Raw genomic sequence first — 72089 nt, 5'->3', positions numbered from 1 at the left:
TAACTCCCCGAAATTTCCCCACCCTCGCTTCTACCATGGTTTTTTCCGTCATGGACGGCCCAAAGAATGTCATACAGCTGCGTCTCCGGCCCTCCCAGGACGAAAAGCCCATTTTCTAGCATGATTTTTTGTCATAGAAGTAGGAGCCCACCACATCTATGATGATACCGGGTTTTGTCACAATTATCGTCATAGAAGTGTCATCTGTATGACAGAATTTTTTCTCGTTCGGCCCAAAATGTCACGGATGTGTCTTTTTTGTAGTGGTAAAATTGTTTGTACTAGGTTATAGAGCTAGTTCAACTCTAGTGTAAAATTATTTGAACTAGCCTATAGAGCTAGTTCAACTCTATTGTAAAATTACTTGCACTAGGTTATAGAGCTAGTTCAACTCTAGTGTAAAATTATTTGAACTAGCCTATAGAGCTAGTGCAACTCTAGTGTATAATTATTTGAACTAGCTTGTAGAGCTACTTCAACTCTGGTGTAAAATTATTTGTACAGGTTATAGAGCTAGTTCAACTCTAGTGTAAATTTATTTGAACTAGCTTGTTGAGCTAGTTTAACTCTAGTGTATTATTTGAACTAGCCTTTAGAGCTAGTTCAACTCTAGTGTATAAGTATTTGAACTAGCTTGTAGAGCTAGTTCAAATCTAGTGTAAAATTATTTGTACTAGGTTATAGAGCTAGTTCAACTCTAGTGTAAAATTATTTGAACTAGCCTGTAGAGCTAGTTCAACTCTAGTGTAAAATTATTTGTACTAGGTTATAGAGCTAGTTCAACTCTAGTGTAAAATTATTTTAACTAGCTTGTTGAGCTAGTTCAACTCTAGTGTAAAATTATTTGTACTAGGTTATAGAGCTAGTTCAACTCTAGTGTAAAATTATTTTAACTAGCTTGTTGAGCTAGTTCAACTCTAGTGTAAAGTTATTTGAACTAGCCTGTAGAGCTAGTTCAACTCTAGTGTATAATTATTTGAACTAGCTTGTAAAGCTAGGTCAACTTTAGTGTAAAATTATTTGTACTAGGTTATCGAGCTAGTTCAACTCTAGTGTAAAATTGTAGCTACCCAACCTCAAACGGTCAAGTCTCTGTGCTTCAATGTCATCCCTGGATCGGTAATGCTGACACACACAGTACTCGAGGATTTATAGCAGAGTAGCAATCACACACTTATTACATCGAATGTCTCCATAGAGAACTTATTACAATAAATATGGCTTAAGACCATCTAATACGATAACAGCGGAAGGCTTGGAAGATAAAGTGAGTCCATCAACTCCAACGGCATAGCTGAGATGCACGGCAACGACCTAACAAACCTTACTCCTCATCTGAAAAGTCTGCAACATAATATGTTGCAGCCCGAAAACGGGTCAGCACATGGAATATGCTGGCAAAGTAACACAGTAGAGCAAAAACAGAATAATGCTATCACTACATGCATATTTGGCTGGTGGACAGTTCTATGGTTATAGTTTTGCATAAATCCAATTTTTCCCTACAACAAAGGAATAGATTTTAATTTAACTATCATGGTAGTTAAAACATCATTGAGAAGGTTCCTTCAACTCAATCCCAATTAAGGTAATTATCAACCCAACAATATTAGTTTAGAGTGATGAAATACTTAAGATACTACAAGTACTAGATACTCAAGATGTCCATAACCGGGGACACGGCTAACCATGATTAGTTTGTACACTCTGCAGAGGTTTGCGCACTTTTCCCCACAACACTCGATCGCCTTCGTTGAATTTCTCGCGCTACATGGTGTTTGAGAAACGGAAGACCAAGACATAGTCTTTCAGAAACATTAACTCTCTACTCTGGGCAGACCATACCAAACCTACAACCCACTACCTGCTGATCCACCTCTTCAAGAGCTTCACATAACTTACTTAACTATGCTAGAGCCCATAATAGCTTGTGGCTGCACATGGAAGTTTCTAGCATAAATCATCTCAGTTCCCTTTGAGCCTAGGTGGCGGTCCATAGGTAGATCACACGGGTACTCCGGGATTTCCAAAAATACAAGCAACACTAGGTACTCCAGGTGCCTCAATCCACCCAGATGTGTATTTAAGTTGCCACCTTAAGTTGAACCATTAATTAACAATCTCACATCTGTCATGGATTTCACACACCCAAACCACGTCTACCAGCATAGCATAGCAATATAAGCAACACGTAGAAGTAACCCCCAAGGGTTTGAATGTAACAGGGCAATAGGTTCTAACTCATCAACTACTTCCCAACCCACATTTTAATAACATCCTAACCATGCAATGTTTGGGGATTGGAACTAATGCATAAAAAAAACTTGGTGATAAAGGGGTATGATCAAAGTGTTACTTGCCTTACTGACGATCCGCGTAACCTAGAGACTCCAAATAACACGCTTCACACTCCGGGAATTCTATCGCAAACAAACAATAGCATACATAAGCAATCAAACAAAGAAGCACAGGTAAAACTCAAATAAGAAGATCTAACCAGAAAGTTCAAGTTAAGAACTCCGGTTTGCAAAAAGAATCAAATCGAACGGAGCAGCGAAACTCAAACGGCGAAAGAAACAAGATCCGTTTACTAATCTGGACCTAGGTCAAATTTACAGTAGCAAAAGCTTGTTCAAGTTGGTTAAACGAAAAGAGGGTCTCGAGAAGAAGATCTAGGCGCTTGAATCGCCTGATTCCGACAAACAAGCGAAAAGATAAACTAGAACGAAAATCAGATCAGAAATCGCGATCATAAATAATCACGAATAAAATCTGATTAAAGAAAGCTGACGAACAGGCTAACGAACGAGCGTTCGCTGTCTGCGGCTAAACGGTGAAAACCATTCGTAAAGACGAACGTACGGACGGACGTCCGCTAAATAACTAAACCCAAAAAAAACAATCTACTAAAAAATCCGCGGGTCCTATAAAAACCGGTCGGTTTTTCGAAGAAAACCGATGGCGACGGCTACGGTTACCAGCAGCGGTGGAACGGCGGCGGCGGCATGCGGCTCTGGCGGCAGGGCGGCGAGGCGGCGTGCGGCTCCGGTGGGCGGGGCGGCGAGGTGGCGGCGGGGCTCCGGCGGGCGGGGCAGCGGCGCGCGCGGGGCGGCGGCGCGCACGAGCGGCGGCGGCAACTCGGACGGCTAGGGTTCGGGCGGGGGTGCGGGGTGGGCTGAGGGGCGGCTCCCCCGGCTTATAAGGCCGGCCGGGCCGAGAGTCCTAGACGGACACGGCCCGGTTAGGTCGGTTCGCGTTTTTTTAAATCAATTTGGACGTGCAGAAAAAGAAAGAAAAGAAATACTAAACGGACTCCAAAAATCCCGAAATAAATTCTCCCCGTCGTCTAAAAATAAGCCGGACAAGGTGAACATTTATTTGTGCCTAAAATGCAATTTTGAAAAACGCATATTTTTCCTAATTCAAATAAAATAACAATGAAACTCCAAATAAAGAACTTATTTGATTTTAATATTAAATCTCTGGTATTTCTTTATTTTGAGGAATTCATTTTATCCTCTCTCTTTTATTTTTTATAAAAGGAATATTTCAGAGAATAAAATTAAAATCAAGCGATCCTCTTTTCATAATTCGAGAAAAGCTCAAATATGAAAATAACGAAATCCCCAACTCTCTCCGTGGGTCCTTGAGTTGCTTAGAATTTCTAGGATCAACCAAAACGCAATAAAATATGATACGCAATGATGATCTAATGCATAACATTCCAAATTGAAAATTTGGGATGTTACAAACCTTCCCCCCTTAAGATGAATCTCGACCTCGAGATTCGGGTTGGCTAGAAAATAGGTGTGGGTGGTCTTTGCGAAGGTCATCCTCTCATTCCCATGTGGCTTCATCCTCGGTATGGTGGCTCCATTGAACCTTGCAAAACTTAATAACCTTACTGCGGGTGACTCGACTGGAAAACTCCAAAATCTTGACTGGCTTCTCCTCATAAGTCAAGTCATTGTCCAACTGAATCGCCTCCAAGGGTACGGTGTCTCTTAGCGGTATATCGGCCATCTCAGCATGGCACTTCTTCAACTGGGAAATGTGAAACACATTGTGAACTCCTGACAGTCCTTCAGGTAACTCCAACTTGTAGGCAACTTCTCCCATCCGTTCCAAGACACGATACGGTCCTACAAATCTCGGGGCTAACTTTCCCTAACTCCAAAACATTTCACTCCTCGCAAAGGTGATACTCACAGATATGCTCTATCTCCAATTTCATAGGTTACCTCCTTGCGTTTCGAATCTGCATAACTCTTCTGTCTGGACTGAGCTATCTTCAGTCTATCTCGAATTAGTTTGACTTTCTCCTCATACTCTTTGATCACATATGGTCCAAACAACTGTCGGTCTCCAACTTCATCCCACATTAACGGTGTTCTTCACCTTCGTCCATAAAGGGCTTCGAACAGTGCCATCTTCAAACTGGCTTGGTAACTATTGTTGTATGAGAACTCTGTGTAAGGCAGTTTGTCATCCCAACTAGATCCATAATCTAGCGCACAGGATCTCAACATGTCCTCCAGAATCTGGTTGACTCTCTCGGTCTGTCCATCCGTCTGCAGGTGAAATGCTGTACTAAACTCCAATCTCGTTCCCAAGGTCTGGTGTAACTGATGCCAAAACTTTCAGGTAAACTGTGTCCCTCTATCAGATACGATGGTCCTTGGAACTCCATGCAGACATACGATCCTGGTCATATCTATCTTGGCCAACTTTGCACTAGTATAAGTTGTTTTCACTTGGATAAAGTGTGCCACTTTGGTCAAGCGGTCAACTACTACCCATATAGAATCATAACCTGATTTGGTCCTGGGAAATCCGGTGATAAAATCCAAGCCAAGTTTATCCCACTTCCATTCAGGTATGGGCATAGGCTGTAGCAATCATGTTGGCTTTTGATGCTCTGCCTTCACTCTCTAACACACATCACATACGGCTTCATACTCGGCAATATCCTTCTGCATATCTGTCCACCAGAAACATTCCTTCAAATCCAAATACATCTTGGTGTTTCTGGGGTGTATCGAGTATGGTGAGTCATGAGCCTCCTGAAGTATTAACTTCTTGATCTCTGTGTTATTGGGCACATAAACACGGTCCTCAAACCATAAGGTGTCGTGTTCATCCTCACGAAAACCTTTGGCCTTTCCTTCGCTCATTTTTTCTTTTATCTCGGCAATCTCTTTGTCATCCTTCTGAGCTTCTCGAATCTTTCCTGACAATGTAGAGTGAAACTACATTGTTGCAACAAAACCTCTAGGAACAATCTCCAAACAAAGTTCCCGGAGATCCTCTGCTAAATCCTTCGGTAATCCCGTGCTTTCTAGGGTATTAGCATAACTCTTCCGGCTTAAAGCGTCTGCTATGACATTGGCCTTTCCGGGATGATAGTGCAGCTTCATGTAAGAATCCTTTATAAGCTCCAACCATCTTCTCTGCCTAAGGTTCAGTTCCTTCTGGGTGAAGATGTACTTCAAACTCTTATGATCCGTGTACACATCACAATGGTTTCCAATAAGGTAATGCCTCCAAGTCTTCAACGCATGCACTAGGGCTGCCAACTCCAAATCATGCATGGCATAATTCAACTCGTGCAATTTCAGTTGTCGCAAGGCATACGAAACAACTCTTCCGTCCTGCATAAGCACACTTCCAAGTCCTAAACGACAGACGTCACAATACACATGGAAATCCTTACGTATATCTGGTAGTGTCAGCACTAGGGTTGTAGTCAAATGTTTCTTCAGCTCCTGGAAACTTGCCTGGCAATCTTCCGTCCATTTAAACTTGGTATCCTTCTTCAACAATTCTTTCATTGGCTTCACGATCTTGGAAAAATTCTCAATGAATCTCCGATAGTATCCTGCGAGTCCAAGAAAACTTCGGATCTCGTTAACTGAAGTGGGTGCCAACCATTCAGTGATTGACTGAACCTTGGTGGGGTCTACTGCTATACCTTCTCCTGATATAACATGTCCAAGGAATCCGACTTCCTTCAACCAAAACTCGCATTTGCTGAACTTGGTATACAACTGATGTTCCCTAAGTTTCTTGAGAACTAAACGCAAATGCTCCTTGTGCTCCTCTTCATTCTTCGAATATACCATTATATCATCAATGAACACCACAACAAACTTATCCAAATATTCCATTAACACCTTGTTCATCATGCTCATGAAATAGGCAGGGGCATTAGTCAGTCCAAACGACATGACCGTATATTCATATAATCCGTATCGTGTGGTGAATGCTGTCTTTGGTATATCTTTCTCTCGTATCTTCAACTGATGATATACCGATCACAGATCGATCTTCGAAAACACCTTAGCTCCTTGCAGCTGGTCAAACAGATCGTTGATCATCGGCAATGGGTACTTGTTCTTAATCATCACTTCATTCAATGCCCAATAATCAAAAACCATCCTTAGGGGTTTATCCTTCTTCTCAACCAAAAGCACTGGGCTCCCCATGGTGATGAACTCCGTCGAATGTAACCTTTTTCCAATAACTCCTTGATCTGTTTCTTAATCTTCTCCAGATCATTCGCAGGCATCCGATAGGGTCTCTTGGATATTGGCCCTATGTCTGGCAATAGCTCAATCAAAAACTCGATATCTCGATCTGGTGGCATGCCTGGTAACTCCTCTTGGAAAACATCTGGGTAATCCTTTACTACAGGCACTTCCTCCTGAAGTACTCCCGTGAGGGTATTTACTTTGCTACTTCCTGGCGCATGCCTAGATATATACTTGATCCTTTTTCCCTCCGGGATGATGAGACAAATTGACTTACTAACATAGTCAATGCTTCCTCCGTACTTTGACATCCAGTCCATTCCTAATATCACATCCAATCCTTGTGACTCCAAGATAATTAGGTTGGACGGAAAAACATGGCTACCAATGGTTAAGGGTATCTGGTCGCATCATCGACTAGCCATATACTCTGCTCCAGGTGAGCTTACTAACAAAGGGGTCCTAAGGGTTTGGGTCGGTAGTTTAAACTTATCCACGAATTCCCTTGATATGTATGAATGCGATGCACCAGTATAAAAAAGAAAAAGAGCGGTAAATGACTTAACCAAAAACTTACCTATAACCGCGTCTAGCTGCTCCTCAACCTCCTCCACGTTAACGTGGTTCACTTGTCCTTTGTTGAATGGATTGGGCTTCTTCCCAGCGCTCTCATTTACGTTTCCATTCTTCCCTTCAGGTCACTCCCTGGCATAGTGTCTAGTCTTCCCGCACTTGAAACAAGTAACATGGCTTAGGTCTCTCTTGGTGGGTGTGGCTGGCTTGGGGCAGTTCTGATTGTTGCTTGTTCCATTCCCATTCCTTGGGTCAGTATGATTATGGTTACTTCCTCCATTATGGGTGTGGACTCCATGGTTATGAACAAGTCCTCACGAGTTCGGGGTTAGGCGAGGCTTCTGCTGAGCTCCTGATTTATACCTCCCTTGTCCATACTTTCTCTTACGGCTCTCAATCTACTGCTGCTTCCCTTCAATCATAAGAGCCTTATCTACCAACTCCTGGTAGTTGGTGAATGTTTCCACCATCAACTGCATGCTCATCTCATCATTCATCCCTTCCATAAACTTCTCCTGCTTTGCGGCATCTGTGGCCACATCATCAGGGGCATAGCGAGATAACTTGCTAAACTCATCCGCGTACTGAGCCACAGTACGGTTCCCCTGGCGTAAGTTGCGAAACTCACACTTCTTCAAATTCATGGCTCCAGTTGAGGCATGGGATGTACGGAAGGCTTGCTGAAATTGGTCCCATGTCACCGTGGCTATAGGGAAGGTGATAGTGTAATTCTCCAACCATGAGGCTGCTGGTCCATCCAACTGATGTGCGGCAAAACACACCTTCTCAGCATCGGTACATCCTCCAGTGGTTAACTCCCATCCAATCCTGCGGAGCCAATCATCTGCTACTATAGGCTCGGTGCTACTGGAAAACACCGGCGGCTGCAACCTCAGAAAACAAGCTAAGATGTCAACTGGCGGTGGTGGTGGATTGTTGTTGTTGTTGTTGTTGTTGCCTTGGTTCTGAACTAATAACTGCATCACGGTATTCTGTTGCTGGATCAATTGAGTGAGCTCCGGTGGGAAAGCAAATCCGGGGTCACATCTCGGAGGCTTCTGATGGGTTTAGAGGGGAGAGATTAGAATAGAATGAGGTCTAATGAGAAAGCACTACCCATATGCACATGAGACAAACACAATCATTTCACTCAATCAAGCAATCAAGGCATACAATCGGTCTAGAACTATCATAAAAGTGCTCGGACTACTCTATTTACATGGTGGAGTACTACTACTGATGTGGTGGTCTACTAAAAATATTCCTCAGTTAAAGACTCCATGATATCTGCTCTAGCTTCGTCTTCAAAGTCATCATTGATAAGGTTAGAGTCGGTGTCGTCGATGATGATGAAGTCCTCCGGGCGAATCTCCTAGGGTTCTTTGTCTTCTCCTCCTGGTGCGGGGTCTCCCAGGAATACTCATACCTTCCTTTCCAGATCGTCATTCTTTTCCACTAGTATGACGATTTCCTCCTCATAATCTTCACGTGTAGCCTTGAGTTCTTCCTCCAGTTCCGTGATCCTAGTCATTGCGTTCTTCAGATCTATCATGCCTGCGCACATCTGATTCTCCTGGCGTCGAATGTACTGGTTTAGTTCCTGGATGAAAGCTGCAATTGATCTATCCTTCCTGGTGTTGATCATCTCCCATTGCTCGTCTCGGCGCCCACAAATTTGATAAATATTATCCTTAAGCTCCTTGTGGTAAACTTCTCCAATGCGTCCCATGGTGATGTGAGCGGCCATATTCTTTCCTAGACTCTGGGTTGGTGCATCAAAGGAAAACTCTATGGGTTTAGTGACTGGCGTGAAGGTTCTTCCTGGAACATGAACTTGAATCATCCATCGCTCCTCTTCTGGTAAAGTGGCATTGTAAGTCCCGGTGAAGCTTGGTATGCCTATGTTCAGGTACCTAGTGACTTCCTTTAGTTGTCGTCCAAAAGGTGCTTCTTCATACGGTTGTGCAAACTTGTTTCTTGCACCTGCCATCCTAAAGAGTGGAAAATGGAGAGGAGTCAGAAATGACAAGAGAAAAGAGATATGTGGCTTTTAGCTTAGTGGTCGTGTCCTACACTCAACGTGTGCTCTGATACCATCATGTAGCGGCCCGACCTCAAACGGTCAAGTCTCTGTGCTTCAGTGTCATCCCTGGATTGGTAATGCTGACACACACAGTACTCAAGGATTTATAGCAGAGTAGCAATCACACACTTATTACATCGAATGTCTCCATAGAGAACTTATTACAATAAATATGGCTTAAGGCCATCTAATACGACAACAGCGGAAGGCTTGGAAGATAAAGTGAGTCCATCAACTCCAACGGCATAGCTGAGCTGCACGTCAACGACCTAACGAACCTTACTCCTCGTCTGAAAAGTCTGCAACGTAATGCGTTGCAGCCCGAAAACGGGTCAGCACATGGAATATGCTGGCAAAGTAACACAGTAGAGCAAGAACAGAATAATGCTATCACTAAATTTATATTTGGCTGGTGGAAAGCTCTATGGTTATAGTTTTGCGTAAAGCCAATTTTTCCCTACAACAAAGGAATAGATTTTAATTTAACTATCATGGTAGTTGAAACATCATTGAGAAGGTTCCTCCAACTCAATCCCAATTAAGGTATTATCAACCCAACAATATTATTTTAGAGTGATGAGATACTAAAGATACTCGAAGTACTAGATACTCAAGATGTCCAGAACCGGGGACACGGCTAACCATGATTAGTTTGTACACTCTGCAGAGCTTTGTGCACTTTTGCCCACAAGTCTCGATCGCCTCCATTGAATTTCTTTCACTACATGGTGTTTGAGAAATAGATGACCGAGGCACGGTCTTATAGAAACATTAACTCTCTACTCGGGCAGACCATACCAAACCTACAACCCACTACCTGCTGATACACCTCTTCAAGAGATTCACGTAACTTAATTAACTATGCTAGAGCCCATAATAGCTTTTGGCTACACATGGAAGTTTCTAGCATAAATCATGTCAGTTCCCTTTGAGCATGGGTGGCGGTCCATAGGAAGATCACACGGGTACTCTGGGATTTCCAAAAATACAGGCAACACTGGGTACTCCAGGTGCCTCAATCCACCCAGATGTGTATTTAAGTTGCCACCTTAAGTTGAACCATTAATTAACAATCTCACATATGTCATGGATTTCACTCACCCAAAGCACGTTTACGAGCATAGCATAGCAATATAAGCAACACGTAGAAGTAACTCCCAAGGGTTTGAATGTAACAGGGAAATAGGTTCTACCTCATCAACTACTTCCCAACCCACATGTTAATGACATCCTAAGCATGCAATGTTTGGGGATTGGAACTAATGCATAAAAAAACTTGGTGATAAAGGGGTATGATCAAAGTGTTACTTGCCTTGCTGACGATCCGCGTAACCTAGAGACTCCAAATAACACGCTTCACACTCCGGGAATTCTATCGCAAACAAACAATAGCATACATAAGCGATCAAACAAAGAAGCATGGGTAAAACTCAAATAAGATGATCTAACCAGAAAGTTCAACTTAAGAATTCCGGTTTGCAAAAAGAATCATATCGAACGGAGCAACGAAACTCAAATGGCGAAAGAAACAAGATCCGTTTACTAATCTGGACCTAGGTCAAATTTTACAGTAGCAAAAGCTTGTTCAAGTTGGTTAAACGAAAAGAGGGTCTCGAGACGAAGATCTAGGCGCTTGAATCGCCTGATTCCTACAAACGAGCAAAAAGATAAACTAGAACGAAAATCGGATCAGAAATCACGATCAGAAATAATCGCGAATAAAATCCGATTAAAGAAAGTTGACGAACAGGCTAACGAACGAGCTTTCGCTGTCTGCGGCTAAACGGTGAAAACCGTTCGTAAAAACGAACGTACGAATGAACTCTGCTAAATAACTAAACCCGAAAAAACCAATCTACAAAAAAACCGCGGGTCCTAAAAAAACCGATCAGTTTTTCCGTAGAAAACCGACGGTGGCGGCGGCGGTTACCGGCAGCTGCAGAACGGCAGCGGCGGCGTGCGGCTCCGGCGGCGGGGTGGCGAGGCGGCGGGCGGCTCCGGCGGGCGGGGCGGCGAGGTGGCGGCGGGGCTCCGACGGGCGGGGCGGCGGCGCACGCGGGCTGCGGCGGCGTCTCGGGTGGCTAGGGTTCGGGCGGGGGTGCAGGGTGGGCTGAGGGGTAGCTCCCCCGACCACCCACCGTAACCGGGAACTCCCCGAAATTTTCCCCGCCCTCGCTTCTGCCATGGATTTTTCCGTCATGGACGGCCCAAAGAATGTCATGCAGCTGCGTCTCCAGCCCGCCCAGGACGAAAAGCCCATTTTCTAGCATGATTTTTTGTCATAGAAGTAGGAGCCCACCACATCTATGATGATACCGGGTTTTGTCACAATTATCGTCATAGAAGTGTCATATGTATGACAGAAATTTTTTTCGTTCAGCCCAAAATGTCACGGATGTGTCTTTTTTTGTAGTGGTAAAATTATTTGTACTAGGTTATAGAGCTAGTTCAACTCTAGTGTAAAATTATTTGAACTAGCCTATAGAGCTAGTTCAACTCTATTGTAAAATTATTTGCACTAGGTTATAGAGCTAGTTCAACTCTAGTGTAAAATTATTTGAACTAGCCTGTAGAGCTCGTACAAATCTAGTGTATAATTATTTGAACTAGCTTGTAGAGCTACTTCAACTCTGGTGTAAAATTATTTGTACTAGGTTATAGAGTTAGTTCAACTCTAGTGTAAATTTATTTGAACTAGCTTGTTGAGCTAGTTTTACTCTAGTGTAAAATTATTTGAACTAGCCTTTAGAGCTAGTTCAACTATAGTGTATAATTATTTGAACTAGCTTGTTGAGCTAGTTCAACTCTAGTGTAAAGTTATTTGAACTAGCCTGTAGAGCTAGTTCAACTATAGTGTATAATTATTTGAACTAGCTTGTAAAGCTAGGTCAACTTTAGTGTAAAATTATTTGTACTAGGTTATAGAGCTAGTTCAACTCTAGTGTAAAATTGTAGCTACCCGATCTCAAACGGTCAAGTCTCTGTGCTTCAGTGTCATCCCTGGATCGGTAATGCTGACACACATAGTACTTGAGGATTTATAGCAGAGTAGCAATCACACACTTATTACATCGAATGTCTCCATAGAGAACTTATTACAATTAATATGGCTTAAGACCAACTAATACGATAACAGCGGAAGGCTTGGAAGATAAAGTGAGTCCATCAACTCCAACGGCATAGCTGAGATGCATGACAACGACCTAACAAACCTTACTCCTCGCCTGAAAAGTCTGCAACATAATACGTTGCAGCCCGAAAACGGGTTAGCACATGGAATATGACGGCAAACTAACACAGTAGAGCAAAAACAGAATAATGCTATCACTACATGCATATTTGGCTGGTGGAAAGTTCTATGGTTATAGTTTTGTGTAAAGCCAATTTTTCCCTACAACAAAGGAATTGATTTTAATTTAACTATCATGGTAGTTGAAACATCATAGAGAAGATTCCTCCAACTCAATCCCAATTAAGGTAATTATCAACCCAACAATATTATTTTAGAGTGATGAGATACTTAAGATACTCCAAGTACTAGATACTCAAGATGTCCATAACCGGGGACATGGCTAACCATGATTAGTTTGTACACTCCGCAGAGGTTTGCGCACTTTTCCCCACAAGACTCGATCGCCTTCGTTGAATTGCTCGCACTACATGGTGTTTGAGAAACGGAAGACCAAGACACAGTCTTTCAGAAACATTAACTCTCTACTCCGGGCAGACCATACCAAACCTACAACCCACTACCTGCTGATCCACCTCTTCAAGAGCTTCACGTAACTTACTTAACTATGCTAGAGCCCATAATAGCTTGTGGCTGCACACGGAAGTTTCTAGCATAAATCATCTCAGTTCCTTTTGAGCCTGGGTGGCGGTCCATAGGAAGATCGCATGGGTACTCCGGGATTTCCAAAAATACAAGCAACACTGGGTACTCCAGGTGCCTCAATCCACCCAGATGTGTATTTAAGTTGCCACCTTAAGTTGAACCATTAATTAACAATCTCACATCTGTCATGGATTTCACTCACCCAAACCATGTCTACGAGCATAGCATAGCAATATAAGCAACACGTAGAAGTAACTCCCAAGGGTTTGAATGTAACAGGGCAATAGGTTCTACCTCATCAACTACTTCCCAACCCACATCTTAATAACATCCTAACCATGCAATGTTTGGGGATTGGAACTAATGCATAAAAAAACTTGGTGATAAAGGGGTATGATCAAAGTGTTACTTGCCTTACTCACGATCCGCGTAACCTAGAGACTCCAAATAACACGCTTTGCACTCCGGGAATTCTATCGCAAACAAACAATAGCATACATAAGTAATCAAACAAAGAAGCACGGGTAAAACTCAAATAAGAAGATCTAACCAGAAAGTTCAACTTAAGAACTTCGGTTTGCAAAAAGAATCAAATCGAACGGAGCAACGAAACTCAAACGGCGAAAGAAACAAGATCCGTTTACTAATCTAGACCTAGGTCAAATTTATAGTAGCAAAAGTTTGTTCAAGTTGGTTAAACAAAAAGAGGGTCTCGAGATGAAGATCTAGGCGCTTGAATCGCCTGATTCCGACAAACGAGCGAAAAGATAAAGAAGAACGAAAATCAGATCAGAAATCGCGATCAGAAATAATCACGAATAAAATCCGATTAAAGAAAGCTGACGAACAGGCTAACGAATGAGCGTTCGCTGTCTGCGGCTAAACGGTAAAAACCGTTCGTAAAGATGAACGTACGGACGGACGTCCGCTAAATAACTAAACCCGAAAAAAAACAATCTACTAAAAAAAATCCGCGGGTCCTATAAAAACCGGTCGGTTTTTTGAAGAAAACCGATGGCGATGGCTACGGTTACCTGCAGCGGCGGAACGGCGGCGGCGGCGTGCGGCTCTGGAGGTGGGGCGGCGTGCGGCTCCGGCGGGCGGGGCGGCGAGGTGGCGGCGGGGATCCGGCGGGCGGGGGCAGCGGCGGCGCGCTCGAGCGGCGGCGGCGACTCGGACGGCTAGGGTTCGGGCGGGGTGTGGGGTGGGCCGAGGGGCGGCTCCCCCGGCTTATAAGGCCGGCCGGGCCGAGAGTCCTAGACGGACACGGCCCGGTTAGGTCGGTTCGAGTTTTTTTTAAAACAATTTGGACGTGCAGAAAAAGAAAGAAAAGAAATAGTAAACTGACTCCAAAAATTCCGAAATAAATTTTCCCCGTCCTCTAGAAATAAGCCGGACAAGGTGAACATTTATTTGTGCCTAAAATGCAATTTTTAATAACGCATATTTTTCCTAATTCAAATAAAATAACAATGAAACTCCAAATAAAGAACCTATTTGATTTTAATATTAAATCTCTGGTATTTCTTTATTTTGAGGAAGTCATTTTATCCTCTCTCTTTTATTTTTTTATAAAAGAAATATTTCGGAGAATAAAATTAAAATCAAGCGACCCTCTTTTCATAATTCGAGAAAAGCTCAAATATGAAAATAACGAAATCCCCAACTCTCTCCGTGGGTCCTTGAGTTGCTTAGAATTTCTAGGATCAACCAAAATGCAATAAAATATGATACGCAATGATGATCTAATGCATAACATTCCAAATTGAAAATTTGGGATGTTACAAACCTACCCCCCTTAAGGTGAATCTCGACCTCCAGATTCGGGTTGGCTAGAAAATAGGTCTGGGTGGTCTTTGCGAAGGTCGTCCTCTCGTTCCCATGTGGCTTCATCCTCGGTATGGTGGCTCCATTGAACCTTGCAAAACTTAATAACCTTGTTGCGGGTGACTCGACTGGAAAACTACAAAATCTTGACTGGCTTCTCCTCATAAGTCAAGTCATTATCCAACTGAATCGCCTCCAAGGGTACGGTGTCTCTTAGCGGTATATCGGCCATCTCAGCATGGCACTTCATCAACTGGGAAATGTGAAACACATTGTGAACTCCTGACAGTCCTTCAGGTAACTCCAACTTGTAGGCAACTTCTCCCATCCGTTCCAAAACACGATACGGTCCTACAAATCTCGGGGCTAACTTTCCCTTAACTCCAAAACATTTCACTCCTCGCAAAGGTGATACTCGCAGATATGCTCTATCTCCAATTTCATAGGTTACCTCCTTGCATTTCGAATTTGCATAACTCTTCTGTCTGGACTGAGCTATCTTCAGTCTATCTCGAATCAGTTTGACTTTCTCCTCAGACTCTTTGATCAAGTCTGGTCCAAACAACTGTCGGTCTCCAACTTCATCCCACATTAACGGTGTTCTGCACCTTCGTCCATACAGGGCTTCAAATGGTGCCATCTTCAAACTGGCTTGGTAACTATTGTTGTATGAGAACTTTGCGTAAGGCAGTTTGTCATCCCAACTAGATCCATAATCTAGCGCACAGTATCTCAACATGTCCTCTAGAATCTCGTTGACTCTCTCAGTCTGTCCATCCGTCTGCGGGTTAAATGTTGTACTAAACTCCAATCTCGTTCCCAAGGTCTGGTGTAACTGATGCCAAAACTTTCAGGTAAACTGTGTCCCTCTATCAGATACGATGGTCCTTGGAACTCCATGCAGACATACGATCCTGGTCATATCTATCTTAGCCAACTTTGCACTAGTATAAGTTGTTTTCACTTGGATAAAGTGTGCCACTTTGGTCAAGCGGTCAACTAATACCCATATAGAATCATAACCTGATTTGGTCCTGGGCAATCCGATGATAAAATCCAAGCCAAGTTTATCCCACTTCCATTCGGGTATCGCTATAGGCTATAGCAATCATGCTGGCATTTGATGCTCTGCCTTCACTCTCTAACACACATCACATACGGCTACATACTCGGCGATATCCTTCTTCATCTCTGTCCACCAGAAACATTCCTTCAAATCCAAATACATCTTGGTGTTTCCGGGGTGTATCGAGTATGGTGAGTCATGAGCCTCCTGAAGTATTAACTTCCTGATCTCTGTGTTATTGGGCACATAAACACGGTCCTTAAACCATAAGGTGTCGTGCTCATCCTCACGAAAACCTTTGGCCTTTCCTTCGCTCATTTTCTCTTTTATCTCGGCAATCTCTTTGTCATCCTTCTGAGCTTCTCGAATCTTTCCTGACAATGTAGAGTGAACCTCCATTGTTGCAACAAAACCTCTAGGAACAATCTCCAAACGAATTTCCCGGAGATCCTCTGCTAAATCCTTCGGCAATCTCGTGCTTTCTAGGGTATTAGCATAACTCTTCCGGCTTAAAGCGTCTGCTATGACATTGGCCTTTCCGGGATGATAGTACAGCTTCATGTAAAAATCCTTTATAAGCTCCAACCATCTTCTCTGCCTAAGGTTCAGTTCCTTCTGGCTGAAGATGTACTTCAAACTCTTATGATCCGTGTACACATCACAATGGTTTCCAATAAGGTACTGCCTCCAAGTCTTCAACGCATGCACTATGGCTGCTCACTCCAAATCATGCGTGGCATAATTCAACTTGTGCGATTTTAGTTGTCGCGAGGCATACGAAACAACTCTTCTGTCCTGCATAAGCACACTTCCAAGTCCAAAGCGACAGGCGTCACATTACACTTGGAAATCCTTACATATATCTGGTAGTGTCAGCACTGGGGCTGTAGTCAAACATTTCTTCAGCTCCTGGAAACTTGCCTGGCAATCTTCCGTCCATTTAAACTTGGTATCCTTCTTCAACAATTCTGTCATTGGCTTTGCGATCTTGGAAAAATTCTCAATGAATCTCCGAAAGTATCCTCCGAGTCCAAGGAAACTTCGGATCTGGTTAACTGAAGTGGGTGCCAACCATTCAGTGATTGACTGAACCTTGGTGGGGTCTACTGCTATACCTTCTCCTGATATAACAAGTCCAAGGAATCCGACTTCCTTCAACCAAAACTCTCATTTGCTGAACTTGGTATACAACTGATGTCCCCTGAGTTTCTTGTGCTCCTCTTCATTCTTCGAATATACCATTATATCATCAATGAACACCACAACAAACTTATCCAAATATTCCATGAACACCTTGTTCATCATGCTCATGAAATAGGCAGGGGCGTTAGTCAGTCCAAACGACATGACCGTATATTCATATAATCCATATCGTGTGGTGAATGCTGTCTTTGGTATATCTTTCTCTCGTATCTTCAACTGATGATATCCTGATCGCAGATCGATCTTCGAAAACACCTTAGCTCCTTGCAGTTGGTCAAACATATCGTTGATCATCGGCAATGGGTACTTGTTCTTAATCATCACTTCATTCAATGCCTGATAATCAAAAACCATCCTTAGGGGTTTATCCTTCTTCTCAACAAAAAGCACTGGGCTCCCCATGGTGATGAACTCCGTTGAATGTAACCTTTTTCCTATAACTCCTTGATCTGTTTCTTAATCTCCTCCAGATCATTCGCAGGCATCCGATAGGGTCTCTTGGATATTGGCCCTGTGTCTGGCAATAGCTCAATCAAAAACTCGATATCTCGATCCGGTGGCATGCCTGGTAACTCCTCTTGGAAAACATCTGGGTAATCCTTTACTACATGCACTTCCTCCTGAACAACTCCCGTGAGGGTATTTACTTGGCTACTTCTTGGCGCATGCTTAGATATATACTTGATCCTTTTTCCCTCCGGGATGATGAGACAAATTGACTTACTAACATATTCAATGCTTCCTCCGTACTTTGACATCCAGTCCATTCCTAATATCACATCCAATCCTTGTGACTCCAAGATAATTAGGTTAGACGGAAAAACATGGCTACCAATGGTTAAGGGTATCTGGTCACATCATCGACTAGCCATATACTCTGCTCCAGGTGTTCTTACTAACAAAGGGGTCCTAAGGATTTGGGTTGGTAGTTTAAACTTATACACGAATTCCCTTGATATGTATGAATGCGATGCACCAGTATAAAAAAGAACAAGAGCGGTAAATGACTTAACCAAAAACTTACCTATAACCGCGTCTGGCTGCTCCTCAACCTCCTCCACGTTAACGTGGTTCACTTGTCCTTTGTTGAATGGATTGGGCTTCTTCCCAGCGCTCCCATTTACGTTTCCATTCTTCCCTTCAGGGCACTCCATGGCATAGTGTCCAGTCTTCCCGCACTTGAAACAAGTAACGTGGCTTAGGTCTCTCTTGGTGGGTGTGGCTGGATTGGGGCGGTTCTGATTGTTGCTTGTTCCATTCCCATTCCCATTCCTTGGGACAGTATGATTATGGTTACTTCCTCCATTATGGGTGTGGCCTCCATGGTTATGAACAAGTCCTCACGAGTTCAGGGTTAGGCGAGGCTTCTGCTGAGCTCCTGAGTTATACCTCCCTTGTCCATACTTCCTCTTACGGCTCTCAATCTACTGCTGCTTCCCTTCAATCATAAGAGCCTTATCTACCAACTCCTGGTAGTTGGTGAATGTTTCCACCATCAACTGCATGCTCATCTCATCATTCAGCCCTTCCATAAACTTCTCCTGCTTTGCGGCATCTGTGGCCACATCATCAGGGGCATAGCGAGATAACTTGCTGTACTCATCCGCGTACTAAGCCACAGTACGGTTCCCCTGGCGTAAGTCGCGAAACTCACACTTCTTCAAATTCATGGCTCCAGTTGAGGCATGGGATGTACGGAAGGCTTGCTGAAATTGGTCCCATGTCACCATGGCTATAGGGAAGGTGATAGTGTAATTCTCCAACCATGAGGCTGCTGGTCCATCCAACTAATGTGCGGCAAAACGCACCTTCTCAGCATCGGTACATCCTCCAGTGGTTAACTCCCATCCAATCATGTGGAGCCAATCATCTGCTACTATAGGCTCGGTGCTACTGGAAAACACCGGTGGCTGCAACCTCAGAAAACAGGCTAAGATGTCAACTGGTGGTGGTGGTGGTGGATTGTTGTTGTTGTTGCCTTGGTTCTGAACTAACAACTGCATCACGGTATTCTGTTGTTGGATCAACTGAGTGAGCTCCGGTGGGAAAGCAAATCTGGGGTCACGTCTCGGAGGCATCTCATGGGTTTAGAGCGGAGAGATTAGAATAGAATGAGGTCTAATGAGAAAGCACTACCCATATGCACAGGAGACAAAAACAATCATTTCACTCAATCAATCAGGTAAGGCATACAATCGGTCTAGAACTATCGTAAAAGTGCTCGGACTACTCTATTTACATGGTGGAGTACTACTACTGATGTGGTGGTCTACTAAAAATATTCCTCAGTTGAAGACTCCATGATATCTGCTCCAGCTTCGTCTTCAAAGTCATCATTGCTAAGGTCAGAGTCGGTGTCGTCAATGATGATGTAGTCCTCCGGGCGAATCTCCTTGGGTTCTTTGTCTTCTCCTCCAGGTGCGGGGTCTCCCAGGAATACTCCTACCTTCCTTTCCATATCGTCATTCTTTTCCACTAGTATGATGATTTCCTCCTCATAATCTTCACGTGTAGCCTTGAGTTCTTCCTCTAGTTCTGTGATCCTAGTCATTGCGTTCTTCAGATCTATCATGCTTGTGCACATCTGATTCTCCTGGCGTCGAATGTGCTGGTTTAGTTCCTGGATGAAAGCTGCAATTGATCTATCCTTCCTGGTGTTGATCATCTCCCATTGCTCATCTCGGTGCCCACAAATTTGATAGATATTATCCTTAAGCTCCTTGTGGTAAACTAGTCCAATGCGTCCCATGGTGATGTGAGCGGCCATATTCTTTCCTAGACTCCAGGTTGGCGCATCAAAGGAAAACTCGATGGGTTTAGTGACTGGCGTGAAGGTTCTTCCTGGAACTTGAACTTGAATCATCCATCGCTCCTCTTCTGGTAAAGTGGCGTTGTAAGTCCTGGTGAAGCTTGGTATTCCTATGTTCAGGTACCTAGTGACTTCCTTCAGGTGTCGTCGAAAAGGTGCTTCTTCATACGGTTGTGCAAACTTGTTTCTAACATCTGCCATCCTAAAGAGTGGGAAATGGAGAGGAGTCAGAAATGAGATGAGAAAAGTGATCTATGGCTTTTAGCTTAGTGGTCGTGTCCTACACTCAATGTGTGCTCTGATACCATCTTGTAGCGACCCGGCCTCAAACGGTCAAGTCTCTGTGCTTCAGTGTCATCCCTGGATCGGTAATGCTGACACACACAGTACTTGAGGATTTATAGAAGAGTAGCAATCACACACTTATTACATCGAATGTCTCCATAGAGAACTTATTACAATAAATATGGCTTAAGACCATCTAATATGATAACAGCGGAAGGCTTGGAAGATAAAGTGAGTCCATCAACTCCAACGGCATAGCTGAGATGCACGACAATGACCTAACAAACCTTACTCCTCGCCTGAAAAGTCTGCAACATAATACGTTGTAGCCCGAAAACGGGTCAGCACATGGAATATGCTGGCAAAGTAACACAGTAGAGCAAAAACAGAATAATGCTATCACTACATGCATATTTGGCTGGTGGAAAGTTCTATGGTTATAGTTTTGCGTAAAGCCAATTTTTCCCTACAACAAAGGAATAGATTTTAATTTAACTATCATGGTAGTTGAAACATCATAGAGAAGATTCCTCCAACTCAATCCCAATTAAGGTAATTATCAACCCAACAATATTATTTTAGAGTGATGAGATACTTAAGATACTCCAAGTACTAGATACTCAAGATGTCCATAACCGGGGACACGGCTAAGCATGATTAGTTTGTACACTCTGCAGAGGTTTGCGCACTTTTCCCACAAGACTCGATCGCCTTCGTTGAATTTCTCGCACTACATGGTGTTTGAGAAATGGAAGACCAAGACACAGTCTTTCAGAAACATTAACTCTCTACTCCGGGCAGACCATACCAAACCTACAACCCACTACCTGCTGATCCACCTCTTCAAGAGCTTCACGTAACTTACTTAACTATGCTAGAGCCCATAATAGCTTGTGGCTGCACATGTAAGTTTCTAGCATGAAGCATCTCAGTTCCCTTTGAGCCTGGGTGGCGGTCCATAGGAAGATCACATGGGTACTCCGAGATTTCCAAAAATACAGGCACACTGGGTACTCCAGGTGCCTCAATCCACCCAAATGTGTATTTAAGTTGCCACCTTAATTGAACCATTAATTAACAATCTCACATTAGTCATGGATTTCACTCACCCAAACCACGTCTACGAGCATAGCATAGCAATATAAGCAACACGTAGAAGTAACTCCCAAGGGTTTGAATGTAACAGCGCAATAGGTTCTACCTCATCAACTACTTCCCAACCCACATGTTAATGACATCCTAACGATGCAATGTTTGGGGATTGGAACTAATGCATAGAAAACTTGGTGATAAAGGGGTATGATGAAATTGTTACTTGCCTTGCTGACGATCCGCGTAACCTAGAGACTCCAAATAACACGCTTCGCACTCCGGGAATTCTATCGCAAACAAACAATAGCATACATAAGCAATCAAACAAAGAAGCACGGGTAAAACTCAAATAAGAAGATCTAACGAGAAAGTTCAACTTAAGAACTCCGGTTTGCAAAAAGAATCAAATCGAACAGAGCAACGAAACTCAAATGGCGAAAGAAACAAGATCCGTTTACTAATCTGGACCTAGGTCAAATTTTATAGTAGCAAAAGCTTGTTCAAGTTGGTTAAACGAAAAGAGGGTCTCGAGACAAAGATCTAGGCGCTTGAATCGCCGGATTCCGACAAACGAGCGAAAAGTTAAACTAGAACGAAAATCGGATCAGAAATCGCGATCAGAAATAATCGCGAATAAAATCCGATTAAAGAAAGTTGACGAACAGGCTAACGAACGAGCTTTCGCTGTCTACGGCTAAACGGTGAAAACCGTTTGTACAAACGAACGTACAGACGAACGTCCGCTAAATAACTAAACGCGAAAAAATCAATCTACAAAAAAACCGCGGGTCCTAAAAAACCGATCGGTTTTTCCATAGAAAACCAACGGCGGTGGCGGCTATTACCGGCAGCAACGGAACGGAGGCGGCGGCGGGGCGGCGTGCGGCTCCGGCGGGCGGGGCGGCGAGGTGGCGGCGGGGCTCCGGCGGGCGGGGGCGGCGGCTCGGGCGGCTAGGGTTCGGGCGGGGTGCGGTGTGGGCTAAGGGGTGGCTCCCCCAGCTTATAAGGTCGGCCGGGCCGAGAGTCCTAGACGGACAAGGCCCGGTTAGGTTGGTTCACGTTTTTTAAACAATTTGGACATGCAGAAAAAGAAAGAAAAGAAATGCTAAACAGACTCCAAAAATCCCGAAATAAATTTTTCCTGTCCTCTAAAAATAAGCCGGACAAGGTGAACATTTATTTGGGCCTAAAATGCAATTTTGAAAAACACATATTTTTCCTAATTCAAATAAAATAACAATGAATCTCCGAATAAAGAACTTATTTGATTTTAACATTAAATCTCTTGTATTTCTTTATTTTAAGGAAGTCATTTTATCCTCTCTCTTTTAATTTTTTATAAAAGAAATATTTCAGAGAAATAAAATTAAAATCAAGCGATCCACTTTTCATTATTCGAGAAAAGCTCAAATATGAAAATAACGAAATCCCCAACTCTCTCCGTGGGTCCTTGAGTTGCTTAGAATTTCTAGGATAAACCAAAATGCAATAAAATATGATATGCAATGATGATCTAATGCATAACATTCCAAATTGAAAATTTGGGATGTTACAAAAATTATTTGAACTAGCCTGTAGAGCTAGTTCAACTCTAGTGTCAAATTATTTGAACTTTCTTGTAGAGTTAGTTCAACTCTAGTGTAAAATTATGTGTACTAGGTTATAGAGCTAGGTCAACTGTAGTATAAAATTATTTGTACTAGGTTATAAAGCTAGTTACACTCTAGTGTAAAATTATTTGAACTAGCCTGTAGAGCTAGTTTAACTCTAGTGTAAAATTATTTGAACTAGCCTAAAGAGCTAGTTCAACTCTAGTGTAAAATTATTTGAACTAGCTTGTAGAACTAGTTCAACTCTAGTGTAAAATTATGTGTACTAAGTTATAGAGCTAGTTCAACTCTAGTGTAAAATTATTTGTACTAAGTTATAGAGCTAGTTCAACTCTAGTGTATTTTACTAGCTTATAGAGCTAATTCAACTCTATTGCAAAATTATTTGAACTAGCTTGTAGAGCTAGTTCAACACTAGTGTAAAATTATTTGTACTAGGTTATAGAGCTAGTTCAACTCTAGTGGAAAATTATTTGTGCTAGGTTATAGAGCTAGTTCAACTCTAGTGTAAAATTATTTGACCCATCTTGTAGAGATAGTCCAACTCTAGTGTAAAATTATTTGTACCAGTTTATACAGCTAGTTCAACTCTAGTGTAAAATTATTTAAACTAGCCTATAGAGCTACTTCAACTCTAGTGTAAAATTATTTGTACTCGGTTATAGAGCTAGTTCAACTCTATTGTAAAATTATTTGAACTAGCTTGTTGAGCTAGTTCAACTATAGAGTAAAATTATTTGAACTACCCTTTAGAGCTAGTTCAACTCTAGTGTATAATTATTTGAACTAGCTTGTAGAGATAGTTCAAATCTAGTGTATAATTATTTGTGCTAGGTTATAGAGCTAGTTCAACTCTAGTGTAAAATTATTTGAACTAGCCTGTAGAGCTAGTTCAACTCTAGTGTAAAATTATTTGAACTAGCCTATAGAGCTAGTTCAACTCTAGTGGAGAATTATTTGAACTAGCTTGTAGAGCTAGTTCTACTCTAGTGTAAAATAATCTGTACTAGGTTATACTGCTAGTTCAACTGTAGTGTAAAACTGTTTGAACTAGCCTCTAAATCTAGTTCCATTGTAGTGTAAAATTATTTGAACTAGCTGGTAGAGCTAGTTCTACTCTATCGTAAAATTATTTGAACTAGCTTGTAGAGCTAGTTCAACACTAGTGTAAAATTATTAGTACTAGGTTATAGAGCTATTTCAACTCTACTGTAAAATTATTTGAACTAGCATATAGAGCTAGTTCAACTCTAGTGTAAAATTATTTGAACTAGCCTAAAGATCTAGTTCAACTCTAGTGTAAAATTATTTGAACTTTCTTGTAGAGCTAGTTCAACTCTAGTGTAAAATTATTTGTACTAGGTTATAGAGCTAGTTCAACTCTAGTGTATTTGTACTAGGTTATAGAGCTAATTCAACTCTATTGTAAAATTATTTGAACTAGCTTGTAGAGCTGGTTCAAGACTAGTGTAAAATTATTTGTACTACTTTATAGAGCTAGTTCAACTCTAGTGGAAAATTATTTGTACTAGGTTATAGAGCTAGTTCAAATCTAGTGTAAAATTATTTGACCTAGCTTGTACAGCTAGTTCAACTCTAGTGTAAAATTATTTGTACTAGTTTATAGAGCTAGTTCAACTCTAGTGTAAAATTATTTGTACTAGGTTATAGAGCTAGTTCAAATCTAGTGTAAAATTATTTGACCTAGCTTGTAGAGCTAGTTCAACTCTAGTGTAAAATTATTTGTACTAGGTTATACAGCTAGTTCAACAGTAGTGTAAAATTATTTGAACTAGCCTATAGAGCTACTTCAACTCTGGTGTAAAATTATTTGGACTAGGTTATAGAGCTAGTTCAACTCTAGTGTAAATTTATTTAAACTAGTTTGTTGAGCTAGTTCAACTCTAGTGTAAAAAAATTTGAACTAGCCTGTAGAGCTAGTTCAACTCTAGTGTATAATTATTTGAACTAGCCTGTAGAGCTAGTTCAACTATAGTGTAAAATTATTTGAACTAGCCTATAGAGTTAGTTCAACTTTAGTGGAAAATTATTTGAACTAGCTTGTAGAGCTAGTTCTACTCTAGTGTAAAATAATGTGTACTAGGTTATAGACCTAGTTCAACTGTAGTCTAAAATTATTTGTACTAGGTTTTAGAGATAGTTCAACTCTAGTGTATTGGTACTATGTTATAGAGCTAGTTCAACTCTAGTGTAAAATATTTGAACTTGCCTCTAGAGCTAGTTCCACTCAAGTGTAAAATTATTTGAACTAGCAGGTAGAGCTAGTTCAACTCTATTGGAAAATTATTTGAAATATCTTGTAGAGCTAGTTCAACACTAGTGTAAAATTATTTGTACTAGGTTATAGAGCTAGAGCAACCCTAGTGTAAAATTATTCGTACTAGGTTATAGAGCTAGTTCAACTCCAATGTAAAATTATTTTTACTAGGTTATAGAGCTAGTTCAACTCTAGTGTAAAATTATTTGAACTAGCCTGTAGAGCTAGTTCAACTCTAGTGTAAAATTATTTGAACTAGCCTATAGAGCTAGTTCAACTCTAGTGGAGAATTATTTGAACTAGCTTGTAGAGCTAGTTCTACTCTAGTGTAAAATAATCTGTACTAGGTTATACTGCTAGTTCAACTGTAGTGTAAAACTGTTTGAACTAGCCTCTAAATCTAGTTCCATTGTAGTGTAAAATTATTTGAACTAGCTGGTAGAGCTAGTTCTACTCTATTGTAAAATTATTTGAACTAGCTTGTAGAGCTAGTTCAACACTAGTGTAAAATTATTAGTACTAGGTTATAGAGCTATTTCAACTCTACTGTAAAATTATTTGAACTAGCCTATAGAGCTAGTTCAACTCTAGTGTAAAATTATTTGAACTAGCCTAAAGATCTAGTTCAACTCTAGTGTAAAATTATTTGAACTTTCTTGTAGAGCTAGTTCAACTCTAGTGTAAAATTATTTGTACTAGGTTATAGAGCTAGTTCAACTCTAGTGTATTTGTACTAGGTTATAGAGCTAATTCAACTCTATTGTAAAATTATTTGAACTAGCTTGTAGAGCTGGTTCAAGACTAGTGTAAAATTATTTGTACTACTTTATAGAGCTAGTTCAACTCTAGTGGAAAATTATTTGTACTAGGTTATAGAGCTAGTTCAAATCTAGTGTAAAATTATTTGACCTAGCTTGTACAGCTAGTTCAACTCTAGTGTAAAATTATTTGTACTAGTTTATAGAGCTAGTTCAACTCTAGTGTAAAATTATTTGTACTAGGTTATAGAGCTAGTTCAAATCTAGTGTAAAATTATTTGACCTAGCTTGTAGAGCTAGTTCAACTCTAGTGTAAAATTATTTGTACTAGGTTATAGAGCTAGTTCAACAGTAGTGTAAAATTATTTGAACTAGCCTGTAGAGCTACTTCAACTCTGGTGTAAAATTATTTGGACTAGGTTATAGAGCTAGTTCAACTCTAGTGTAAATTTATTTAAACTAGTTTGTTGAGCTAGTTCAACTCTAGTGTAAAAAAATTTGAACTAGCCTGTAGAGCTAGTTCAACTCTAGTGTATAATTATTTGAACTAGCCTGTAGAGCTAGTTCAACTATAGTGTAAAATTATTTGAACTAGCCTATAGATTTAGTTCAACTTTAGTGGAAAATTATTTGAACTAGCTTGTAGAGCTAGTTCTACTCTAGTGTAAAATAATGTGTACTAGGTTATAGACCTAGTTCAACTGTAGTCTAAAATTATTTGTACTAGGTTTTAGAGATAGTTCAACTCTAGTGTATTTGTACTATGTTATAGAGCTAGTTCAACTCTAGTGTAAAATATTTGAACTTGCCTCTAGAGCTAGTTCCACTCAAGTGTAAAATTATTTGAACTAGCAGGTAGAGCTAGTTCAACTCGATTGGAAAATTATTTGAAATATCTTGTAGAGCTAGTTCAACACTAGTGTAAAATTATTTGTACTAGGTTATAGAGCTAGAGCAACCCTAGTGTAAAATTATTCGTACTAGGTTATAGAGCTAGTTCAACTCCAATGTAAAATTATTTTTACTAGGTTATAGAGCTAGTTCAACTCTAGTGTAAAATTATTTAAACTAGCTTGTAGAGCTAGTTCAACACTAGTGTAAAACTAGTTGAACTAGTCTATAGAGCTAGTTCAGTTTTAGTGTAAAATTATTTGAATTAGGTTGTAGAGCTAGTTCAACTCTAGTGAAAAATTATTTGTGCTAGGTTATAGAGCTAGTTAAACTCTAGTGTAAAATTATTTGAACTAACCTATAGAACTAGTTCAACTCTAGTGTAAAATTATTTGAACTAGCTTGTTGAGCTAGTTCAACTCTATAGTAAAATTATTTGAACTAGCCTGTAAAGCTAGTACAACTCTATTGTATAATTATTTGAACTAGCCTATAGAGTTACTTCAACTCTGGTGTAAAATTACTTATACTAGGTTATAGAGCTAGTTCAACTCTAGTGTAAAATTATTTGAACTAGCATGTAGTGCTAGTACAAGTCTAGTGTATAATTATTTGAACTAGCTTGTAGAGCTAGTTCAACTCTAGTGTAAAATTATTTGTACTAGGTTATAGAGCTAGTTCAACTCTACTGTTAAATTATTTGAACTAGGTTGTTGAGATAGTTCAACTCTAGTGTAAAATTATTTGAACTAGCCTATAGAGCTGGTTCAACTCTAGTGGAAAATTATTTGAACTAGCTTGTAGAGCTAGTTCAACTCTAGTGTAAAATAATGTGTACTAGGTTATAGAGCTAGTTCAACTCTAGTGTAAAATTATTTGTACTAGGTTATAGAGCTAGTTCAACTCTAGTGTAAAATTATTTGAACTAGCCTGTAGAGCTAGTTCACCTATAGTGTAAAATTATTTGAACTAGCTTAAAGAGCTAGTTCAACTCTAGTGTAAAACTATTTGAACTAGCTTCCAGAGCTAGTTCCACTCTAGTGTAAAATTATTTGAACTAGCTTGTAGAGCTAGTTCAACTCTATTGTAAATTTATTTGAACTAGCTTGTAGAGCTAGTTCAACACTAGTGTAAAATTATTTGTACTAGGTTATAGAGCTAGAGCAACTCTTGTGTAAAATTATTTGTACTAGGTTATAGAGCTAGTACAACTCAAGTGTAAAATTATTTGTACTAGGTTATAGAGCTAGTTCAACTCTAGTGCAAAATTATTTAAACTAGCTTGTAGAGATAGTTCAACACTAGTGTAAAACTATTTGAACTAGCCTGTAGAGCTACATCGGTTCTACTGTAAAATTATTTGACCTAGGTTGTAGAGCTAGTTCAACTCTAGTGTAAAATATTTGTACTAAATTATAGAGCTAGTTCAACTCAAGTGTAAAATTATTTGAACTAGCCTGTAGAGCTAGTTCAACTCTAGTGTAAAATTATTTGTACTAGATTATAGAGCTAGTTCAACTCTAGTGTAAAATTATTTAAACTAGCTTGTTCAGCTAGTTCAACACTAGTGTAAAATTATTTGAACTAGCTTGTAGAGCTAGGTCATCTCTAGTGTATAATTATTTGAACTTGCTTGTAGAGCTAGTTCAACTCTAGTGTAAAATTATTTGTATTAGGTTATAGAGCTAGTTCAACTCTAGTATAACATTATTTGAACTAGCTTGTTGAGCTAGTTCAACTCTAGTGTAAAATTATTTGAACTAGAATGTAGAGCTAGTTCAACTCTAGTGTAAAATTATTTGATCTAGCCTAAAGAGCTAGTTCAACTCTAGTGTAAAAGTATATGAACTTTCTCTTAGAGCTAGTTGAACTCTAGTGTAAAATTATGTGTACAAGGTTATAGAGCTAGTTCAACTCTAGTGTAAAATTATTTGCTAGGTTATTGAGCTAGAGAAACTCTAGTGTAAAATTATTTGTACTAGGTTATAGAGCTAGTTCAACTCAAGTGTAAAATTATTTGTACTAGGTTATAGAGCTAGTTCAACTCTAATGTAAAATTATTTAAACTAGCTTGGAGAGATAGTTCAACACTAGTATAAAACTATTTGAACTAGCCTGTAGAGCTAATTCAGTTCTAGTGAAAAATTATTTGAACTAGGTTGTAGAGCTAGTTCAACTCTAGTGTAAAATTATTTGTACTAGGTTATAGAGCTAGTTCAACTCTAGTGTAAAATTATTTGAACTAGCCTGTAGAGCTAGTTCAACTCTAGTGTAAAATTATGTGGACTAGGTTATAGAGCTAGTTCAACTCTAGTGTAAAATTATTTGAACTAGCTTGTTGAGCTAGTTCAACTCTAGTGTAAAATTATTTGAACTAGCTTGTAGAGTTAGTTCAACTCTAGTGTATAATTATTTGAACTAGCTTGTAGAGCTAGTTCAACTCTAGTGTAAAATTATTTGTACTAGGTTATAGAGCTAGTTCAACTCTAGTGTAAAATTATTTGAACTTTCTCTTAGAGCTAGTCGAACTCTAGTGTAAAATTATGTGTACAAGGTTATAGATCTAGTTGAACTCTAGTGTAAAATTATGTGTACCAAGTTATAGAGCTAGTTCAACTCTAGTGTAAAAATATTTTTACTAGGTTATTGAGCTAGAGCAACTCTAGTGTAAAATTATTTGTACTAGGTTATAGAGCTAGTTCAACTCAAGTGTAAAATTATTTGTACTAGGTTATAGAGCTAGTTCAACTCTAGTGTAAAATTATTTAAACTAGCTTGTAGAGATAGTTCAACACTAGTGTAAAACTATTTGAACTAGCCTGTAGAGCTAGTTCAGTTCTAGTGTAAAATTATTTGAACTAGGTTGTAGAACTAGTTCAACTCGAGTGTAAAATTATTTGTACTAGGTTATAGAGCTAGTTCAACTCTAGTGTAAAATTATTTGAACTAGCCTGTAGAGCTGGTTCAACTCTAGTGTAAAATTATTTGTACTAGGTTATAGAGCTAGTTCAACTCTAGTGTAAAATTATTTGAACTAGCTTGTTGAGCTAGTTTAACTCTAGTGTAAAATTATTTGAACTAGCTTGTAGAGCTAGTTCAACTCTAGTGTATAATTATTTGAATTAGCTTGTAGAGCTACTTCAACTCTAGTGTAAAATTATTTGAACTAGCTTGTAGAGCTAGTTCAACTCTAGTGTAAAATTATTTCAACTAGCCTAAAGAGATAGTTCAACTCTAGTGTAAAATTATTTGAACTTTCTCTTAGAGCTAGTTGAACTCTAGTGTAAAATTATGTGTATTAGGTTATAGAGGTAGTTCACCTCTAGTGTAAAATTATTTGTACTAGGTTATAGAGCTAGTTCAACTATAGTGTAAAATTATTTGAACTAGCCTCTATAGCTAGTTCAACTCTAGTGTAAAATTATTTGAACTAGCCTAAAGAGCTAGTTCAACTCTAGTGTAATATTATTTCAACTAGCTTGTAGAGCTAGTTCAACTCTAGTGTATAATTATTTGAACTATCTTTTAGAGCTAGTACAACTCTAGTGTAAAATTATTTGAACTTCCTTGTAGAGCTAGTTTAACTCTAGTGTAAAATTATGTGTACTAGGTTATAGAGATAGTTCAACTATAGTGTAAAATTATTTGTACTAGGTTATAGAGCTAGTGAAACTCGTATTTGTACTAGGTTATAGAGCTAGTTCAACTCTAGTGTAAAACTATTTGAACTAGCTTCTAGAGCTAGTTCCACACTAGTGTAAAATTATTTGAACTAGCTTGTAGAGCTAGTTCAATTCTATTGTAAATTAATTTGAACTAGCTTGTGGAGCTATTTCAACACTAGTGTAAAATTGTTTGTACTAGGTTATAGAGCTACTCTAGTGTAAAATTATTTGTACTAGGTTATAGAGCTAGTTCAACTCAAGTGTAAAATTATTTGTACTAGGTTATAGAGCTAGTTCAACTCTAGTGTAAAATTATTTAAACTAGCTTGTAAAAGATAGTTCAACAGTAGTGTAATATTATTTGAACTAGCCTGTTGAGCTAGATCAGTTCTACTGTAAAATTATTTGAACTAGGTTGTAGAGCTAGTTCAACTCTAGTATAAAATTATTTGTACTAGGCTATAGAGCTAGTTCAACTCTAGTGTAAAATTAATTGAACTAGGTTGTTGAGCTAGTTCAACACTAGTGTAAAATTATTTGAACTAGCTTGTAGAGTTAGTTCAACTCTAGTGTATAATTATTTGAACTATCTTGTAGAGCTAGTTCATCTGTGGTGTAAAATTATTTGTATTAGGTTATAGAGCTAGTTCAACTCTAGTGTAAAATTATTTGAACTAGCCTGTAGAGCTAGTTCAACTCTAGTGTAAAATTATTTGAACTATCTTAAAGAGCTAGTTCAACTCTAGTGTAAAATTATTTGAACTTTATCTTAGAGCTAGTTGAACTCTAGTGTAAAATTATGTGTACTAGGTTATAGAGCTAGTTCAACCCTAGTGTAAAATTATTTGTACTAGGTTATTGAGCTAGAGCAACCCTAGTGTAAAATTATTTGTACTAGGTTATAGAGCTAGTTCAACTCAAGTGTAAAATTATTTGTACTAGGTTATAGAGCTAGTTCAACTCTAGTGTAAAATTATTTAAACTAGCTTGTAGAGATAGTTCAACACTAGTGTAAAACTATTTGAACTAGGCTGTAGAGCTAGTTCAGTTCTAGTGTAAAATTATTTGAACTAGGTTGTAGAGCTAGTTCAACTCAAGTGTAAAATTATTTGTACTAGGTTATAGAGCTAGTTCAACTCTAGTGTAAATTATTTGAACTAGCCTGTAGAGCTGGTTCAACTCTAGTGTAAAATTATTTGTACTAGGTTATAGAGCTAGTTCAACTCTAGTGTAAAATTATTTGAACTAGCTTGTTGAGCTAGTTCAACTCTAATGTAAAATTATTTGAACTAGCTTGTAGAGCTAGTTCAACTCTAGTTTATAATTATTTGAATTAGCTTGTACAGCTAGTTCAACTCTAGTGTAAAATTATTTGAACTAGCTTGTAGAGCTAGTTCAACTCTAGTGTAAAATTATTTCAACTAGCCTAAAGAGATAGTTCAACTCTAGTGTAAAATTATTTGAACTTTCTCTTAGAGCTAGTTCAACTCTAGTGTAAAATTATTTGAACTAGCCTGTAGAGCTAGTTCAACTCTAGTGTAAAATTATTTGGACTAGGTAATAGAGCTAGTTCAACTCTAGTGTAAAATTATTTAAACTAGCTTGTTGAGGTAGTTCAACTCTAGTGTAAAATTACTTGAACTAGCTTGTAGAGCTAGTTCAACTCTAGTGTATAATTATTTGAACTAGCTTGCAGAGCTAGTTCAACTCTAGTGTAAAATTATTTGTACTAGGTTATAGAGCTAGTTCAACTCTAGTGTAAAATTATTTGAACTTTCTCTTAGAGCTAGTCGAACTCTAGTGTAAAATTATGTGTACAAGGTTATAGAGCTAGTTGAACTCTAGTGTCAAATTATGTGTACTAGGTTATAGAGCTAGTTCAACTCTAGTGTAAAAATATTTTTACTAGGTTATTGAGCTAGAGCAACTCTAGTGTAAAATTATTTGTACTAGGTTATAGAGCTAGTTCAACTCAAGTGTAAAATTATTTGTACTAGGTTATAGAGCTAGTTCAACTCTAGTGTAAAATTATTTAAACTAGCTTGTAGAGATAGTTCAACACTAGTGTAAAACTATTTGAACTAGCCTGTAGAGCTAGTTCAGTTCTAGTGTAAAATTATTTGAACTAGGTTGTAGAACTAGTTCAACTCGAGTGTAAAATTATTTGTACTAGGTTATAGAGCTAGTTCAACTCTAGTGTAAAATTATTTGAACTAGCCTGTAGAGCTGGTTCAACTCTAGTGTAAAATTATTTGTACTAGGTTATAGAGCTAGTTCAACTCTAGTGTAAAATTATTTGAACTAGCTTGTTGAGCTAGTTCAACTCTAGTGTAAAATTATTTGAACTAGCTTGTAGAGCTAGTTCAACTCTAGTGTATAATTATTTGAATTAGCTTGTAGAGCTACTTCAACTCTAGTGTAAAATTATTTGAACTAGCTTGTAGAGCTAGTTCAACTCTAGTGTAAAATTATTTCAACTAGCCTAAAGAGATAGTTCAACTCTAGTGTAAAATTATTTGAACTTTCTCTTAGAGCTAGTTGAACTCTAGTGTAAAATTATGTGTATTAGGTTATAGAGGTAGTTCACCTCTAGTGTAAAATTATTTGTACTAGGTTATAGAGCTAGTTCAACTATAGTGTAAAATTATTTGAACTAGCCTCTATAGCTAGTTCAACTCTAGTGTAAAAATTATTTGAACTAGCCTAAAGAGCTAGTTCAACTCTAGTGTAATATTATTTCAACTAGCTTGTAGAGCTAGTTCAACTCTAGTGTATAATTATTTGAACTATCTTTTAGAGCTAGTACAACTCTAGTGTAAAATTATTTGAACTTCCTTGTAGAGCTAGTTTAACTCTAGTGTAAAATTATGTGTACTAGGTTATAGAGATAGTTCAACTGTAGTGTAAAATTATTTGTACTAGGTTATAGAGCTAGTGAAACTCGTATTTGTACTAGGTTATAGAGCTAGTTCAACTCTAGTGTAAAACTATTTGAACTAGCTTCTAGAGCTAGTTCCACACTAGTGTAAAATTATTTGAACTAGCTTGTAGAGCTAGTTCAATTCTATTGTAAATTAATTTGAACTAGCTTGTGGAGCTATTTCAACACTAGTGTAAAATTGTTTGTACTAGGTTATAGAGCTACTCTAGTGTAAAATTATTTGTACTAGGTTATAGAGCTAGTTCAACTCAAGTGTAAAATTATTTGTACTAGGTTATAGAGCTAGTTCAACTCTAGTGTAAAATTATTTAAACTAGCTTGTAAAAGATAGTTCAACAGTAGTGTAATATTATTTGAACTAGCCTGTTGAGCTAGATCAGTTCTACTGTAAAATTATTTGAACTAGGTTGTAGAGCTAGTTCAACTCTAGTATAAAATTATTTGTACTAGGCTATAGAGCTAGTTCAACTCTAGTGTAAAATTAATTGAACTAGGTTGTTGAGCTAGTTCAACACTAGTGTAAAATTATTTGAACTAGCTTGTAGAGTTAGTTCAACTCTAGTGTATAATTATTTGAACTATCTTGTAGAGCTAGTTCATCTGTGGTGTAAAATTATTTGTATTAGGTTATAGAGCTAGTTCAACTCTAGTGTAAAATTATTTGAACTAGCCTGTAGAGCTAGTTCAACTCTAGTGTAAAATTATTTGAACTATCTTAAAGAGCTAGTTCAACTCTAGTGTAAAATTATTTGAACTTTATCTTAGAGCTAGTTGAACTCTAGTGTAAAATTATGTGTACTAGGTTATAGAGCTAGTTCAACCCTAGTGTAAAATTATTTGTACTAGGTTATTGAGCTAGAGCAACCCTAGTGTAAAATTATTTGTACTAGGTTATAGAGCTAGTTCAACTCAAGTGTAAAATTATTTGTACTAGGTTATAGAGCTAGTTCAACTCTAGTGTAAAATTATTTAAACTAGCTTGTAGAGATAGTTCAACACTAGTGTAAAACTATTTGAACTAGGCTGTAGAGCTAGTTCAGTTCTAGTGTAAAATTATTTGAACTAGGTTGTAGAGCTAGTTCAACTCAAGTGTAAAATTATTTGTACTAGGTTATAGAGCTAGTTCAACTCTAGTGTAAATTATTTGAACTAGCCTGTAGAGCTGGTTCAACTCTAGTGTAAAATTATTTGTACTAGGTTATAGAGCTAGTTCAACTCTAGTGTAAAATTATTTGAACTAGCTTGTTGAGCTAGTTCAACTCTAATGTAAAATTATTTGAACTAGCTTGTAGAGCTAGTTCAACTCTAGTTTATAATTATTTGAATTAGCTTGTACAGCTAGTTCAACTCTAGTGTAAAATTATTTGAACTAGCTTGTAGAGCTAGTTCAACTCTAGTGTAAAATTATTTCAACTAGCCTAAAGAGATAGTTCAACTCTAGTGTAAAATTATTTGAACTTTCTCTTAGAGCTAGTTCAACTCTAGTGTAAAATTATTTGAACTAGCCTGTAGAGCTAGTTCAACTCTAGTGTAAAATTATTTGGACTAGGTAATAGAGCTAGTTCAACTCTAGTGTAAAATTATTTAAACTAGCTTGTTGAGGTAGTTCAACTCTAGTGTAAAATTACTTGAACTAGCTTGTAGAGCTAGTTCAACTCTAGTGTATAATTATTTGAACTAGCTTGCAGAGCTAGTTCAACTCTAGTGTAAAATTATTTGTACTAGGTTATAGAGCTAGTTCAACTCTAGTGTAAAATTATTTGAACTTTCTCTTAGAGCTAGTCGAACTCTAGTGTAAAATTATGTGTACAAGGTTATAGAGCTAGTTGAACTCTAGTGTCAAATTATGTGTACTAGTTTATAGAGCTAGTTCAACTCTAGTGTAAAAATATTTTTACTAGGTTATTGAGCTAGAGCAACTCTAGTGTAAAATTATTTGTACTAGGTTATAGAGCTAGTTCAACTCAAGTGTAAAATTATTTGTACTAGGTTATAGAGCTAGTTCAACTCTAGTGTAAAATTATTTAAACTAGCTTGTAGAGATAGTTCAACACTAGTGTAAAACTATTTGAACTAGCCTGTAGAGCTAGTTCAGTTCTAGTGTAAAATTATTTGAACTAGGTTGTAGAACTAGTTCAACTCGAGTGTAAAATTATTTGTACTAGGTTATAGAGCTAGTTCAACTCTAGTGTAAAATTATTTGAACTAGCCTGTACAGCTGGTTCAACTCTATTGTAAAATTATTTGTACTAGGTTATAGAGCTAGTTCAACTCTAGTGTAAAATTATTTGAACTAGCTTGTTGAGCTAGTTCAACTCTAGTGTAAAATTATTTGAACTAGCTTGTAGAGCTAGTTCAACTCTAGTGTATAATTATTTGAATTAGCTTGTAGAGCTAGTTCAACTCTAGTGTAAAATTATTTGAACTAGCTTGTAGAGCTAGTTCAACTCTAGTGTAAAATTATTTCAACTAGCCTAAAGAGATAGTTCAACTCTAGTGTAAAATTATTTGAACTTTCTCTTAGAGCTAGTTGAACTCTAGTGTAAAATTATGTGTATTAGGTTATAGAGGTAGTTCACCTCTAGTGTAAAATTATTTGTACTAGGTTATAGAGCTAGTTCAACTATAGTGTAAAATTATTTGAACTAGCCTCTACAGCTAGTTCAACTCTAGTGTAAAATTATTTGAACTAGCCTAAAGAGCTAGTTCAACTCTAGTGTAAAATTATTTCAACTAGCTTGTAGAGCTAGTTCAACTGTAGTGTATAATTATTTGAACTATCTTGTAGAGCTAGTACAACTCTAGTGTAAAATTATTTGAACTTCCTTGTAGAGCTAGTTTAACTCTTGTGTAAAATTATGTGTACTAGGTTATAGAGATAGTTCAACTGTAGTGTAAAATTATTTGTACTAGGTTATAGAGCTAGTGAAACTCGTATTTGTACTAGGTTATAGAGCTAGTTCAACTCTAGTGTAAAACTATTTGAACTAGCTTCTAGAGCTAGTTCCACACTAGTGTAAAATTATTTGAACTAGCTTGTAGAGCTAGTTCAATTCTATTGTAAATTAATTTGAACTAGCTTGTGGAGCTATTTCAACACTAGTGTAAAATTATTTGTACTAGGTTATAGAGCTAGAGCAACTCTAGTGTAAAATTATTTGTACTAGGTTATAGAGCTAGTTCAACTCAAGTGTAAAATTATTTGTACTAGGTTATAGAGCTAGTTCAACTCTAGTGTAAAATTATTTAAACTAGCTTGTAGAGATAGTTCAACAGTAGTGTAAAATTATTTGAACTAGCCTGTTGAGCTAGATCAGTTCTACTGTAAAATTATTTGAACTAGGTTGTAGAGCTAGTTCAACTCTAGTATAAAATTATTTGTACTAGGCTATAGAGCTAGTTCAACTCTAGTGTAAAATTAATTGAACTAGGTTGTTGAGCTAGTTCAACACTAGTGTAAAATTATTTGAACTAGCTTGTAGAGTTAGTTCAACTCTAGTGTATAATTATTTGAACTATCTTGTAGAGCTAGTTCATCTGTGGTGTAAAATTATTTGTATTAGGTTATAGAGCTAGTTCAACTCTAGTGTAAAATTATTTGAACTAGCCTGTAGAGCTAGTTCAACTCTAGTGTAAAATTATTTGAACTATCTTAAAGAGCAAGTTCAACTCTAGTGTAAAATTATTTGAACTTTATCTTAGAGCTAGTTGAACTCTAGTGTAAAATTATGTGTACTAGGTTATAGAGCTAGTTCAACCCTAGTGTAAAATTATTTGTACTAGGTTATTGAGCTAGAGCAACCCTAGTGTAAAATTATTTGTACTAGGTTATAGAGCTAGTTCAACTCAAGTGTAAAATTATTTGTACTAGGTTATAGAGCTAGTTCAACTCTAGTGTAAAATTATTTAAACTAGCTTGTAGAGATAGTTCAACACTAGTGTAAAACTATTTGAACTAGGCTGTAGAGCTAGTTCAGTTCTAGTGTAAAATTATTTGAACTAGGTTGTAGAGCTAGTTCAACTCAAGTGTAAAATTATTTGTACTAGGTTATAGAGCTAGTTCAACTCTAGTGTAAATTATTTGAACTAGCCTGTAGAGCTGGTTCAACTCTAGTGTAAAATTATTTGTACTAGGTTATAGAGCTAGTTCAACTCTAGTGTAAAATTATTTGAACTAGCTTGTTGAGCTAGTTCAACTCTAATGTAAAATTATTTGAACTAGCTTGTAAAGCTAGTTCAACTCTAGTTTATAATTATTTGAATTAGCTTGTACAGCTAGTTCAACTCTAGTGTAAAATTATTTGAACTAGCTTGTAGAGCTAGTTCAACTCTAGTGTAAAATTATTTCAACTAGCCTAAAGAGATAGTTCAACTCTAGTGTAAAATTATTTGAACTTTCTCTTAGAGCTAGTTCAACTCTAGTGTAAAATTATTTGAACTAGCCTGTAGAGCTAGTTCAACTCTAGTGTAAAATTATTTGGACTAGGTAATAGAGCTAGTTCAACTCTAGTGTAAAATTATTTAAACTAGCTTGTTGAGGTAGTTCAACTCTAGTGTAAAATTACTTGAAATAGCTTGTACAGCTAGTTCAACTCTAGTGTATAATTATTTGAACTAGCTTGCAGAGCTAGTTCAACTCTAGTGTAAAATTATTTGTACTAGGTTATAGAGCTAGTTCAACTCTAGTGTAAAATTATTTGAACTTTCTCTTAGAGCTAGTCGAACTCTAGTGTAAAATTATGTGTACAAGGTTATAGAGCTAGTTGAACTCTAGTGTCAAATTATGTGTACTAGGTTATAGAGCTAGTTCAACTCTAGTGTAAAAATATTTTTACTAGGTTATTGAGCTAGAGCAACTCTAGTGTAAAATTATTTGTACTAGGTTATAGAGCTAGTTCAACTCAAGTGTAAAATTATTTGTACTAGGTTATAGAGCTAGTTCAACTCTAGTGTAAAATTATTTAAACTAGCTTGTAGAGATAGTTCAACACTAGTGTAAAACTATTTGAACTAGCTTGTAGAGCTAGTTCAGTTCTAGTGTAAAATTATTTGAACTAGGTTGTAGAACTAGTTCAACTCGAGTGTAAAATTATTTGTACTAGGTTATAGAGCTAGTTCAACTCTAGTGTAAAATTATTTGAACTAGCCTGTAGAGCTGGTTCAACTCTAGTGTAAAATTATTTGTACTAGGTTATAGAGCTAGTTCAACTCTAGTGTAAAATTATTTGAACTAGCTTGTTGAGCTAGTTCAACTCTAGTGTAAAATTATTTGAACTAGCTTGTAGAGCTAGTTCAACTCTAGTGTATAATTATTTGAATTAGCTTGTAGAGCTAGTTCAACTCTAGTGTAAAATTATTTGAACTAGCTTGTAGAGCTAGTTCAACTCTAGTGTAAAATTATTTCAACTAGCCTAAAGAGATAGTTCTACTCTAGTGTAAAATTATTTGAACTTTCTCTTAGAGCTAGTTGAACTCTAGTGTAAAATTATGTGTATTAGGTTATAGAGGTAGTTCACCTCTAGTGTAAAATTATTTGTACTAGGTTATAGAGCTAGTTCAACTATAGTGTAAAATTATTTGAACTAGCCTCTACAGCTAGTTCAACTCTAGTGTAAAATTATTTGAAGTAGCCTAAAGAGCTAGTTCAACTCTAGTGTAAAATTATTTCAACTAGCTTGTAGAGCTAGTTCAACTCTAGTGTATAATTATTTGAACTATCTTGTAGAGCTAGTACAACTCTAGTGTAAAATTATTTGAACTTCCTTGTAGAGCTAGTTTAACTCTAGTGTAAAATTATGTGTACTAGGTTATAGAGATAGTTCAACTGTAGTGTAAAATTATTTGTACTAAGTTATAGAGCTAGTGAAACTCGTATTTGTACTAGGTTATAGAGATAGTTCAACTGTAGTGTAAAATTATTTGTACTAAGTTATAGAGCTAGTGAAACTCGTATTTGTACTAGGTTATAGAGCTAGTTCAACTCTAGTCTAAAACTATTTGAACTAGCTTCTAGAGCTAGTTCCACACTAGTGTAAAATTATTTGAACTAGCTTGTAGAGCTAGTTCAATTCTATTGTAAATTAATTTCAACTAGCTTGTGGAGCTATTTCAACACTAGTGTAAAATTATTTGTACTAGGTTATAGAGCTAGAGCAACTCTAGTGTAAAATTATTTGTACTAGGTTATAGAGCTAGTTCAACTCAAGTGTAAAATTATTTGTACTAGGTTATAGAGCTAGTTCAACTCTAGTGTAAAATTATTTAAACTAGCTTGTAGAGATAGTTCAACAGTAGTGTAAAATTATTTGAACTAGCCTGTTGAGCTAGATCAGTTCTACTGTAAAATTATTTGAACTAGGTTGTAGAGCTAGTTCAACTCTAGTATAAAATTATTTGTACTAGGCTATAGAGCTAGTTCAACTCTAGTGTAAAATTAATTGAACTAGGTTGTTGAGCTAGTTCAACACTAGTGTAAAATTATTTGAACTAGCTTGTAGAGTTAGTTCAACTCTAGTGTATAATTATTTGAACTATCTTGTAGAGCTAGTTCATCTGTAGTGTAAAATTATTTGTATTAGGTTATAGAGCTAGTTCAACTCTAGTGTAAAATTATTTGAACTAGCCTGTAGAGCTAGTTCAACTCTAGTGTAAAATTATTTGAACTATCTTAAAGAGCTAGTTCAACTCTAGTGTAAAATTATTTGAACTTTATCTTAGAGCTAGTTGAACTCTAGTGTAAAATTATGTGTACTAGGTTATAGAGCTAGTTCAACCCTAGTGTAAAATTATTTGTACTAGGTTATTGAGCTAGAGCAACCCTAGTGTAAAATTATTTGTACTAGGTTATAGAGCTAGTTCAACTCAAGTGTAAAATTATTTGTACTAGGTTATAGAGCTAGTTCAACTCTAGTGTAAAATTATTTAAACTAGCTTGTAGAGATAGTTCAACACTAGTGTAAAACTATTTGAACTAGGCTGTAGAGCTAGTTCAGTTCTAGTGTAAAATTATTTGAACTAGGTTGTAGAGCTAGTTCAACTCAAGTGTAAAATTATTTGTACTAGGTTATAGAGCTAGTTCAACTCTAGTGTAAATTATTTGAACTAGCCTGTAGAGCTGGTTCAACTCTAGTGTAAAATTATTTGTACTAGGTTATAGAGCTAGTTCAACTCTAGTGTAAAATTATTTGAACTAGCCTGTAGAGCTGGTTCAACTCTAGTGTAAAATTATTTGTACTAGGTTATAGAGCTAGTTCAACTCTAGTGTAAAATTATTTGAACTAGCTTGTTGAGCTAGTTCAACTCTAGTGTAAAATTATTTGAACTAGCTTGTAGAGCTAGTTCAACTCTAGTGTATAATTATTTGAATTAGCTTGTAGAGCTAGTTCAACTCTAGTGTAAAATTATTTGAACTAGCTTGTAGAGCTAGTTCAACTCTAGTGTAAAATTATTTCAACTAGCCTAAAGAGATAGTTCAACTCTAGTGTAAAATTATTTGAACTTTCTCTTAGAGCTAGTTGAACTCTAGTGTAAAATTATGTGTATTAGGTTATAGAGGTAGTTCACCTCTAGTGTAAAATTATTTGTACTAGGTTATAGAGCTAGTTCAACTATAGTGTAAAATTATTTGAACTAGCCTCTACAGCTAGTTCAACTCTAGTGTAAAATTATTTGAACTAGCCTAAAGAGCTAGTTCAACTCTAGTGTAAAATTATTTCAACTAGCTTGTAGAGCTAGTTCAACTCTAGTGTATAATTATTTGAACTATCTTGTAGAGCTAGTACAACTCTAGTGTAAAATTATTTGAACTTCCTTGTAGAGCTAGTTTAACTCTTGTGTAAAATTATGTGTACTAGGTTATAGAGATAGTTCAACTGTAGTGTAAAATTATTTGTACTAGGTTATAGAGCTAGTGAAACTCGTATTTGTACTAGGTTATAGAGCTAGTTCAACTCTAGTGTAAAACTATTTGAACTAGCTTCTAGAGCTAGTTCCACACTAGTGTAAAATTATTTGAACTAGCTTGTAGAGCTAGTTCAATTCTATTGTAAATTAATTTCAACTAGCTTGTGGAGCTATTTCAACACTAGTGTAAAATTATTTGTACTTGGTTATAGAGCTAGAGCAACTCTAGTGTAAAATTATTTGTACTAGGTTATAGAGCTAGTTCAACTCAAGTGTAAAATTATTTGTACTAGGTTATAGAGCTAGTTCAACTCTAGTGTAAAATTATTTAAACTAGCTTGTAGAGATAGTTCAACAGTAGTGTAAAATTATTTGAACTAGCCTGTTGAGCTAGATCAGTTCTACTGTAAAATTATTTGAACTAGGTTGTAGAGCTAGTTCAACTCTAGTATAAAATTATTTGTACTAGGCTATAGAGCTAGTTCAACTCTAGTGTAAAATTAATTGAACTAGGTTGTTGAGCTAGTTCAACACTAGTGTAAAATTATTTGAACTAGCTTGTAGAGTTAGTTCAACTCTAGTGTATAATTATTTGAACTATCTTGTAGAGCTAGTTCATCTGTAGTGTAAAATTATTTGTATTAGGTTATAGAGCTAGTTCAACTCTAGTGTAAAATTATTTGAACTAGCCTGTAGAGCTAGTTCAACTCTAGTGTAAAATTATTTGAACTATCTTAAAGAGCTAGTTCAACTCTAGTGTAAAATTATTTGAACTTTATCTTAGAGCTAGTTGAACTCTAGTGTAAAATTATGTGTACTAGGTTATAGAGCTAGTTCAACCCTAGTGTAAAATTATTTGTACTAGGTTATTGAGCTAGAGCAACCCTAGTGTAAAATTATTTGTACTAGGTTATAGAGCTAGTTCAACTCTAGTTTGTACTAGGTTATAGAGCTAGTTCAACTCTAGTGTAAAACTATTTGAACTAGCTTCTAGAGCTAGTTCCACACTAGTGTAAAATTATTTGAACTAGCTTGTAGAGCTAGTTCAATTCTATTGTAAATTAATTTCAACTAGCTTGTGGAGCTATTTCAACACTAGTGTAAAATTATTTGTACTAGGTTATAGAGCTAGAGCAACTCTAGTGTAAAATTATTTGTACTAGGTTATAGAGCTAGTTCAACTCAAGTGTAAAATTATTTGTACTAGGTTATAGAGCTAGTTCAACTCTAGTGTAAAATTATTTAAACTAGCTTGTAGAGATAGTTCAACAGTAGTGTAAAATTATTTGAACTAGCCTGTTGAGCTAGATCAGTTCTACTGTAAAATTATTTGCACTAGGTTGTAGAGCTAGTTCAACTCTAGTATAAAATTATTTGTACTAGGCTATAGAGCTAGTTCAACTCTAGTGTAAAATTATTTCAACTAGCCTAAAGAGATAGTTCAACTCTAGTGTAAAATTATTTGAACTTTCTCTTAGAGCTAGTTCAACTCTAGTGTAAAATTATTTGAACTAGCCTGTAGAGCTAGTTCAACTCAAGTGTAAAATTATTTGGACTAGGTAATAGAGCTAGTTCAACTCTAGTGTAAAATTATTTAAACTAGCTTGTTGAGGTAGTTCAACTCTAGTGTAAAATTACTTGAAATAGCTTGTACAGCTAGTTCAACTCTAGTGTATAATTATTTGAACTAGCTTGCAGAGCTAGTTCAACTCTAGTGTAAAATTATTTGTACTAGGTTATAGAGCTAGTTCAACTCTAGTGTAAAATTATTTGAACTTTCTCTTAGAGCTAGTCGAACTCTAGTGTAAAATTATGTGTACAAGGTTATAGAGCTAGTTGAACTCTAGTGTCAAATTATGTGTACTAGGTTATAGAGCTAGTTCAACTCTAGTGTAAAAATATTTTACTAGGTTATTGAGCTAGAGCAACTCTAGTGTAAAATTATTTGTACTAGGTTATAGAGCTAGTTCAACTCAAGTGTAAAATTATTTGTACTAGGTTATAGAGCTAGTTCAACTCTAGTGTAAAATTATTTAAACTAGCTTGTAGAGATAGTTCAACACTAGTGTAAAACTATTTGAACTAGCCTGTAGAGCTAGTTCAGTTCTAGTGTAAAATTATTTGAACTAGGTTGTAGAACTAGTTCAACTCAAGTGTAAAATTATTTGTACTAGGTTATAGAGCTAGTTCAACTCTAGTGTAAAATTATTTGAACTAGCCTGTAGAGCTGGTTCAACTCTAGTGTAAAATTATTTGTACTAGGTTATAGAGCTAGTTCAACTCTAGTGTAAAATTATTTGAACTAGCTTGTTGTGCTAGTTCAACTCTAGTGTAAAATTATTTGAACTAGCTTGTAGAGCTAGTTCAACTCTAGTGTATAATTATTTGAATTAGCTTGTAGAGCTAGTTCAACTCTAGTGTAAAATTATTTGAACTAGCTTGTAGAGCTAGTTCAACTCTAGTGTAAAATTATTTCAACTAGCCTAAAGAGATAGTTCAACTCTAGTGTAAAATTATTTGAACTTTCTCTTAGAGCTAGTTGAACTCTAGTGTAAAATTATGTGTATTAGGTTATAGAGGTAGTTCACCTCTAGTGTAAAATTATTTGTACTAGGTTATAGAGCTAGTTCAACTATAGTGTAAAATTATTTGAACTAGCCTCTACAGCTAGTTCAACTCTAGTGTAAAATTATTTGAACTAGCCTAAAGAGCTAGTTCAACTCTAGTGTAAAATTATTTCAACTAGCTTGTAGAGCTAGTTCAACTCTAGTGTATAATTATTTGAACTATCTTGTAGAGCTAGTACAACTCTAGTGTAAAATTATTTGAACTTCCTTGTAGAGCTAGTTTAACTCTTGTGTAAAATTATGTGTACTAGGTTATAGAGATAGTTCAACTGTAGTGTAAAATTATTTGTACTAGGTTATAGAGCTAGTGAAACTCGTATTTGTACTAGGTTATAGAGCTAGTTCAACTCTAGTGTAAAACTATTTGAACTAGCTTCTAGAGCTAGTTCCACACTAGTGTAAAATTATTTGAACTAGCTTGTAGAGCTAGTTCAATTCTATTGTAAATTAATTTCAACTAGCTTGTGGAGCTATTTCAACACTAGTGTAAAATTATTTGTACTAGGTTATAGAGCTAGAGCAACTCTAGTGTAAAATTATTTGTACTAGGCTATAGAGCTAGTTCAACTCAAGTGTAAAATTATTTGTACTAGGTTATAGAGCTAGTTCAACTCTAGTGTAAAATTATTTAAACTAGCTTGTAGAGATAGTTCAATAGTAGTGTAAAATTATTTGAACTAGCCTGTTGAGCTAGATCAGTTCTACTGTAAAATTATTTGAACTAGGTTGTAGAGCTAGTTCAACTCTAGTATAAAATTATTTGTACTAGGCTATAGAGCTACCTCAACTCTAGTGTAAAATTAATTGAACTAGGTTGTTGAGCTAGTTCAACACTAGTGTAAAATTATTTGAACTAGCTTGTAGAGTTAGTTCAACTCTAGTGTATAATTATTTGAACTATCTTGTAGAGCTAGTTCATCTGTAGTGTAAAATTATTTGTATTAGGTTATAGAGCTAGTTCAACTCTAGTGTAAAATTATTTGAACTAGCCTGTAGAGCTAGTTCAACTCTAGTGTAAAATTATTTGAACTATCTTAAAGAGCTAGTTCAACTCTAGTGTAAAATTATTTGAACTTTATCTTAGAGCTAGTTGAACTCTAGTGTAAAATTATGTGTACTAGGTTATAGAGCTAGTTCAACCCTAGTGTAAAATTATTTGTACTAGGTTATTGAGCTAGAGCAACCCTAGTGTAAAATTATTTGTACTAGGTTATAGAGCTAGTTCAACTCATGTGTAAAATTATTTGTACTAGGTTATAGAGCTAGTTCAACTCTAGTGTAAAATTATTTAAACTAGCTTGTAGAGATAGTTCAACACTAGTGTAAAACTATTTGAACTAGGCTGCAGAGCTAGTTCAGTTCTAGTGTAAAATTATTTGAACTAGGTTGTAGAGCTAGTTCAACTCAAGTGTAAAATTATTTGTACTAGGTTATAGAGCTAGTTCAACTCTAGTGTAAATTATTTGAACTAGCCTGTAGAGCTGGTTCAACCCTAGTGTAAAATTATTTATACTAGGTTATAGAGCTAGTTCAACTCTAGTGTAAAATTATTTGAACTAGCTTGTTGAGCTAGTTCAACTCTAGTGTAAAATTATTTGAACTAGCTTGTAGAGCTAGTTCAACTCTAGTTTATAATTATTTGAATTAGCTTGTACAGCTAGTTCAACTCTAGTGTAAAATTATTTGAACTAGCTTGTAGAGCTAGTTCAACTCTAGTGTAAAATTATTTCAACTAGCCTAAAGAGATAGTTCAACTCTAGTGTAAAATTATTTGAACTTTCTCTTAGAGCTAGTTCAACTCTAGTGTAAAATTATTTGAACTAGCCTGTAGAGCTAGTTCAACTCTAGTGTAAAATTATTTGGACTAGGTAAAAGAGCTAGTTCAACTCTAGTGTAAAATTATTTAAACTAGCTTGTTGAGGTAGTTCAACTCTAGTGTAAAATTACTTGAAATAGCTTGTACAGCTAGTTCAACTCTAGTGTATAATTATTTGAACTAGCTTGCAGAGCTAGTTCAACTCTAGTGTAAAATTATTTGTACTAGGTTATAGAGCTAGTTCAACTCTAGTGTAAAATTATTTGAACTTTCTCTTAGAGCTAGTCGAACTCTAGTGTAAAATTATGTGTACAAGGTTATAGAGCTAGTTGAACTCTAGTGTCAAATTATGTGTACTAGGTTATAGAGCTAGTTCAACTCTAGTGTAAAAATATTTTTACTAGGTTATTGAGCTAGAGCAACTCTAGTGTAAAATTATTTGTACTAGGTTATAGAGCTAGTTCAACTCAAGTGTAAAATTATTTGTACTAGGTTATAGAGCTAGTTCAACTCTAGTGTAAAATTATTTAAACTAGCTTGTAGAGATAGTTCAACACTAGTGTAAAACTATTTGAACTAGCCTGTAGAGCTAGTTCAGTTCTAGTGTAAAATTATTTGAACTAGGTTGTAGAACTAGTTCAACTCGAGTGTAAAATTATTTGTACTAGGTTATAGAGCTAGTTCAACTCTAGTGTAAAATTATTTGAACTAGCCTGTACAGCTGGTTCAACTCTATTGTAAAATTATTTGTACTAGGTTATAGAGCTAGTTCAACTCTAGTGTAAAATTATTTGAACTAGCTTGTTGAGCTAGTTCAACTCTAGTGTAAAATTATTTGAACTAGCTTGTAGAGCTAGTTCAACTCTAGTGTATAATTATTTGAATTAGCTTGTAGAGCTAGTTCAACTCTAGTGTAAAATTATTTGAACTAGCTTGTAGAGCTAGTTCAACTCTAGTGTAAAATTATTTCAACTAGCCTAAAGAGATAGTTCAACTCTAGTGTAAAATTATTTGAACTTTCTCTTAGAGCTAGTTGAACTCTAGTGTAAAATTATGTGTATTAGGTTATAGAGGTAGTTCACCTCTAGTGTAAAATTATTTGTACTAGGTTATAGAGCTAGTTCAACTATAGTGTAAAATTATTTGAACTAGCCTCTACAGCTAGTTCAACTCTAGTGTAAAATTATTTGAACTAGCCTAAAGAGCTAGTTCAACTCTAGTGTAAAATTATTTCAACTAGCTTGTAGAGCTAGTTCAACTCTAGTGTATAATTATTTGAACTATCTTGTAGAGCTAGTACAACTCTAGTGTAAAATTATTTGAACTTCCTTGTAGAGCTAGTGTAACTCTTGTGTAAAATTATGTGTACTAGGTTATAGAGATAGTTCAACTGTAGTGTAAAATTATTTGTACTAGGTTATAGAGCTAGTGAAACTCGTATTTGTACTAGGTTATAGAGCTAGTTCAACTCTAGTGTAAAACTATTTGAACTAGCTTCTAGAGCTAGTTCCACACTAGTGTAAAATTATTTGAACTAGCTTGTAGAGCTAGTTCAATTCTATTGTAAATTAATTTCAACTAGCTTGTGGAGCTATTTCAACACTAGTGTAAAATTATTTGTACTAGGTTATAGAGCTAGAGCAACTCTAGTGTAAAATTATTTGTACTAGGTTATAGAGCTAGTTCAACTCAAGTGTAAAATTATTTGTACTAGGTTATAGAGCTAGTTCAACTCTAGTGTAAAATTATTTAAACTAGCTTGTAGAGATAGTTCAACAGTAGTGTAAAATTATTTGAACTAGCCTGTTGAGCTAGATCAGTTCTACTGTAAAATTATTTGCACTAGGTTGTAGAGCTAGTTCAACTCTAGTATAAAATTATTTGTACTAGGCTATAGAGCTAGTTCAACTCTAGTGTAAAATTAATTGAACTAGGTTGTTGAGCTAGTTCAACACTAGTGTAAAATTATTTGAACTAGCTTGTAGAGTTAGTTCAACTCTAGTGTATAATTATTTGAACTATCTTGTAGAGCTAGTTCATCTGTAGTGTAAAATTATTTGTATTAGGTTATAGAGCTAGTTCAACTCTAGTGTAAAATTATTTGAACTAGCCTGTAGAGCTAGTTCAACTCTACTGTAAAATTATTTGAACTATCTTAAAGAGCTAGTTCAACTCTAGTGTAAAATTATTTGAACTTTATCTTAGAGCTAGTTGAACTCTAGTATAAAATTATGTGTACTAGGTTATAGAGCTAGTTCAACCCTAGTGTAAAATTATTTGTACTAGGTTATTGAGCTAGAGCAACCCTAGTGTAAAATTATTTGTACTAGGTTATAGAGCTAGTTCAACTCAAGTGTAAAATTATTTGTACTAGGTTATAGAGCTAGTTCAACTCTAGTGTAAAATTATTTAAACTAGCTTGTAGAGATAGTTCAACACTAGTGTAAAACTATTTGAACTAGGCTGTAGAGCTAGTTCAGTTCTAGTGTAAAATTATTTGAACTAGGTTGTAGAGCTAGTTCAACTCAAGTGTAAAATTATTTGTACTAGGTTATAGAGCTAGTTCAACTCTAGTGTAAATTATTTGAACTAGCCTGTAGAGCTGGTTCAACTCTAGTGTAAAATTATTTGTACTAGGTTATAGAGCTAGTTCAACTCTAGTGTAAAATTATTTGAACTAGCTTGTTGAGCTAGTTCAACTCTAGTGTAAAATTATTTGAACTAGCTTGTAGAGCTAGTTCAACTCTAGTGTATAATTATTTGAATTAGCTTGTACAGCTAGTTCAACTCTAGTGTAAAATTATTTGAACTAGCTTGTAGAGCTAGTTCAACTCTAGTGTAAAATTATTTCAACTAGCCTAAAGAGATAGTTCAACTCTAGTGTAAAATTATTTGAACTTTCTCTTAGAGCTAGTTGAACTCTAGTGTAAAATTATGTGTATTAGGTTATAGAGGTAGTTCACCTCTAGTGTAAAATTATTTGTACTAGGTTATAGAGCTAGTTCAACTATAGTGTAAAATTATTTCAACTAGCCTCTACAGCTAGTTCAACTCTAGTGTAAAATTATTTGAACTAGCCTAAAGAGCTAGTTCAACTCTAGTGTAAAATTATTTGAACTAGCTTGTAGAGCTAGTTCAACTCTACTGTATAATTATTTGAACTATCTTGTAGAGCTAGTTCAACTCTAGTGTAAATTTATTTGAACTTCCTTGTAGAGCTAGTTTAACTCTTGTGTAAAATTATGTGTACTAGGTTATAGAGATAGTTCAACTGTAGTGTAAAATTATTTGTACTAGGTTATAGAGCTAGTGAAACTCGTATTTGTACTAGGTTATAGAGCTAGTTCAACTCTAGTGTAAAACTATTTGAACTAGCTTCTAGAGCTAGTTCCACACTAGTGTAAAATTATTTGAACTAGCTTGTAGAGCTAGTTCAATTCTATTGTAAATTAATTTCAACTAGCTTGTGGAGCTATTTCAACACTAGTGTAAAATTATTTGTACTAGGTTATAGAGCTAGAGCAACTCTAGTGTAAAATTATTTGTACTAGGCTATAGAGCTAGTTCAACTCAAGTGTAAAATTATTTGTACTAGGTTATAGAGCTAGTTCAACTCTAGTGTAAAATTATTTAAACTAGCTTGTAGAGATAGTTCAATAGTAGTGTAAAATTATTTGAACTAGCCTGTTGAGCTAGATCAGTTCTACTGTAAATTATTTGAACTAGGTTGTAGAGCTAGTTCAACTCTAGTATAAAATTATTTGTACTAGGCTATAGAGCTAGCTCAACTCTAGTGTAAAATTAATTGAACTAGGTTGTTGAGCTAGTTCAACACTAGTGTAAAATTATTTGAACTAGCTTGTAGAGTTAGTTCAACTCTAGTGTATAATTATTTGAACTATCTTGTAGAGCTAGTTCATCTGTAGTGTAAAATTATTTGTATTAGGTTATAGAGCTAGTTCAACTCTAGTGTAAAATTATTTGAACTAGCCTGTAGAGCTAGTTCAACTCTAGTGTAAAATTATTTGAACTATCTTAAAGAGCTAGTTCAACTCTAGTGTAAAATTATTTGAACTTTATCTTAGAGCTAGTTGAACTCTAGTGTAAAATTATGTGTACTAGGTTATAGAGCTAGTTCAACCCTAGTGTAAAATTATTTGTACTAGGTTATTGAGCTAGAGCAACCCTAGTGTAAAATTATTTGTACTAGGTTATAGAGCTAGTTCAACTCATGTGTAAAATTATTTGTACTAGGTTATAGAGCTAGTTCAACTCTAGTGTAAAATTATTTAAACTAGCTTGTAGAGATAGTTCAACACTAGTGTAAAACTATTTGAACTAGGCTGCAGAGCTAGTTCAGTTCTAGTGTAAAATTATTTGAACTAGGTTGTAGAGCTAGTTCAACTCAAGTGTAAAATTATTTGTACTAGGTTATAGAGCTAGTTCAACTCTAGTGTAAATTATTTGAACTAGCCTGTAGAGCTGGTTCAACCCTAGTGTAAAATTATTTATACTAGGTTATAGAGCTAGTTCAACTCTAGTGTAAAATTATTTGAACTAGCTTGTTGAGCTAGTTCAACTCTAGTGTAAAATTATTTGAACTAGCTTGTAGAGCTAGTTCAACTCTAGTTTATAATTATTTGAATTAGCTTGTACAGCTAGTTCAACTCTAGTGTAAAATTATTTGAACTAGCTTGTAGAGCTAGTTCAACTCTAGTGTAAAATTATTTCAACTAGCCTAAAGAGATAGTTCAACTCTAGTGTAAAATTATTTGAACTTTCTCTTAGAGCTAGTTCAACTCTAGTGTAAAATTATTTGAACTAGCCTGTAGAGCTAGTTCAACTCTAGTGTAAAATTATTTGGACTAGGTAAAAGAGCTAGTTCAACTCTAGTGTAAAATTATTTAAACTAGCTTGTTGAGGTAGTTCAACTCTAGTGTAAAATTACTTGAAATAGCTTGTACAGCTAGTTCAACTCTAGTGTATAATTATTTGAACTAGCTTGCAGAGCTAGTTCAACTCTAGTGTAAAATTATTTGTACTAGGTTATAGAGCTAGTTCAACTCTAGTGTAAAATTATTTGAACTTTCTCTTAGAGCTAGTCGAACTCTAGTGTAAAATTATGTGTACAAGGTTATAGAGCTAGTTGAACTCTAGTGTCAAATTATGTGTACTAGGTTATAGAGCTAGTTCAACTCTAGTGTAAAAATATTTTTACTAGGTTATTGAGCTAGAGCAACTCTAGTGCAAAATTATTTGTACTAGGTTATAGAGCTAGTTCAACTCAAGTGTAAAATTATTTGTACTAGGTTATAGAGCTAGTTCAACTCTAGTGTAAAATTATTTAAACTAGCTTGTAGAGATAGTTCAACACTAGTGTAAAACTATTTGAACTAGCCTGTAGAGCTAGTTCAGTTCTAGTGTAAAATTATTTGAACTAGGTTGTAGAACTAGTTCAACTCGAGTGTAAAATTATTTGTACTAGGTTATAGAGCTAGTTCAACTCTAGTGTAAAATTATTTGAACTAGCCTGTACAGCTGGTTCAACTCTATTGTAAAATTATTTGTACTAGGTTATAGAGCTAGTTCAACTCTAGTGTAAAATTATTTGAACTAGCTTGTTGAGCTAGTTCAACTCTAGTGTAAAATTATTTGAACTAGCTTGTAGAGCTAGTTCAACTCTAGTGTATAATTATTTGAATTAGCTTGTAGAGCTAGTTCAACTCTAGTGTAAAATTATTTGAACTAGCTTGTAGAGCTAGTTCAACTCTAGTGTAAAATTATTTCAACTAGCCTAAAGAGATAGTTCAACTCTAGTGTAAAATTATTTGAACTTTCTCTTAGAGCTAGTTGAACTCTAGTGTAAAATTATGTGTATTAGGTTATAGAGGTAGTTCACCTCTAGTGTAAAATTATTTGTACTAGGTTATAGAGCTAGTTCAACTATAGTGTAAAATTATTTGAACTAGCCTCTACAGCTAGTTCAACTCTAGTGTAAAATTATTTGAACTAGCCTAAAGAGCTAGTTCAACTCTAGTGTAAAATTATTTCAACTAGCTTGTAGAGCTAGTTCAACTCTAGTGTATAATTATTTGAACTATCTTGTAGAGCTAGTACAACTCTAGTGTAAAATTATTTGAACTTCCTTGTAGAGCTAGTGTAACTCTTGTGTAAAATTATGTGTACTAGGTTATAGAGATAGTTCAACTGTAGTGTAAAATTATTTGTACTAGGTTATAGAGCTAGTGAAACTCGTATTTGTACTAGGTTATAGAGCTAGTTCAACTCTAGTGTAAAACTATTTGAACTAGCTTCTAGAGCTAGTTCCACACTAGTGTAAAATTATTTGAACTAGCTTGTAGAGCTAGTTCAATTCTATTGTAAATTAATTTCAACTAGCTTGTGGAGCTATTTCAACACTAGTGTAAAATTATTTGTACTAGGTTATAGAGCTAGAGCAACTCTAGTGTAAAATTATTTGTACTAGGTTATAGAGCTAGTTCAACTCAAGTGTAAAATTATTTGTACTAGGTTATAGAGCTAGTTCAACTCTAGTGTAAAATTATTTAAACTAGCTTGTAGAGATAGTTCAACAGTAGTGTAAAATTATTTGAACTAGCCTGTTGAGCTAGATCAGTTCTACTGTAAAATTATTTGCACTAGGTTGTAGAGCTAGTTCAACTCTAGTATAAAATTATTTGTACTAGGCTATAGAGCTAGTTCAACTCTAGTGTAAAATTAATTGAACTAGGTTGTTGAGCTAGTTCAACACTAGTGTAAAATTATTTGAACTAGCTTGTAGAGTTAGTTCAACTCTAGTGTATAATTATTTGAACTATCTTGTAGAGCTAGTTCATCTGTAGTGTAAAATTATTTGTATTAGGTTATAGAGCTAGTTCAACTCTAGTGTAAAATTATTTGAACTAGCCTGTAGAGCTAGTTCAACTCTACTGTAAAATTATTTGAACTATCTTAAAGAGCTAGTTCAACTCTAGTGTAAAATTATTTGAACTTTATCTTAGAGCTAGTTGAACTCTAGTATAAAATTATGTGTACTAGGTTATAGAGCTAGTTCAACCCTAGTGTAAAATTATTTGTACTAGGTTATTGAGCTAGAGCAACCCTAGTGTAAAATTATTTGTACTAGGTTATAGAGCTAGTTCAACTCAAGTGTAAAATTATTTGTACTAGGTTATAGAGCTAGTTCAACTCTAGTGTAAAATTATTTAAACTAGCTTGTAGAGATAGTTCAACACTAGTGTAAAACTATTTGAACTAGGCTGTAGAGCTAGTTCAGTTCTAGTGTAAAATTATTTGAACTAGGTTGTAGAGCTAGTTCAACTCAAGTGTAAAATTATTTGTACTAGGTTATAGAGCTAGTTCAACTCTAGTGTAAATTATTTGAACTAGCCTGTAGAGCTGGTTCAACTCTAGTGTAAAATTATTTGTACTAGGTTATAGAGCTAGTTCAACTCTAGTGTAAAATTATTTGAACTAGCTTGTTGAGCTAGTTCAACTCTAGTGTAAAATTATTTGAACTAGCTTGTAGAGCTAGTTCAACTCTAGTGTATAATTATTTGAATTAGCTTGTACAGCTAGTTCAACTCTAGTGTAAAATTATTTGAACTAGCTTGTAGAGCTAGTTCAACTCTAGTGTAAAATTATTTCAACTAGCCTAAAGAGATAGTTCAACTCTAGTGTAAAATTATTTGAACTTTCTCTTAGAGCTAGTTGAACTCTAGTGTAAAATTATGTGTATTAGGTTATAGAGGTAGTTCACCTCTAGTGTAAAATTATTTGTACTAGGTTATAGAGCTAGTTCAACTATAGTGTAAAATTATTTCAACTAGCCTCTACAGCTAGTTCAACTCTAGTGTAAAATTATTTGAACTAGCCTAAAGAGCTAGTTCAACTCTAGTGTAAAATTATTTGAACTAGCTTGTAGAGCTAGTTCAACTCTACTGTATAATTATTTGAACTATCTTGTAGAGCTAGTTCAACTCTAGTGTAAATTTATTTGAACTTCCTTGTAGAGCTAGTTTAACTCTTGTGTAAAATTATGTGTACTAGGTTATAGAGATAGTTCAACTGTAGTGTAAAATTATTTGTACTAGGTTATAGAGCTAGTGAAACTCGTATTTGTACTAGGTTATAGAGCTAGTTCAACTCTAGTGTAAAACTATTTGAACTAGCTTCTAGAGCTAGTTCCACACTAGTGTAAAATTATTTGAACTAGCTTGTAGAGCTAGTTCAATTCTATTGTAAATTAATTTCAACTAGCTTGTGGAGCTATTTCAACACTAGTGTAAAATTATTTGTACTAGGTTATAGAGCTAGAGCAACTCTAGTGTAAAATTATTTGTACTAGGCTATAGAGCTAGTTCAACTCAAGTGTAAAATTATTTGTACTAGGTTATAGAGCTAGTTCAACTCTAGTGTAAAATTATTTAAACTAGCTTGTAGAGATAGTTCAATAGTAGTGTAAAATTATTTGAACTAGCCTGTTGAGCTAGATCAGTTCTACTGTAAAATTATTTGAACTAGGTTGTAGAGCTAGTTCAACTCTAGTATAAAATTATTTGTACTAGGCTATAGAGCTAGCTCAACTCTAGTGTAAAATTAATTGAACTAGGTTGTTGAGCTAGTTCAACACTAGTGTAAAATTATTTGAACTAGCTTGTAGAGTTAGTTCAACTCTAGTGTATAATTATTTGAACTATCTTGTAGAGCTAGTTCATCTGTAGTGTAAAATTATTTGTATTAGGTTATAGAGCTAGTTCAACTCTAGTGTAAAATTATTTGAACTAGCCTGTAGAGCTAGTTCAACTCTAGTGTAAAATTATTTGAACTATCTTAAAGAGCTAGTTCAACTCTAGTGTAAAATTATTTGAACTTTATCTTAGAGCTAGTTGAACTCTAGTGTAAAATTATGTGTACTAGGTTATAGAGCTAGTTCAACCCTAGTGTAAAATTATTTGTACTAGGTTATTGAGCTAGAGCAACCCTAGTGTAAAATTATTTGTACTAGGTTATAGAGCTAGTTCAACTCATGTGTAAAATTATTTGTACTAGGTTATAGAGCTAGTTCAACTCTAGTGTAAAATTATTTAAACTAGCTTGTAGAGATAGTTCAACACTAGTGTAAAACTATTTGAACTAGGCTGCAGAGCTAGTTCAGTTCTAGTGTAAAATTATTTGAACTAGGTTGTAGAGCTAGTTCAACTCAAGTGTAAAATTATTTGTACTAGGTTATAGAGCTAGTTCAACTCTAGTGTAAATTATTTGAACTAGCCTGTAGAGCTGGTTCAACCCTAGTGTAAAATTATTTATACTAGGTTATAGAGCTAGTTCAACTCTAGTGTAAAATTATTTGAACTAGCTTGTTGAGCTAGTTCAACTCTAGTGTAAAATTATTTGAACTAGCTTGTAGAGCTAGTTCAACTCTAGTTTATAATTATTTGAATTAGCTTGTACAGCTAGTTCAACTCTAGTGTAAAATTATTTGAACTAGCTTGTAGAGCTAGTTCAACTCTAGTGTAAAATTATTTCAACTAGCCTAAAGAGATAGTTCAACTCTAGTGTAAAATTATTTGAACTTTCTCTTAGAGCTAGTTCAACTCTAGTGTAAAATTATTTGAACTAGCCTGTAGAGCTAGTTCAACTCTAGTGTAAAATTATTTGGACTAGGTAAAAGAGCTAGTTCAACTCTAGTGTAAAATTATTTAAACTAGCTTGTTGAGGTAGTTCAACTCTAGTGTAAAATTACTTGAAATAGCTTGTACAGCTAGTTCAACTCTAGTGTATAATTATTTGAACTAGCTTGCAGAGCTAGTTCAACTCTAGTGTAAAATTATTTGTACTAGGTTATAGAGCTAGTTCAACTCTAGTGTAAAATTATTTGAACTTTCTCTTAGAGCTAGTCGAACTCTAGTGTAAAATTATGTGTACAAGGTTATAGAGCTAGTTGAACTCTAGTGTCAAATTATGTGTACTAGGTTATAGAGCTAGTTCAACTCTAGTGTAAAAATATTTTTACTAGGTTATTGAGCTAGAGCAACTCTAGTGTAAAATTATTTGTACTAGGTTATAGAGCTAGTTCAACTCAAGTGTAAAATTATTTGTACTAGGTTATAGAGCTAGTTCAACTCTAGTGTAAAATTATTTAAACTAGCTTGTAGAGATAGTTCAACACTAGTGTAAAACTATTTGAACTAGCCTGTAGAGCTAGTTCAGTTCTAGTGTAAAATTATTTGAACTAGGTTGTAGAACTAGTTCAACTCGAGTGTAAAATTATTTGTACTAGGTTATAGAGCTAGTTCAACTCTAGTGTAAAATTATTTGAACTAGCCTGTACAGCTGGTTCAACTCTATTGTAAAATTATTTGTACTAGGTTATAGAGCTAGTTCAACTCTAGTGTAAAATTATTTGAACTAGCTTGTTGAGCTAGTTCAACTCTAGTGTAAAATTATTTGAACTAGCTTGTAGAGCTAGTTCAACTCTAGTGTATAATTATTTGAATTAGCTTGTAGAGCTAGTTCAACTCTAGTGTAAAATTATTTGAACTAGCTTGTAGAGCTAGTTCAACTCTAGTGTAAAATTATTTCAACTAGCCTAAAGAGATAGTTCAACTCTAGTGTAAAATTATTTGAACTTTCTCTTAGAGCTAGTTGAACTCTAGTGTAAAATTATGTGTATTAGGTTATAGAGGTAGTTCACCTCTAGTGTAAAATTATTTGTACTAGGTTATAGAGCTAGTTCAACTATAGTGTAAAATTATTTGAACTAGCCTCTACAGCTAGTTCAACTCTAGTGTAAAATTATTTGAACTAGCCTAAAGAGCTAGTTCAACTCTAGTGTAAAATTATTTCAACTAGCTTGTAGAGCTAGTTCAACTCTAGTGTATAATTATTTGAACTATCTTGTAGAGCTAGTACAACTCTATGTAAAATTATTTGAACTTCCTTGTAGAGCTAGTGTAACTCTTGTGTAAAATTATGTGTACTAGGTTATAGAGATAGTTCAACTGTAGTGTAAAATTATTTGTACTAGGTTATAGAGCTAGTGAAACTCGTATTTGTACTAGGTTATAGAGCTAGTTCAACTCTAGTGTAAAACTATTTGAACTAGCTTCTAGAGCTAGTTCCACACTAGTGTAAAATTATTTGAACTAGCTTGTAGAGCTAGTTCAATTCTATTGTAAATTAATTTCAACTAGCTTGTGGAGCTATTTCAACACTAGTGTAAAATTATTTGTACTAGGTTATAGAGCTAGAGCAACTCTAGTGTAAAATTATTTGTACTAGGTTATAGAGCTAGTTCAACTCAAGTGTAAAATTATTTGTACTAGGTTATAGAGCTAGTTCAACTCTAGTGTAAAATTATTTAAACTAGCTTGTAGAGATAGTTCAACAGTAGTGTAAAATTATTTGAACTAGCCTGTTGAGCTAGATCAGTTCTACTGTAAAATTATTTGCACTAGGTTGTAGAGCTAGTTCAACTCTAGTATAAAATTATTTGTACTAGGCTATAGAGCTAGTTCAACTCTAGTGTAAAATTAATTGAACTAGGTTGTTGAGCTAGTTCAACACTAGTGTAAAATTATTTGAACTAGCTTGTAGAGTTAGTTCAACTCTAGTGTATAATTATTTGAACTATCTTGTAGAGCTAGTTCATCTGTAGTGTAAAATTATTTGTATTAGGTTATAGAGCTAGTTCAACTCTAGTGTAAAATTATTTGAACTAGCCTGTAGAGCTAGTTCAACTCTACTGTAAAATTATTTGAACTATCTTAAAGAGCTAGTTCAACTCTAGTGTAAAATTATTTGAACTTTATCTTAGAGCTAGTTGAACTCTAGTATAAAATTATGTGTACTAGGTTATAGAGCTAGTTCAACCCTAGTGTAAAATTATTTGTACTAGGTTATTGAGCTAGAGCAACCCTAGTGTAAAATTATTTGTACTAGGTTATAGAGCTAGTTCAACTCAAGTGTAAAATTATTTGTACTAGGTTATAGAGCTAGTTCAACTCTAGTGTAAAATTATTTAAACTAGCTTGTAGAGATAGTTCAACACTAGTGTAAAACTATTTGAACTAGGCTGTAGAGCTAGTTCAGTTCTAGTGTAAAATTATTTGAACTAGGTTGTAGAGCTAGTTCAACTCAAGTGTAAAATTATTTGTACTAGGTTATAGAGCTAGTTCAACTCTAGTGTAAATTATTTGAACTAGCCTGTAGAGCTGGTTCAACTCTAGTGTAAAATTATTTGTACTAGGTTATAGAGCTAGTTCAACTCTAGTGTAAAATTATTTGAACTAGCTTGTTGAGCTAGTTCAACTCTAGTGTAAAATTATTTGAACTAGCTTGTAGAGCTAGTTCAACTCTAGTGTATAATTATTTGAATTAGCTTGTACAGCTAGTTCAACTCTAGTGTAAAATTATTTGAACTAGCTTGTAGAGCTAGTTCAACTCTAGTGTAAAATTATTTCAACTAGCCTAAAGAGATAGTTCAACTCTAGTGTAAAATTATTTGAACTTTCTCTTAGAGCTAGTTGAACTCTAGTGTAAAATTATGTGTATTAGGTTATAGAGGTAGTTCACCTCTAGTGTAAAATTATTTGTACTAGGTTATAGAGCTAGTTCAACTATAGTGTAAAATTATTTCAACTAGCCTCTACAGCTAGTTCAACTCTAGTGTAAAATTATTTGAACTAGCCTAAAGAGCTAGTTCAACTCTAGTGTAAAATTATTTGAACTAGCTTGTAGAGCTAGTTCAACTCTACTGTATAATTATTTGAACTATCTTGTAGAGCTAGTTCAACTCTAGTGTAAATTTATTTAAACTTCCTTGTAGAGCTAGTTTAACTTTAGTGTAAAATTATGTGTACTAGGTTATAGAGCTAGTTGAACTGTAGTGTAAAATTATTTGTACTAGGTTATAGAGCTAGTGAAACTCTAGTGTATTTGTACTAGGTTATAGAGCTAGTTCAACTCTAGTGTAAAACTATTTGAACTAACCTGTAGAGCTAGTTCCACTCTAGTGTGAATTTTTTTTTGAACTAGCTTGTAGGGGGTCCCGAACTATGCGTCTAGGATCGATGGTAACAGGAGACGGGGGACACGATGTTTACCCAGGTTTGGGCCCTCTCTATGTAGGTAATACCCTACTTCCTGCTTGATTAATCTTGATGAATATGAGTATTACAAGAGTTGATCTACCACGAGATCGTAATGACTAAACCCTAGATGTCTAGCCTATGTGGGTATGGTAATGAGTATATGTATCTGTCCTTTGCGGACTATCCCCTTCTGTTTATATAGACACCGAGGGGATCTAGGGTTTACATGGAGTCGGTTACATAAAAAGGAATCTTCGGTCGCCAAGCTTTCCTTCCACGCCAAGTAGAGTCCAATTCAGACACGGTGCAGTCTTCGGCCTTCATGTCTTCACAGCCCATCAGTCAGGCCCATGGATAATAGGTCGGACGCCCGAGGACCCCTTAGTCTAGGACTCCCTCAGTAGCCCCAGAACCTGGCTTTCAATGACGAGGAGTCCAATGTGCTGATTGTTTTCGGTATTGTAAGGCGGGTTCCCCTTTCTCCGAACTCCAAGATAGTCTTTGTATGCAATGATCGTATCCTGACCTGCTATGCACACCATACACAACCGCAGAGAGAATATAATATTTGCATGAATCTAATCTGTTGACAATTTTTTTCCAACACGACATCGCGTCTGTCCGGTTATAATTTCGAACCGTTTTTCTTCTGTCGTTCCATGCTTCGAGACGCGGTTGCTATTGGCACGTCTTGTCGAAATAGAGATCGTGTGCCCTTATTGTGGGATTCTCATCAATGCGGGCATGGGTAACTCAACCGTGCCATTTATACAGCTCTAGGGAATAGGTGAATCCTAAGGCAAGTGAGGAGGTGTTTAATATTTACAGCCTTTATAAGGGGATAAGGATTCCCTCTTCCTCTCCTCACGCTCTCTTTGTGTCTCGGCCTTTCGGATCTCAGGCTCCAGCGCCCAAGTTCTCATCTCCTTTCCACTCAAGCAACCATGTCCGGATTTGGTGGTCAGGGCAAGTGGATGGTCTCCTCCTTCAAGGAGGAGGACATTACTAAGCTCCGGGCGGCCGGATATTTGGCGAAGGAGATCGCCAATCGTCTGCCAGCCGAGGGACAAGTTGTCCCCACGATGGAGCCCACAGAGAGGGTAGTATTCATCCCCCATATCTTCCGCGGGCTGGGGTTTCCACTCCACCCTTTCGTCTGTGGGCTAATGTGCTATTACAGGATAGATTTCCATGATATGTCCCCGAATTCCTTCCTCAACATCTCGGCGTTTATCGTCGTGTGCGAGGGCTTCCTCCGCATCCATCCCCACTTCGGGTTGTGGCTCAAAGTCTTCAACGTGAAGCCAAAGGTGGTGGATGGCCAGCACACGGAGTGCGGAGGGGCCATGGTGAGCAAGCTATCCAACGTCTCCTGGCCCAAAGGCACCTTTGTGGAGACAGTAAAGGAATGGCAGAAGCAGTGGTTCTACATCACAGAACCTCGCGGCACCACCTGGGCCGCAGGTGCCGAATTCCGCTCTAGTGCTCCCATGCGACTCACCTCCTGGGTCGAGAAGAGTCCGGACCGGTGTTCACCTGAAGAACTGATAGCACTGCATATGCGCGTTCAAAGCATGGTGACCAAGGACGTCAAGCTTGTTGACGTTATCCACGTGATGCTAGTCCGCCAGATTCTTCCGTGCCAGCACCGAAGCCGCCCTTTATGGGAGTTCAATTCGAAGAAGCACCCGACCCTGAAAAGGCTCTTCAAGACTTCTCACGAAGGGACCTGGAAGTTGCTCTTTAAGGGCAACGAGAAGCCACCGGCCACAGACTCGGACCGTGGTCACAATAGTAAATACCCCGCTAGTGAGGTATGTTACTTTTGACGTATTCCCAACTTAAATTTTTCAAGGATGATGTCTGAGATCTTAGTATTGCTTCCTCAGGACTGGGTGTTGAGGGCGAAGCGGATCCAGTGCGCGGCTCCATTGCCCGAAGAACCAGTCATCCCACGCCTGGCGAAGATGCTGGTGCCGGCGCCATCTACGGCACTGGATAAGAAGGCCAAGAAGAAGGCCAAGGGGGCCAAGAGTGGCCCTCGTCGCAGGGGCACTTCGAACGCGACGTCTAAAGACGACGAGGCTCATTCCTCTGTCCCTGAGGACAATGAGGAAGCGGAGGAGGAGGAGGAAAACAACCCTCCTCTAGAGGAGAAGAAGAAGAAGAGGGTGGCCTCGACACATCTGGAGGCGAAAGCGCCCCAAAAGGGGAAGGGCGCCCCAGCGGTCAACACCGCGTGGGACGTTGACAGTTGTCCGGAACGTCGCCCCCTACTATGCCCCAGGTCGCATCGTAAGTGATATGGCTTATTTATGCGCACGTCCAACCCTTTCTTTTTATTATTCTAACATGGTTAATCCACACTATTGCAGTCCGGCCCGTGACCTTATCCACCGATCCTCATCTGGAGGTTCGTTGGCTCCATCGGAGATGGCAAGCATGTCTCCACCGCCTGCTTACTCCCTCGGGGCTAGGGACGACACCGAAGTGTTATCCCGAAGGACCGCTCCGAAGGAAGGAGCCCATGACGTTGTCCGGGAGGCACCTCAAGGCGGGACCTCCACTTCCAGACACATGGGGGAGCAATCCCCATGGAGACTGGCAAAGAGGGTCGTATCCAGTTCGGCCCTCAGCCGAATACGATTACGGAGACCCATATGGCTCCGGAGTCGGGCGAGCAGTCCCCTTTTAAGGAGGGGGTGCATCTCCTCCACCGGTGGCTCCTATCCATCCAGGAGCACCAGATGACCTGATGGGGGTGCTACGAATCACCTTCCTCATGGACGAGCACCGTATCCTTATGGGTGCGGTGATCGAGATGGTTCAGTCCGCCAAGAGCGGATTGAATGAAGCCTGCAGCAGCCTGTTAATAGGTTTTGAGGTAAGAAATAGAATACCCCGTATAGTCCGTAGCCCTTGAGACGCTGTATGGTGTTCAGCGAGGAGAACCGGACAAGGGATAAATCCTTAATTATAAGAGGCTGACTGAGTATGTATCGATAAGCAGGCGTCCCTGTTGGCCGCGACCTCGCATACTGCCGAGGTCTCCGAGCTGAAGCGGAGGCTGGAGCGGCCGAGAATGAGCTCAGTGAGGTTAAGGTTCGGCTCCAGGAGAAGCAAGCTGAGGAACGACTTGCTATAATTTCGGGAAAGGATAAGCGTTGTATATTGACATCGGTATTGTGATATGTGCAGAAGCCGCGACCGAGGTCGAGGCCCCGAGGAAGGCCCTGGGTGAGGCCGAGGAGCAGGCTGTCCAGCAGCAAGCGGCCCGTAAGAAGCTAAAGGCCTGGGTTAAAGAAGTCCACCAGGAGCTCCAGGATGCGGTGAAAAAATGCGAGGCCTTGGAGCATGATGTGTTGGTTCGAGGGACCGAACTCGCCAAGGCTCGTCAGAGCGTGGAGACCACACGGAATGAGGCCCAGGCCGCCCTCCAGGAGATCCAGGAGGCCAAGAAGATCACGGCGGGTAAGGCATTTAAGATGCAAAGAAAGTATGCGGAGAAGCAGTACCTTTTACTAACCCGGGTTCGGAGTTCCCAAGGGGCTTTTGCCGATTTTCCATGCAGTGTATCAGATGCTGCGGAGTTCTATCGAGCCGAAGGAGGGGGTTCTTCGGAGAGGCTCTTCTGGTCGCAGTATGCGGTACCAGAGCATCCCGTGTCCTTCACCGATTAGCTGAAACAGTTGGTGGAGCTGCATAGGGTGGCCGAACTAGCCATTAAGGATTTGATAATCTGGCTGTGGCTAGCCGAAGCTATGCCTAGCGGCTACTTCGGACTCGTGAGGCGGATGGTGAACGCATGTCCTCGGCTGGACGTTATCAAGCGCTCCGTCTGTATTGAAGCTGCCCGTATGGCCTTCGCTCGCTGCAAGATGTGGTGGGCGAAGATGAACGTTGTTGAAGTCGCCAGTGGGCCGCCGGAGGGCAAGGAGCACCGCACACCCAAGCGATATTTCGAGGATGTCGTAGAAGGGTCTCGACTTGTAGCGGCGCAATGTTCGTAGGACATTGTATTTGAATAAATGTATTCATGTTGCCTTTGTCTTGTATTATGGGAACAAAGCCAGTTTTTGTAAGTAATTTTATTATGCTTTGAATTGTTTCCTCCTGTACGGCTGTGTTGTGTGTAATCTGAGGGTTGGCCAGTCGTCGGCTTCTGCCCTCACGTAGATAGTACGGAGGTGTTCGGGATGGAATCTAAACAATCTTGATCCAATTACATGGTCCTTGAAGGAGTTGTTTAGTGCAACGAACAAGGAATTCAGACTTTATGGCTTTAACGCCCTCACTTAGCCATAGGATTTTTATAATAAAGCATGGGTGCAGCCCCTGGTTTAAGCCAGAGTACTGTCAGCATCTGATCGGGAAGTGCCGATCTCTGGCATAACATGGAAAAAATCTCCAACGATTTGTAACCCTCGAGTAGCTGACCGGCTCTCGCCCCATCATGACAGTCAGTTTTTGGCTTTCTCTACTGAGGTGCTCGTCTGGTCAAAGCCAGGGCACAATTGCAGTAGTTCTCCCTTTACTACCCTAGCCGATGGAGCGGAACATAGGGTAGCAAGCATAGGAGCCGGGCAACCCAACTATTGACCAAAGACATGATTCGGAGCCAATGCATATAATGCTAAATTCGGGGTGCCGAACTTATATATAAGAATTGTTCGGACTGTGCTGCCGTATTGTGGGGCGACAGGTAGCCCCTAGCGAATATGAAACGTAAAAGAGTGTCGATGCAACAAATAGGCAGATCGAAATAAAATGAAGTAAGAAGCGAAAACCACAGAAACTGTGCCACGAACCATTTTTATTATAACTAGATGGATACGTCAAGGCGTATCTTGTACAGATGGTGCGACAAGTATCCGGCCATTTAACATGCCGAAATCAATAGGGCGCAGTGTGCGAGTCCTGAGAAATAAGTATGAATACCATCAAGAAGAACGTATAAAGGTTACCCTAGACACCTGTGTTGCTTGCCTCTGTTGCATTTCAGTCCTTCTAAAGGACTTGACATCAGGCCCGCGGAAAAAGGTGCCTGAAACAAGAAAAATAAGTAAAAGTATGTGTGTCTGGGATCGGTCTGGCCGAATTGTAGACCCCGGGTTATCTCGTGCCTCCGTTGATGTCCATGGAATTTTGAGCGTGTAACTGTGTACGCGTGGTACAAATGCCACTACCTCATTGGGGCTGGGACGGAGGACGAATTGCTAGTCGAGCTCTTGACGAGTCGCGCTGTCTTGTTGTAGTGTAGTCTAGACCCTCTTGATGGTGTACAGGGGCTTGGCAGCTGCATTATAATGCTGCTTCAGAAGGCCGGTCTATACTTCTGCTGCTAGGGCAGCGGTTTTCTCCTCTGTTCGGAGGGAGCGTTCCGTATTTCCATTCGCTGTTATGACGCCGCGTGGACCGGGCATCTTGAGCTTGAGATAAGCATAGTGTGGCACTTCGTTAAATCTAGTAAACGTGGTTCGTCCGAGCAGTGCGTGGTAGCCGCTGAGGAAGGGGACGATATCGAAGATTAACTCTTCGCTTCGGAAGTTTTCCGAAGAACCGAAGACCACCTCCAGCGTGATTGAGCCCGTACAACGAGCCTCTACACCTAGTATGACTCCTTTAAAGGTAGTCTTTGTTGGTTTGCTTCATGAGGGATTAATGCCCATCTTCCATATTGTATCCTGGTACAACAGGTTGAGGCTGCTTCCACCATCCATCAGGACTCGTGTTAGGTGGAATCCGTTGATGATTGGGTCAAGGACCAGTGCGGCCGAACCGCCGTGGCGGATACTAGTCGGATGATCTCGTCGGTCAAAGGTGATTGGAAATGACGACCATGGGTTGAACTTTGGGGCGACTGCTTCTAACGTGTAGACGTTCCTGAGTGCTTGTTTGCGCTCCTTTCTGGGGATGTGCGTGGCATATATCATGTTCACTGTTTTGACTTGGGGGGGGGGGGTTCTTCTGTCCCCCGGTGTTCGGCTGCCGGGGCTCTTCATCCTCGTCCTCACTTTTTGATCCCTTTTCTTTGTTTTCGGCATTTAACTTGCCAGCCTGCTTGAAGACCCAACAATCCCTGTTGATATGATTGGCTTGCTTATCCGGGGTGCCGTGAATTTGGCATGGACGGTTGAGTATGTGGTCCAGGCTGGAAGGTCCTTCGTTGTTTCTTTTGTAGGGTTTCTTCCATTGGTCGGACTTGGAGCCACTAAATCCAGCATTGACTGTGGTGTCCTCAGTGTTGTCGCCATTGCTTCTACGTTTGTCTCTATTGCGCCGGAGCTTGCCGGTGTTGTTCTTGGCCTCGGTGGGGCCTACCTTGCTGGCTGTGTTCTTGCTACAAGCCAGCCAACTGTCCTCGCCTGTGCAAAAGCGTGTCATGAGTGCCGTAAGGGCTGCCATTGACTTTGGCTTTTCTTGTCCGAGGTGGCGGGCTACCCATTCGTCACGGATGCTGTGTTTGAAGGATGCTAGGGCCTCGGCATCCGGACTGTCAACGATCTGGTTATTTTTGGTTAGGAACCTAGTCCAGAATTTTCTAGCTGATTCTCCGGGTTGTTGAACTATGTGGCTTAGGTCATCGACATCTGGTAGCGGGACATAAGTTCCTTGGAAGTTGTCGAGGAAAGCCTCTTCCAAGTCCTCCCAGCTGCTGATGGAGTTCTCAGGCAGGCTATTTAACCAGTGTCGAGATGGTCCTTTGAGATTTAATGGGAGGTATTTGATGGCGTGGAGGTCGTCTCCTCGGGCCATGTGGATGTGGAGAATGAAATCCTCGATCCATACTGCAGGATCGGTTGTTCCGTCGTATGATTCGATATTGACGCACTTTAACCCCTCGGGGAATTTATGATCCAGTACTTCATGTGTGAAGCAGAGCGGGTGTGCGGCGCCTCTATATCGGGCCGCATCGTGGCAGAGCTCTGATGGAGTCCGTCTGCGACGTTTGGCCCGAGCATGGTTAGGTTTGTCACGTCTGAATAGGTAGCCATTGTCGTGCTTCGAGGCACATCCTCGTGATCCGTAGATTGATCTTGTGTGTCCTGCTCTACTGTCTAGAGTCTGTCGGAGGTCGTACATATGACTCCATACTCTTCCGCCCCTATTTGGGCAGGGTGGTGGGGCGGTCTGCTGTTCGGCCCGAGTTGCCGCTTTATCCCGACCGCGGGGTGGCCGTTCAGCCGCCCTATCTAGATACTTGGTGGTTGGTCCGCACTACGCGAGGGAGAATGTGCTCCGGCGCCTCCTCATTGAATTCAGGTAGCAGTCTGCGTTTCGGGTAGCTCTTGGCTGGGGGTTGAGGCTGTATTCCTCTGCTGTCAGGACATCAGTCCATCTATCGACGAGCAGGTCTTGTTCAGCTTGAAGCTGCTGTTGTTTCTTTTTCAGGCTCCTTGCCGTGGCTATGAGCTGAAGCTTAAAGCGCTCCTGCTCGAGAGGATCCTCAGGCACGATGAAGTCTTCGTTGCCAAGGCTTGTCTCCTCCTTGGAGGGTGGATGGTAACTATCATCCTCCGAGTCATCTTCTATGTTCGGTTCGTCAGGGTTGTCTTGCCTGCTATCCTGATCCTGTTCGGATGTAGCCCAGACAGGGTCTTCATTGTTTTTGGCGTCGACCGTAGTAGGATTTTTTCTGGTGCCAGTGTTGCCGTCCTTTGAGCGGCGGGGCTTGGGGCGGCATTTGGGCCGTCGGCACTTGGACTGTGTCTCGGAGGTTTTATTCGCATCTGGCTCTTCTTTGTCATCGCCAGATCCTTTAGGTGTATCAACCATGTACACATTGTACGAAGAGGTAGCCGTCCAACGTCTAGTGAATGGCGGGTCTTGGCCTTGCTCCTTGTCGGCATCGTCATCCATACCGTCGATGTCTTCGGAGCCATAGTCAACCACATCGGTTAAGTCATCGACGGTGGCTATGAAGTGGGTGGCGGGTGGGAGGCAAGATTCCTCATCATCCGTCTCTAGCTCGAACCGGACATAGTTAGGCTATGAGTCCTTCTCCATGGAAAAATTCTTTAAAGATTTTAGCACGTCACCCAAAGGCGAGTGCTGGAAAACGTCAGCGGCGCTGAACTCGAAGATCGATAACCGATCTAGCTCGGTGTCCACGGGCGTACACAGTCCGGAACTTATAGCTGGAGACGATTCCGAAGTTCCGTTAAAGCGAATATTGCAGGCCATCGAATCCATGTGCCGCTCCAATGCCGCGGACTCTGCGGCCTCGGATGGCTCGATCTGCTTCGGCTCTAAGGTCGCTGCAGTCACTGGAACCATCTCCTGGGTGTGATCCGATGAGAGATTTAAGTCACGTTCATCGGGATGAGGGGGAGCGATCGCCGCGGGTTCAAATCCCTCGAAGATCAAGTCTTTATGGATATCGACGACGTAGTTTAAGCTTTCGAATCTGACCTGATGGCCAGGGTCGTAGCTATCGATCTGCTCCAGATGGCCAACCGAGTTGGCCCGTACTACGAAGCTGCCGAATACGAAGATCTGTCTGGGGAGGAAGGTTCCTCTTTGGATAGCGTCATTATTGACGATTGAAGGGGGCATCGTACCTTTTGTCTGGGGAGGAAGGTTCCTCTTTGGACAACTCTCAATGAAAGCACCAATATCGGTGTCAAAACCGGCAGATCTCGGGTAGGGGGTCCCGAACTATGCATCTAGGATCGATGGTAACATGAGATGGGCGACACGATGTTTACCTAGGTTCGGGCCCTCTCTATGGAGGTAATACCCTACTTCCAACTTGATTTATCTTGATGAATATGAGTATTACAAGAGTTGATCTTCCACGAGATCGTGATGGCTAAACCCTAGAAGTCTAGCCTATGTGGGTATGGTAATGAGTATATGTATATGTCCTTTCTGGATTATCCCCTTCGGTTTATATAGACACCGAGGGGATCTAGGGTTTACATGGAGACGGTTACATAAAAAGGAATCTTCGGTCGCCAAGCTTGCCTTCCACGCCAAGTAGAGTCCAATCCATACACGGTGCAGGCTTCGGCCTTCATGTGTTCACAGCCCACCAATCCATACACGGTGCAGTCTTTGGCCTTCATGGATAATAGGCCGGATGCCCAAGGACCCCTTAGTCCAGGACTCCCTTAGCTAGTTCAACACTAGTGTAAAATTATCTGTACAAGGTTTTAAAGCTAGTTCAACTCTTGTGTAAAATTATTTGTACTAGGTTATAGAGCTAGTTCAACTCTAGTGTAAAATTATTTGAACTTGCTTGTAGAGCAAGTTCAACTCTAGTGTAAAATAATGTGTACTAGGTTATAGAGATAGTTCAACTCTCGTGCAAAATTATTTGTACTAGGTTATAGAGCTAGTTCAACTCTAGTGTATTTGTACTAGGTTATAGAGCTAGTTCAACTCTAGTGTCAAACTATTTGAACTAGCATGTAGAGCTAGTTCCACTCTAGTGTAAAATTATTTGAACTAGCTTGTAGAGCTAGTTCAACTATAGTGTAAAATTATTTGCACTACGTTATAGAGCTAGTTCAACTCTAGTGTAAAAATATTTGAACTAGCTTGTAGAGCTAGTTCAACTCTAGTGTAAAATTATTTTAACTAGCCTGTAGAGCTAGTTGAACTCTAGGGTAAAATTATTTCAACTAGCTTGTAGAGCTAGTTCAAATCTAGTGTAAAATTATTTGTACGAGGTAATAGAGCTAGTTCAACTCCTGTGTAAAATTATTTGTACGAAGTTATAGATCTAGTTCAACTCTAGTGTACAATTATTTGACCTAGCTTATAGATCTAGTTCAACTCTATAGTAAAATTATTTGTACTACGTTATAGAGCTAGTTCAACTCTAGTGTAAAAAATTTTAAACTAGCTTGTAGAGCTAGTTCAACACTAGTGTAAAACTATTTGAACTAGTTTCTAGGCTTTAGAACTAGTTCAACTCTAGTGTAAAATTATTTGCACTAGCTTGTAGAGCTAGTTAAACTCAGTGTAAAATTATTTGTACTAGGTTATACAGATAGTTGAACTCTAGTGTAAAATTATTTGAACTAGCTTTTAGAGCTAGTTCCACTCTATTGTAAAATTATTAGAACTACCCTGTAGAGCTAGTTCAACTCTAGTTTAAAATTGTTTGAACGAGTTTGTAGAGCTAGTTCAACTCTAGTGTAAAATTATTTGTACTAGGTTATAGAGCTTGTTCAACTCTAGTGTAAAATTATTTGTACTAGGTTATAGAGCTAGTTTAACTCTAGTGTCAAATTATTTGTAGTAGGTTATACAGCTAGTTAAACTCCAGTGTAAAACAATTTGAACTAGCCTGTAGAGCTAGATCAACTCCAGTGTAATATTTTTCCAACTAGCTTGTAGAGCTAGTTCAAGTCTAGTGTAAAATTATTTGTACTAGTTTATAGAGCTAGTTCAACTCTAGTGTAAAATTATTCAAACTAGCTTGTAGAGCTACTTCAACACTAATGTAAAACTATTTGAAATAGCCTGTAGAGCTAGTTCAGTTCTACTGTAAAATTATTGGAACTAGTTTTGTAGAGCTAGTTCAACTCTATTGTAAAATTATTTGTACTAGGTTATAGAGCTAGTTCCACCCTAGTGTAAAATTATTTGAACTTGCTTGTAGAGCTAGTTCAACTCTAGTGTAAAACAATGTGTACTAGGTTATAGAGATAGTTCAACTCTCGTGCAAAATTATTTGTACTAGGTTATAGAGCTAGTTCAACTCTAGTGTATTTGTACTAGGTTATAGAGCTAGTTCAACTCCAGTGTAAAACTATTTGAACTAGCATGTAGAGCTAGTTCCTCTCCAGTGTAAAATTATTTGAACTAGCTTGTAGAGCTAGTTCAACTATAGTGTAAAATTATTTGCTCTACGTTATAGAGCTAGTTCAACTCTAGTGTAAAAATATTTGAACTAGCTTGTAGAGCTAGTTCAACTCTAGTGTAAAACTATTTGAACTAGCCTGTAGGGCTAGTTGAACTCTAGGGTAAAATTATTTCAACTAGCTTGTAGAGCTAGTTCAAATCTAGTGTAAAATTATTTGTACGAGGTAATAGAGCTAGTTCAACTCCTGTGTAAAATTATTTGTACGAGGTTATAGATCTGGTTCAACTCTAGTGTAAAATTCTTTGACCTAGCTTATAGATCTAGTTCAACCCTATAGTAAAATTATTTGTACTACATTATAGAGCTAGTTCAACTCTAGTGTAAAATTATTTAAAATAGCTTGTAGAGCTAGTTCAACACTAGTGTAAAACTATTTGAACTAGTTTCTAGGCTTTAGAACTAGTTCAACTCTAGTGTAAAATTATTTGCACTAGCTTGTAGAGCTAGTTAAACTCAGTGTAAAATTATTTGTACTAGGTTATACAGATAGTTGAACTCTAGTGTAAAATTATTTGAACTAGCTTTTAGAGCTAGTTCAACTCTATTGTAAAATTATTAGAACTACCCTGTAGAGCTAGTTCAACACTAGTTTAAAATTGTTTGAACTAGTTTGTAGAGCTAGTTCAACTCTAGTGTAAAATTATTTGTACTAGGTTATAGAGCTTGTTCAACTCTAGTGTAAAATTATTTGTACTAGGTTATAGAGCTAGTTTAACTCTAGTGTCAAATTATTTGTAGTAGGTTATACAGCTAGTTAAACTCCAGTGTAAAACAATTTGAACTAGCCTGTAGAGCTAGATCAACTCCAGTGTAATATTTTTCCAACTAGCTTGTAGAGCTAGTTCAAGTCTAGTGTAAAATTATTTGTACTAGGCTGTAGAGCTAGTTCAAGTACATTGTAAAATTATTTTTTCTATGTTATAGAGCTAGTTCAACTCTACTGTAAAATTATTTGAACTCGCTTGTAGAGCTAGTTCAACTCTAGTGTAAAATTATTTGAACTAGCCTACAGAGCTAGTTCAACTCTAGAGTAAAATTATTTGAACTAGCTTGCAGAGCTAGTTCAACACTAGTGTAAAATTATTTGTAATAGGTTATAGAGCTAGTTCAACTCTAGTGTATTTGTACTAGGTCATCGAGCTAGTTCAACTCTAGTGTAAAACTATTTGAACTAGTTTCTAGGCTTTAGAACTAGTTCAACTCTAGTGTAAAATTATTTGCACTAGCTTGTAGAGCTAGTTAAACTCAGTGTAAAATTATTTGTACTAGGTTATACAGATAGTTGAATTCTAGTGTAAAATTATTTGAACTAGCTTTTAGAGCTAGTTCAACTCTATCGTAAAAGTATTAGAACTACCCTGTAGAGCTAGTTCAACTCTAGTTTAAAATTGTTTGAACTAGTTTGTAGAGCTAGTTCAACTCTAGTGTAAAACAATGTGTACTAGGTTATAGAGATAGTTCAACTCTCGTGCAAAATTATTTGCACTAGATTATAGAGGTAGTTCAACTCTAGTGTATTTGTACTAGGTTATAGAGCTAGTTCAACTCTAGTGTAAAACTATTTGAACTAGCATGTAGAGCTAGTTCCACTCTAGTGTAAAATTATTTGAACTAGCTTGTAGAGCTAGTTCAACTATAGTGTAAAATTATTTGCTCTACGTTATAGAGCTAGTTCAACTCTAGTGTAAAAATATTTGAACTAGCTTGTAGAGCTAGTTCAACTCTAGTGTAAAATTATTTGAACTAGCCTGTAGAGCTAGTTGAACTCTAGGGTAAAATTATTTCCACTAGCTTGTAGAGCTAGTTCAAATCTAGTGTAAAAATATTTGTACGAGGTAATAGAGCTAGTTCAACTCCTGTGTAAAATTATTTGTACGAGGTTATAGATCTAGTTCAACTCTAGTGTAAAATTCTTTGACCTAGCTTATAGATCTAGATCAACTCTATAGTAAAATTATTTGTACTATGTTATAGAGCTAGTTCAACTCTAGTGTAAAATTATTTAAACTAGCTTGTAGAGCTAGTTCAACACTAGTGTAAAACTATTTGAACTAGTTTCTAGGCTTTAGAACTAGTTCAACTCTAGTGTAAAATTATTTGCACTAGCTTGTAGAGCTAGTTAAACTCAGTGTAAAATTATTTGTACTAGGTTATACAGATAGTTGAACTCTAGTGTAAAATTATTTGAACTAGCTTTTAGAGCTAGTTCAACTCTATTGTAAAATTATTAGAACTACCCTGTAGAGCTAGTTCAACTCTAGTATAAAATTGTTTGAACTAGTTTGTAGAGCTAGTTCAACTCTAGTG

This window comes from Triticum urartu, chromosome 3A, assembly GCF_056163025.1.
Source record: "Triticum urartu cultivar PI428250 chromosome 3A, HENAU_Tu73, whole genome shotgun sequence".
Taxonomy (NCBI): Eukaryota; Viridiplantae; Streptophyta; class Magnoliopsida; order Poales; family Poaceae; genus Triticum; species Triticum urartu.
Note: the sequence above shows the minus strand (reverse complement) of the source record.